Source organism: Lactuca saligna, chromosome 6 (genome assembly GCF_052625555.1).
Source record: "Lactuca saligna cultivar CGN05327 chromosome 6, ASM5262555v1, whole genome shotgun sequence".
Taxonomy (NCBI): domain Eukaryota; kingdom Viridiplantae; phylum Streptophyta; class Magnoliopsida; order Asterales; family Asteraceae; genus Lactuca; species Lactuca saligna.
In genome coordinates, this window is record NC_136422.1 from 182,074,041 (window position 1) to 182,146,129 (window position 72,089).

Sequence of the window (72,089 nt, forward strand, 5' to 3'; positions counted from 1 at the left end):
GGTAATTTTAGTAAATGGTATGATATGTATCGGGGTACTTCGTTGAGTGGGTTCTCATGGAATTCTCAAACAAAACACATTGAAGCAGAGGATGAAGTATGGGAGCAATTAATTAAAGTATGTGTTGGTTTTACGTTTGATTCATTGTTTTATATAACTTTTTTACCATTAACTTTACTAATTAATTTTTTGGTTTGTTTATAAACAGGCTAACCCTGAAGCAGCTGCATTCAGGACCAAAAAGATTTCAAATTACAATCAGTTGGAGATGTTATTTTCAGATGATAGAGCATCGGGATCAAAAGCGGAAACAGCAAAAGAAAAAAATGCCCGATTAAGCAAATCCAAGGAAATTAAAATAGAAAAAATTGCTGATGTGGAAAAACTAATGGCAAATAAGGAGGTAAGTTTGGAGAACGTACACAAAGATGATGATGAGGACATTCAAATAGTGTCAGTAACAGATGTTTCACCTGATGGAAGTTCAAAAGCAAAGAAGCTGAAGAGTAAAAAAAGAAAACTAGAAAGCAAATTTCAAGATGAAGATGAAGTAGTAGTTGAAACTGAACCTAAACCTCAACCTCAACCAGAATCTTTTGAACACAATATTGTGCAAACATTTAAAGAAATCGTTGATGTTATGAGGGAAGGGAACAAATCTCGTGACTATACAGGTGAGGAAATCGAGAAAGAGTTAGAGTTGATGGGTTTGGATGACGATGAATTTGCGGATGCTTTCATATATTTATCACGTAATCAAGCCGATGCTAGGACAATTTTTAGTTCTTCAATGAGGATGAGGAATATATTTTTAAGAAAGATGATGTGTGAAGCTAAAAATTGAATCATATCTTTAGGTTTTATGGGATTTGTTTTTTGTTTTTTTACAGTAGGTTGCATTGGACTTCATTTGTAAGAGGGGGAATTTTGATTTTCTGGGTATTCATTGTTGAATTGAGTTTATTTCATTAGTTGATAGTTTGATTAAATGTTTTTGATTGATTTTGATTTGCAGTTGTAGTTTATTCATATTGTTTACATGTTCTTAACATAATGTGTAAATAGGGGTATAATTGTAATCTTCTTATTTTCTTCTCTTTTCCCTCCTAACTCGGGAACACATAAACTAAAAATTTTACTTTCATTTCCTTCGAACTCGGGAACACGGATTAAATAAAATTTTCCTTCCCCTCCCTTTCCTTCCGTTAATATTTTCCCTCCTTTTCCTTTAATGAATTTACAAAAAACTCGGGAACAAGGCGTAAGTGTTATGATTATCAATGGCATGATGGTAACTAAAAGTGATATAATTAACTTTTTTTAATTTTAAATTATTTAAAAGGGTAAACTGGACTTTTTGTATATAATTAAATAAGGAAGACCCGGCTTTTTGGAATATTTTCATGTATCATATCTCCGATAACAAAACAAACATTCTTATGAGAATTGATTCTTGTAAGAATGCACCTTTTTATAATTTGACATTTTCATAAAAAAATGAACAAAAATTAAAGTGCAAAGGTGTTATTCTTATGAGAATTAACATAAATTATAAATACGCAAATAACATTCTCATAGTCATATAAATAAAAGAAAAAAGAATATATATTACAAGTGAAAAATTGGAATTCTCGTAAGAATGAACATGAATTACAAATGGAAACTAAAATTCTTATGAGAAAAACATAAATTACAAATAAAAAAATTGAATTATTCCTACCTCTACATTATCATCTTTAGACTCAACATTCAAGAATTACTGAAAATTTTACATCAAAACAATAAGAATCATCAAATAAAATGTAACCATTCTGAAAAGAATGAGTATTGCTGAATGCAGACATGTCTTTACCTTCATTGGAGAAGCCACTAATGTCATGTCTTCAACAGTCTCCTTGCTAGTGAATTGAGCACACAACTACTAACACATCACAAGTCAAACATAAATTTGTAAAACTTATATATAGATAAATCCATGTGTTCCAGATAAGAAGTTAGATAATCATATTTAGTCTTAAATTTATAATCTTCGACATCTCTAATTTTACCCTTCATTTGAAGATGGACACATACCTTGCCAACCAAGTGGATCACTGCGATAGGAGTAATACTAAAATAGTTATATAATCACTTATAATTTTCTAAACTTCATATAAATTAATGATATAATTATCACTTGGTGATTTATCTATATAAATCAACTTTCATTTATTTACTTTGTTAATTTAAGAACATGGTCTTAAATCTTAGGATGTTACGTAAAACACTCCAAGGACATTCAACAATGATAAAGTTGCAAGCTTTATCTAGAGTTCTTCCGTGTAGCCCTTCGAAAATACCCGATACCCGAATTACCCGCCCGATTTTTTCGGGTATCGGGTAAATTTTTCCGGGTAATCGGGTTACCCGATTTTTTTCGGGTCGGGTAAAGGGTACATTTTTTGGGTTTCGGGTATACCCGAATTACCCAAATTATTTTAAAAATTCATTTTTTTTTGTAGAGCTTGTACTATATAATAGGTATTTGATCACACTTAAACTAATATCATTATTATAAAACATAAATATATTTATTATGACAATACGACACTAACAATATTAAAAGTAATTTTTATATATCATCACGTTCTTTAAAACTTAACTGTTTTCTATATTATAGTTTTTATTACAACTAACAAACTCATTATTTTGACGAAACTTTAGAACTTGACAAAACTTAGGACTACATTTATCTTAAACATTTTAAACTTTTAAATTAAGATCTTTAGGTATTTGTTTTTTTAACATCTTATTAGATTAGATTAAGTCGTTAAAAAAATAATTGATATCTCATGTATTATTGAGTAGAAAATCTCAATGTTCAAAGCTTGAGTAACTTTGTTTATGTCTCGTTTGTTTATATAAACAAGACTAATAAAGCACGACGTATTTATTTCATTAAATTTATTTTTAGGTGAAATTCAAAAAAAAAATCATATATTTCGGGTAATACCCGAATTACCCAAACCCGACCCGATACCCGAATTACCCACACCCGAATTACCCGAATTTAGTTTGGGTAGGGTAACGGGTAATTTTTCTAACATGAAAAACCCGAATTACCCGAAACCCGAAAAAATTACCCGTTCAACACCCCTACTTCCGTGAACTCTAACCAAAACCACAAAAAGGACTCAAAGACCATAATATGAAAGATTGAATCATAAAGTTGGGAGCTTAATGACTTAAAAAGGTCCACAAGATGCACAAGAGGCTAGATCTCTTCTAAAAACACTCACACGAGTTCCAAAAAATGATGAACTTCCTTAAACACTCCCAAAATGGCACCTACAGGAAGCAAAAGGATGGAGGATGAGGAAATGGAGGCTAGGGTTTCATTCTTTAGAGGATATGAGTTGATCTCCAGAAACCCTAATAGTTAGAGATGCTTAAATAGTGACCAAACCTGAAATCTACGGTTTTGTGCAAACAACGGCGTTACGTTCATCGTAGCACATACCTACACTCAATATAGCTCAGACCTGCGCTTAGTGTAGGAGCAGAATCTCAAAATTCCTCATCTAACTGTAACAAAGGGCATCTCGAGAAATGGGTGTTACATAAGGGGCATAACACCCTTTATGTGGGGTTAAGGGGTAAAACCCCTTATAGTGGTCATTTGGAAAGTTTTAAAATATGACCGTTTGTTTTAAGTCAGTTTTGGGTAACTTAAGATATATATGAGTCGGTTTTAGGAAACCTAAGATCTATATGAGTCATGATCTAGGTATTGTGGTGGAAGGAGACTTAAATCTTGAGCTTGTAGATTTAAAGACAAACACACCAAGGTGATGACAACATAGAAGTTGATGTTGTACTCAGCTTCAACTGACCTTCTAGCTGACTGATGAGAAGGTGACAAACTAAAGAGAATAAGAGATTGTATGGTGTTAGGTTTACGAGAAATATATACCATAGAAGGAAGTTAATTCGTTGATCTGGGTTAAAGTGAAAGACTGTTGAGTTGTAGAGATTGATTGCTTATGACGGGTGTCAAATGTATCTCATGTCGGAAATTGTAAAGATGAAGAATTTAAATATCAAACCAAGGGTGATACTATGTTTTAGTGTCTCGCATTGTCTAGACATATTTTTATTTGTTTATACCTTGTAAATTTTTTGTTTTGAAATCAATAATAAATCTCTAGTTCTTTGTAAACTACATAAATCTTTTGGCGTCTTTATTTTTCTTTGTATTTTTTAATTTCTACTAGTTCAATTAGTGAAATACCTTCGTTTCGCATAATTTTTTATGTTATTCTTTTGCACAATTACATCATCTTTGCTGGAAAAAAAAATCTTTTTTTTTTTATTTTAGAACTTAAAAATATTTTTCATGTTATCTTATTATTTTGTGATAAATGTTGTAAGCATGGTAATTAATAAAATCTTGCCATTTTGATATTTTTTGTAATTAGCTCTTTTACAAGTGTAATTCCTAAACTGTTGCATGAACTTCACCATAAACGTTTCACTCACATCATTAGAAAAAAAAAAAATCGTATATAACATTTGACATGATTATTTGTAAATGTACCTTATTCAATGTGCAAGGGTTACAATAAGATCAAATCATCGATTCAACGAAAATTGGGGGAAAACATAGCTATATTTTCACTAGAGTATATCAACTTATCAAACACATTAGATTTGAAAAGTCAAAAGTATGAATCTTTTATATGAACAAAGGGTCTCAAGCCTTAACTGTTGGTTCATATCATAACAAGAAAAAACTAAAATGATAATTTTTTTATCAGTTAGGACCAAACGCCACTGTAACAAGTAACAACAAAAGAGTCATAGCAAAGATTCTTAGAGGATGTTCAAACTTAATTTTCTTGTATTGTTTGCAACATGCATGTCAAAGGGAAATGCCAAATGGGATATTTAATCAAAAGTTTTCACCATGTGTAATGTTTCACTTAATTTGGTTGCTTTTTCACTAAACTATATTAAGATTAAATTCAACACATTTGACTTTAATAGTCAAAACTACCATCGGTCTCAAAAAAAAAAACACTTATAAAGCTTCTTGGTTCATATAACAACAACAAACAAAAACTTAAAACATAAACACATAAATCAACAATGTCCCAAGAACAAGAACAACTATCGAGTAACTTTCCCAGATTTTTCAAGTTTTCTTGTTCCTCCAACCTTTAAACTTGCAGGTTTGCGGTTTCCATGATCACCTAAATCCTCATCCTCATCAACATAAATGATACCCGTATCATCACCATCATCCGTATTCGTTACATCTTCATCTTCATCATCATCATCATATTCTTCATCATCATCATCATTGTCATCCATGTCAGCACGAAGAGTGTGAAATTCAGGTGGGGGGATGCATTCCTCAGTGACAGCTTCATCTTGTTTCATGACAAGGTGGCGGATGATTCTCTCATCTTTATCAAGCAAACTCTTGAATTCATTGATCCATTTTGCTTCAATCTCAAAGTTCATCAAGATGTAATGCGCGTTTTTTGCTTTTTGGATTTTGTATGCGAGTCTTCGGAGTCCCCAGTCACTGAATCTATGAACTCGGCCCTTTTTCTCTGTTAGAAACTCTGCACAGAAAAAAAAAATGATACACATTTTGTTTGTTAAAAGTCAAAGCTACAGCAGAGTAATATATTTTGACTAATATTTGTTTGACAGATTTCATATATGGTAAGCTAAATAAAAAATTTTGAGTAGCAATGGATCACCTTGAATTTTAAGATTTACTTTCTCAACTTCTTCTTCAAAGTTCTCATGGATTAAATAGACCACTTCATAGTGTCGGTCTGCAAAGATAACATAAATGTCTAAAATACCCTTTTCTTGGTGAAGCCAAATTCAGTAGAATCAACTGCTTGTAATGATCAATTTGGTGACTTTAGCTTATAATTTTGCATGGAAACAACAAATGTTCAATTTTCAAGGAACAACGGGGTACAATAATGTTGAATAACAGTAATTAAGATTAAATGAAGGAAAGAGAAGAGAGCATACTTCGTTCATCATCCAAATCACTTTCTAGCATAAGATTTAGAGCTTCATAGAGTTCCTCTACAAGTAATGAAAAACATTACAATTAGTAATAAATTCACTCCATGTGCTTGCATTTGTTATACTTATACATCACAGGATTGTACATTTGTCTTGTAAGACTGACAAACTTTCCGGTGCTAACTTTTATGATGAGGATGAGAAGGGCATTCATGTCTTTTGTACAAACAAGAAATAAAAGTAAGTCCATGTCCAATGGACAAAAAATTCAAATTTTATCTCATCCACATCAACACAATATCAGTCTGTCAGTGGGAATAATTAGAAAGTAAAACCAATAATTAAAAAAAAAAAAAAAAAAAGGAACAAATTTTATCATATTGACTTACGTTCATCAGCATCTGCAAATTCTGGAAGAAGTTTACCATCTTCTTGAACTACTTTCTAAAAAACAAATAATCTACATGTTAATAGAAGAATTTTGAACCCAAATGAAAGAACTTTCATAATAATCAATTTTGCAACTTATTAAACTCCTCCAAATTTGATTATTTGTTGTTAATAATCTAAAACTTCTAGTCATAATCCTATTTACAGAGAATTCACAGCTTAATAGTTTATATTTTGCAATATGAAATTGTTGACCTTTCCCAATTTGTAAAGAATGAATAGTCACATTAATCTAGAAAGCATCGTAAATACAAACCCTAAGATGGTTAATGTAAATATTGATTTTTAACTGTTCTACTTTTGAATGTTCAAAATAATCATGTATATAGGTGAAACCATCATTCATATCCACTTTGAAAAGAATATATATATTTACAAAATTAAAAACACGCCAGTTCTACAGTCTACCAGCATACTCTCCAGAACAATTATTCCATCAGAAATTTAGCAACTCAACAAAAAAAAAGCATCTAGAAACACACATAGCCACAAAAAAAAACCTGGAATTTAAGAGAAATGAAGAACAAAGGGGTTTACCTGTTTAAGCAAAACTGATTCAGGGAAAATACCAGTGGTTTCATCTGGTTTCGCTACAAAGCTATGTCTATCTTGTTTCTTTTTATCGGAATTGTGATTTTTCTTGGCGGCCATAACTACTGATTTTCTGACGCTAAAAGGCAAATTTTGTGAAGAAAAGGGGAAAGATAAAGTGAATCCATTTCTTAAATGTTGGTTTAAGTTGTGTTTTTGCTCCAGAAAGCCACCAATTGAAGAATACGAAGATGAAGAAGATGATGATGATAGAACCAGTGACTCCATTGAGAAACCTTCCTTTTTTGGTCGAAACGATAACGAGGCGAACGTTAAATGGTTCGTTTTTTTAATCATTCAAGTATTATGGGCCGACTGGGTTTTTATTTATGGGCCAACTGGATTTTTAGTTGGTATGCTCCAAGAGTTCTAAATGAAAACATGTAATAATAAAATCTATATTTGAAATGTAATAATAATAATAATAATAATAATAACCAACAAAATATGCTACAAGTATTCCCAAATCATATATCAACTTAAAATTGACAAAAAAAAATCAAAATATGCTCTAAATTTGCACAGCTTAAAAATTCCCTTGGAACATTTATATAAAATATGCTACAAGTTTACAAACTATTGAGCCATTCATATAAGATTTCAAATATATAAAGCACTTATTAAGTTATTTTAAAACATCACAAGCTCAGAAGCAATGTTATGACACACCTCGAACTAAAGCATTCCAAAACACATGTTTCTCAAAAACACTGAAATCCAAATCAAACAACTCAAAAATGAAAACTCATGAAACATTACAACTCAGATGATGATTTTGCTTTTGACATTCTAAATCGATCACTAAAATACACACACATAGAGCTGGGAGAAAAAATCAATGATTCAGAAGTTATTGTATATTTGTCAAAACTAGTTGTTAGTTGAAATCCGAAAGCTTTAGTCTTTTTATGTAAAAAAAAAAAAACCACGTTTGGCAGAAATAGTTGTAAATTTTCAAAAGTATAAATTGACAAAACATAGAAGCTTTCTAAAGTTGTTTGAAGTAGCTTTTGGATTAGAAGTTTTTTTTCTTAAAATAAAATCTTTAAGCTTATACTCCAAAACGAAAATTTCTTTTAATTCGAGTTTTTTCTAAAAATTGATAGATAAAGTTTCTAAAAACTCTCAAAAGCTAGTTGCCGAGCATACCTATATTATATCTAATGTTTTAAGTCTCTATTTCACGATATATCGTACTTTTAGATATGACATATTGGGGTTTATTTTTACAAAGTTGTTTTTCTTACCTTAATATGATAAGAATCATGGTGAGGGAGAGGTAATGAGTAGGTTGTCACTTGGGTAGAGTGATTAAAAAAAAAAAAAAGGTGGAAGAAGTGGAGCCTACTCTACATATGAAACCGTCATCCCAACATGGAGAAAATGAGAGTAATGAAACGTCCAACAATTTATTTGTACATGAAGGGAAGCAGTAGCAAGCAAGCAGGTAAATATTGTATAGAAACACAAACAGTGAAATTGTATGAAAGCGATAAAGTAATGGAAGTATATTTGGAACCATAGCAAACATATAAAAAAAAACTAGTCGGTCATAATATCATAATAGTAAAAAGAAAGCTAGTATGAAGATTACTCCACAAACTCCTATATGTAATGTTTTAAAAACCAATTTGAATCGGGGAGTAGAATGGTTTAGGTATCATATGTTTTATGTCAATGTTTGACCGACGATTACTCCAAATACTAGGTTAGGTTGAACTTGAACCGAATTAAACGTCAATCTCTTGTGTTTATGTGTTGATGGTTTTACTGTTGAACCGGGTTGGCCTGTGGGTCAAACCGTTTTAAAACATATGAGGACATGTCCTCGGATTTCACTGATTTCATTCATTCTATATTAAAAGACCAAAATACCCTCACTATAAATAGATAATTAATTAATTATTATATATGGAATTATTCACCTTTCCAATTCCTTCCACAGACATTTGAATTCCAATTTCTGCCAAATACATTATAGAAGTGCAGCACTTATCGCTTTTATATTATAAGTTGAATGTGTTTGAAATCCAGGATGTTAATTAACTAAAGCAGCGTAACAGAAACTCAACTCATTGGACATTGACTTTTGGAATCTATTTTGCCAAGTATTACAATTGTAAACTGTTGAAAAAAAAAAAAACAAAAACTATTACCTATGACTCAGACTCGGAAGATCTTTTCCCATTTCATTAATAAAGGAGAGGAGTTACACGATCCATATACATGATTTATTATTATTACCATTTCTTACCTTTTTTCTTTCTTTTACTGCTATTATTACTGTTGTTACCAGGAGGAGCATTGGTTTTAGGGGTAGGGGTTGTATCTGAGCCATTGGCTGCAAAACTGTCAAACATCCCGGATTGAACTGCGTTTTGTAACCACTCCATGAACTCCTCTTCCGTCATGCTTTCCTCCATATTTGGCATTCCATTACGACTTGAGCTTGCTCCTCCTTTGGTGTTGTTGCTGTGCTTTGACATTACACTTGTGTTCACATGGAAGCTTGGTTTGTGGGTGTTTGCTGGACATCTCATTCCCTGCAATCCCACACATATTCTATTACTTTCATTTCCTTCTAACTATTTTTTCCTACTTTCACCACACTACCCAATTCTAGCTTTCTACTTTCAATTTTTTTTTTTTTTTTTAATTCAAAGCATAACAATTAACGTAAAAAATATTTATATGTAAATAAAATTTTGATTGGTACTATTGAATTCCATTCCATTTCTTGCCCAAACCAAACATGTTGAAGATTATGATTCCTTTGCAATTCGATAGATTCAATTCCTTCTGAAAACATTCTATAAAACTTAATTGAAGAAGAAAAATATATACCTGACAGATATACCATTCAGTGGCATCATATATCTTGCTGTCTGCACAAACATAAGCTCGAGGGGAATCTACCTGCATATTATTTTCCAGAAATATTATTAAAATAAGTAATTTTTCCTATATAAAAAAAAATAAAATAAAACACCTATGATGCCCACATACCTTCTGGAACATTCCAAAAAGGAGCGGCTGCGATGATTGTTCAACCCACCCATCCCCATCTTTGGCTGGATGAAAGTCTTTACAGTCCTTCAAAGTTACAAAAAGAAAAAGAAAATAAAATTAAGATTCAAGTAATTTAGCTTAGCTTCTTCAAGGCTTCCAGTTGTAACGTTTTTAAGGATATTTGATTATTGGGCTAAAGGGATCTACTTCCCCTTTTTTCTTTATTATAGCATCATACTTTCATTTTTTTCTTATTACACCATTGTACTTTGATACTTCCAATTTTTTTCACCACTGCTAATTTGAAACATAATGACATGGCACAAGATGACAGGTTTTTATGACATATCATTGTCCACAGGATGTATGTCCACCATGCCATGTGTCATGTCAGCAAAACAAATAATGTTACACATTGCTATAACTGGATGTTTTTTCAAAGTACAATGCTATAAGAAGAAAAACAAAAGCACGATGCTATGGTAAGGGAAAAAAATAGAAATTACATTGCTATTTCATGCATTTAGCCCTTAATGGTTTGTCCAAAGGGTTTAATTGTGGATGATTATAAAAACTAGATAATGTTAAAAATAAAAAATAAATAAGTGATACCTGGCAGGATCTGGCTCTAGATTTGGTCTTTTTGGTGTAAAACCACATATGAAAACTGTTGCACTTTTGGCATGCAATTCGCCTTGACTCTCCCAAAGGATCATCCACATGAACCTCTGTGCGCCCAAATGCAGATCCAAATAATCCATTTCGTTTGTTCTGAATCATAAAATTTTGTCACTCACAAAAACAAAAAATTTCCCTTTTTTTTTTTTTTATGAAAAACATTCCAATCCATGTTTACCTATTTCCCCATCAGCAATCATTACAAAATTCACGTGAAATTGATTGAGGTCCACAATAAGTTCTCTAAATTTTGTCTTATTAAAGGGTGTTTTAGGGTTGTGCTCTTAACTTCTGTAGATGTATGACTAAACCAAAGGCTACTCTTAAACTATGTGTACAATAAAACTTCCTCCTATTGGACTCCTGGAAGAAGAGCAAGTGACATTAACTTCTATTTGTTTTTTTTTTTTTTTTTCTATGGGGAGTGAACTACATAATAAAAACCTTCACTCTTTCAAACATTAGGGGCCTACATTCTACAATAGAGAAAAATATGACAATAACAAGCTGTATAATATGATGGTTGAATCTTGAGTGAAACAACCCATGCAAAAGTAAAACAGAAATAAATAATAATCAAACCTTGGGAGAAGCATTTTGAAATCTACGGAAATAATTCAGAAGATCTTCTCTTCTCAATTCATCATCATATGCTTTTCGTTTAGAAGTATCTAGCAAAACCTTGATATAAACAAAAAAAAAAAATTGCACCATAGTTAGGCATTCACATGCACCAAGATAAAAAGACAGAAGTAGGAGACAACAAAAGGGTACCTCATATCCATTTTGAAGTTTCTTAAAAGCTTCTGCAGCTTTTTCATTACCCATATTTTTATCAGGATGTACCAACATCGCCTGGAATCAAAATCAAATAAACAAAAGAAAAGTATAAACACATTATCTTGTATTCTTAATCATTCTTTTCTCTATAAAATACCCATCTTTGAAATGAAATTAAAAATTAAAAACCTTTTTTCTGTATTCTCGCTTGAGAAACAACGCATCTATTTCTTGAAATCTAGACAATCCAAAAGCTGAATAGTGATCAACAGAGTTTAACAATCGAACAACTTCATCTTCAGATGTTAAGTCATCAGACCCACTGGTTGAAGGAACCCCTGGGCTCCGGTCAGCTGGGGGGTGGGGGTGGGGGTGGGTCCCACTATCTGTAAATGAAGCACGTGTTTCTTCACCATTGAAAACACCGGGTCCATTTTGTTCAGGGACACTGTTGGATCTTCTTTGTTCATTCATGTTATTTCTCAAGAAGAATATAAGAGCATCACTTGAGAAAAATGATAAATTCAAAGCCACAATAATACCAAGCCACCCAACCAGTGTCCATGCACTATATACAGAATACACAGTCATTATTAGCAGTGCAAGACGCTCATGGCTAAACATGAATGCCATTCCTGCATATTAAAAAATAATTTCATCAATAACAAAACAAAAAATCAGCTATTCCACACAAAAAGAAGGTTATACTTAAACATGTCCAATGGGCATGTTTGGTTCACGGAATCTGAAGGAACTGGAATCTCGAATACCATTCCATGGCAAGTTTGGTTGCCAAACCAACGGAATTGAATCCTGGGAAATTCCTTCAAAACCCATGTCTGAGGGATCTCTACATTCCTAGAGGTGGGTGGATGGAATTCAATTACATTCTCTTTTTTTTTTTTGCTAAAAGACTTGTACTATTGAATTCCATTCAAATTCCCTTGGATTCCAACTCCTTTGACAGATTCCATTTCCTTCAGGGACATTATGCGAACCAGACACCAATTGAATAGTTAAAAGGACTCACCTCCAAAAAGGAGGACAGCTAAGGTTGTCCAAAAGCTTCCATACAACCACAAGAAAACAACCCCGGAAACAGCAAGCAACAGAAGACCAATTGTGAACCCTACAAAAAGTGCTACTAAAGCAACTATGGCCTGTAAAAAAAAACATGAAAGTCAATTATCAAATGAGCCAGAGTACATTGTTCTGAACAAACCAAATTAATAAATCATAGTTTGGTTGGATGGAATGGAATGAGTCATTACGATCACTTTTGAATGGCCTCTAGGAATGGAATGAACTTTTCTTATTTAAACTTTAACGACAACTCTCTAAAAAAATTTCAGAACCATTCCATTCCTTTGCCAATTCCATCATACCAAACAAAACCATAAAGAAGCTGAAAAAAGATAAAGTAAACTTACCCCAACAGTAATAAACTTAAGCATTCCAATCATTGCAACCACTGAAAAGATGCTGCACCAAATAACCGTGAAAAATGATGTTGTCCCCATGCGTATAACAGAGTCTATACCTCTAAGGACACAATCCAACCAAACCATTGAAAGAAGAAGCAATATGTTGAAGAAATGTGTAAGCCACTTCAACACAATTGGGTAAGCATACTTGATTTTCATTCTAACATACTCACGAGAGATTAATATTTTGGTTACTAAAATATCAAACAATGGCTTGTGTCTTTCAAACCATTCTGTTGATGCCTGTGACACAGACAACACAAATGTCTTCAAGTATTTGACACCCAATGTTTCCGGAAGCTCTACACTTTCACGTAAACCATCTTCATCTAATCCATTTAAAGACTGAGCAGAATTACTTTTTCGATTCTTTGATCCATTTATACCGTTAGCTGATGCCCATTTTTCTTCTTCTTCCACACAAGAGCTTCCAGTTGTTGCCATGTCAGCACTGCAATCTTCAGTAACATCACGAGGCTCTAACTGTTCTACAGAAGATGCTCCAGCTGTACCTTGAGTCTCTACTTTAATATGTCTACCAGATTTGTTTGTTTTTTTCTTGTGAAGGGAATCTGTCACAGATATGTTTGGTGGGGTATCGTTTGAAAGTTCTTCCCTTTTTGCATCTTTCAAGTTGCTTGCATTTCCCTTTCCCTTTTTATTTGGCATTGCAGTTCCTGATTGGAGACCTCCTTTTTTGTGGTTTGATGTGCTTCCATCCAACCCATTCTTCTGTTGGTTTCCTTTTCGAGCCATTGATTATGTAATGATAAGCATAAGCCAGTTTCTAAACAAGATAAAGCAAATCAAGTTCTATTGCTTTCTGTCATCAGTCTTTGAAAATTGATTTCAGATTACAAAATAGACCTGCAAATATAAACTGTAGCAAATCAGGAATAGGATTCACCAACCTATACAATGATCTACTTTCTTCCAAAATCCAAAGTATAGACAGTGAAATACATCTCCAAATAGACATTTAGCATAAACATCCAAAACTATCCACTTAATCCGCACTCCCTCTGTTCAAGCATAATAAGTAACAGGCATTGATAGTTTAAGCTCAAATCTAGCAAGCTGTTTACAAACTTAATGCAGCATCGATTTATATGTAGTTGAAATTATATTATCAATCTAACTTGAAGTCCTTTTGAGATTTCAAATCAATGTTAAAGTTCAATAGTGGCCCTGTATCCTCGAAGTCTAAATATACTAGGACTATCTCTTTCTTACAAGAAATGAAATTTAAATTCAAACTACCACAGACGTCGATCACCAATAACAATGGAAATGAAATCTACAATTGAACACAGGTAAACAAAAAAAATAATAAATAAATAACTTAAATTAAGCGTAAATCACGATTGTATACAGATACGAGATGGAAAAACATAAATTAATACAACCGGTGTCACTTTAAAAACCCTAAAATTAGGCGTGAATCCCGTTTTTAAACAAGAACAAGGCATGCGTGTAGTGAAGACAAGATTGGAATTGATAATATGATATAGATAGGAATATGGATATAGATAGAGGTAGAGATAGAGATAGAGAGTTCTTACAAAGCAGTGAGAGAAGACCGATGGTGATGAGGAAAATTGGATCGAAACAAACGCTACTTGGTTGGAATAAAATTGTAGAGTTAAAATTACAGAAATTTGGGGTTTGGGAGAGGTGGGGGTGGGGTGGGGAGGGGGTAGGGTTGGGGTGAGCGGACTTTGTCTCTCTTTGGACACATCACAGGGATCCGACGTGGTCCAGTCCAACAAGTGCGAATGCCAATACCAAGTAGCAACTACCAACCACATCATTTTTTAGATCTCCAAAATGTTGGATTAGATTCATAAAAATTTAAGTCAATGATAACTAACTAAAAAAATACAAATAACTTAATAATATTTCATTGGTTTTCTACAAACTTAAAACATTTATAATACGAATTTATTAGATAATATTTTTGGGTAAATAAGTTTGTTAAATTTTTTTACGCTATATTTTTTTAGAAAAATTACTTAATAGGGTAATATGATTTTTATACGTTTACTTTTTATTGTTTTTCTTATAAAATAAGCCCTTAAACTTATTGTTTTATACATATTTAGTCATTATGACTTACTCCATGTTAAGTTTTCATTTTGTACATATTTATTCATTTTTTTTTTTTTTGCAAAATAAATTTTTGTTGTTTTTTTTTGTATACATTTAGTCATTATGATAAATTCTTCGGGTGTTGCTCACATAACATTCTATGTGAGACAATCATTAATAAGGTGTTCTTATATGTGACTTATATTGAAGTAGAATCATGTATTTCTTGTCTTCGTTTTGGTAATAGCATTAGAGCGGGCAAAAATTGGCCAAAAACGTTAAATCGAACCAAACCCAACCCAAAACTAGTAGGTTTAGTTGAGATTTTCAACCCATTTAAGTTAAACTAGTAGGTTTAGCATCGACAATAGTAGTCATTCTCCATAATCACTTCAAAATTAAATAAATTTAATTTTATTTGAATAATTTATATGTATTTGTGAATTAGGATTGTACTTTTTCATACTTTCAAACTTTATTTACGTTTGGAAGTAATTTAAGTGGTGTAATATTTAGTTAATTTATTTGATTTTAAATGGATTAACCAAAGTTTAACAAATTTGTATAATAGGTTGGGTTGTGAGTTAAATAAACAGGTCAACCCAGTGACAACTCATTTATCTTAAAATATCAATTTGTAACAACCTAAATTTTTCAACAAAATTTTTCATTTTTAATTCAGCAAAAATCTTAAGTACCATAAAAACAAAAAAATAAAATAAAATAATAATAATAATAATAATAATAATAATAATAATAATAATAATAATAATCTTAGTTGTATCAATACAGTCATCCCAAAATCAGAGTATCAAAATGTGAAAATCATTAAAAAATTTGCAAGTCGGAGTGTACAGTCATGCATTCGCATTCCCGTAATTATCTCTGAGGTACCTGAAACACATTTAATTCATAATTGTAAGCATAAATCTTCTTGAATCCCTCCTAAAATATCAATACAACACAACATAATAAATAACTATGAGTCATCAACAATCCAGTGGATTTTCAGCAGTCCCAGTGGGCTAACAGCACATGTTGTGGATTAACAGCACGTTTCAGGGGTTACAACAACCCTCGGGATTCACAGGAAATCCCAAAGTTATCAACAATTCAACTCAGATAAACACAAGAATCAGCAATAAAGACCCAACTTATCACAAACATACTACCACATAGGTAAAAGTGGTGAGAGCGTTAATGTGTTTGCAACACTGGAACACTGGTTATTGCGTTTGAAAAACTAAAAATTTGTATTAAGCAGCTATGAACAAAGCAAACATTAAAACCTTAGAGTACATGTTCACATGTTTCCGAAAATATAAAGAATGTCCAAAACATACGCAAAAGATACGATAGTTTTAAGAAAACATACAGTAAAACACTAGTTTTCTTTAATCGTGGAAAACCGGATCGATCCGTTGAGGCACTTGCACACCTCCGATGGAAATTCTGAGAGCCTTTTTAGACTCATGTTATGGCCTAATATTTAATTTCATACTCCAAATATTTTTAGCTAAAATATTTGCAAAAGTCGAAAAATCGAGCGTTACAGATCATTTAAACGCGAAACTTTAAACACGAGTTCACGGAGTTCCGTAACTCGAAAAATTAATCCATTCAGGGTTTTGAAATCCTTGAATTAAGCTCTATCTAACGGCACTTTCGGGAAAAAAAAAATCTCGACATCGAGATCCCGATACACCAAAATATAGTGATTTTGAGCAATAAAGGGAATGTAAACCTAATGTGGGGCCTACATGGAACTGCAAGCTTAAAAAAAATCTGATTTTGTCTCATGTGTAAGCCTCCCCACATGACCATATTTCCCCTTACCCTTTCCATATTGAGTGTACACATCACCATAAGGTACCAAGTATGGTAAGGATGTATAACCATTTCCAATCTTGTGTGGGTGTTCTTGACTATAAAAGGGAGCTCATAACATCTCAATTGAAACGCCAAAGATCTCAGTTTTTCTCTCAATCTCTCCCTTCGTATCTCTCTCTACCTCTCTTGGAATGAAGCACTAATTTGTGTAAAACAAACTAGTTTTAATCCTGACAAACTCAAATAAAAACAAACACACGCAGGCAGTATACCTATCGATAGCAGTTTAGTTCAAGCAAGCAAGGTATCGAACACAAGGAACGGTAATAATTAAACCCTAAAATCACGATCCAACTCGCCGAGTCACCCGCCGGCTCGCCGAGTTCCCTTGGTACTCGTAGTCGTTATAAAGTGAGACAACTCGTCGAGTTCTACCTTATTCAGAATCAGGACCAATCGACTCAACTCGTCGAGTTCCCCTATCGACTCGATGAGTTTCTCAGTCTGTTTGGGACATCTTAATGGATTAAGCCCATACTCTTCAGATCTAGGCCTCATACTTCTCATATACATTGAAAATGTCCTTTTAAGGATAAAGTTTCCAACTTTACCCGTTAATATCTTCACTTAACGGGTTTAATTCAAACCCCAGTTCTTTAGGAACTAGATCTTTATTCTAAAGCCATCAATACTCTAAACTACCAGTACTCTAAACTAAGGCTTATAAACTGAGATCTGTACCCTTAACACTACATAAATACGTAAAGCTTCCACCTTTTCTCTCCATGCATGGGCTTTTGGAGCTTAAAAAACAAAAATGACATCCTATAGCTTGCACATGGGCGAAGCTAATAAGGGGACTGTCAGATGCTTGCCCCCCCCCCCCCCCCCCCCCTTAATCTCTCAAGTAAAACTTTAATTCTAACATACTACATAGATAAATATAAAGCCCATGAATAATTAGAAGCCCATGTCATCTATTGCTAATTTTGTACTTTAGTAGTGCTCAACCCCTTTTATTCTTTCTTAAAATCAATTACTTTATAAGAAAATAAAAGGTTTAACAATTATGACTAAAATTAAGTCTTACATATATTAACTAAAATCTCATTGCTTCCACACACATTTACTTTAATTGTCGGATTGCTTTTGGTTTATTTATTTTAATTAAAGTTCACAAATTGCTATTAATTGTAGATCGCTATAGCTAGTAGTTTTTTTAATTTATCTTCCACACATAATGTTATATATGATTTCTATTTTGTGAAACAAAGACAAAACAATTCAGATAACTAATGGTTGAAAATTGATGATTATAATCATTTGAAAACATTTTTTAACGAAAATTGATTAAAAATTTTGAAGATTGATTATTGTAAAGATCGATGTACACCATATTTAAACGATTTTTTTTCTTTATCAATTTTACGGACCCAATTACGTTATTTGGATATAAAAATATTTTAATCTTTTATTACGATGTAAGCCTTCCTTATCCTGAAATCCTAACTCTGCTCTTGAGCTTGCATGGGGCTTTCATGGCAGAGTTAGGATTTCAGGATAAGGAAGGCTTGTAATCTTTGGAATCATGGAGGGCTTTCATGGCATAAAGGTGCAAACCTTGTAATCTTACGTACAACCTTGTAATCTTTCAAACACTTTCCATAGTTTACATTTGGAACCTTTCACATTAACCACAATTTTAAAATTTTGGGAGGCATACCGAAATAAAAGAAGTTGTTGAAATGTGTAAATATACTATAAACATACAATCATATACACTAAAACTACTAAATTACATTGGAAATTAAAAAAACTAAACACTAACACTCCTACATTATAAATTAGACGCACAATAAATATACAATAAACATTTCACTAAAAAAAATCTAAGGTACAAGATGCTGAGCACCATGCGAATGTACAACCACATAATGCACGCCTACTGCATCGGAAACTTGTACATTCTTATCATATATTGTGAATGTACAAGGTTCTCATGAAGCACCATGCGAATGTACAACCACATAATACACGCCTACTACATTAGAAACTTGTATATTCTCATTTGATCACAAAACATATATTGTACATATACATTACAATCGCAAATCTGCAGAACAATGAAATGTTCTAAAAATTCTAAGGCTAACAATCAAATAGTTGAAAATAGCCATACATTTAACAATTTATCTACCAAATATCATATTCTTCTGTTTTCAGCAAAAAAAAAAGTATATAGAAACAGAATATAAATTATATAAAACCTTGTAAATGATGATTATAACACTAAAGAAGTAGAGATCTTACCATGTTTTCGGGAGAATAAACTGAATCGTACATGGTTCTTCAATAAGAGGTTTTGAGAAAGTTTTCCCAACTTAAAAGATAAAAAAATGAGGGCTTTCCAAAAAAAAAAACAATGGTATTTATATGGGCTAATTTCATAAAAAACCTTAATTTTTCACGAAATATTCGGTTTTACCCTTTTTCATATTTTAGGTTCGTTAAAACCGCAAATTTACATATATTTTTGCATTCTTACTCTCTTAACAGGTTACTAGGTTAGTAGAGGGTTAATTACACACGTGGCATGCCACATGGCTCTGATTGGGCTGATATACCGACACATAGACGCTAAGGTGATATTTCTTTTATTTTAAAAATGTAGAAATAAAGTGGTAAGGGGAGCCGCAGCAACAAGGTTCGAACTCAAAACATATAAGCAACTTACAAGCAAAACGCAACCACCCTTCTGCTATGCTAGAAACGTTTTTTTTGTCGCTAATGCTGGAATATGATTTATAATGTAACCTAAAATGCTGAATGATTTTAATTATTATTATTATTATTATTACTTAGATTATTATTATTATTATTCATTTATTTATTTTTATTATATATATTTTAAATATATAAATATAGTTTTAAAGCTAAAAAATATGTTTTTAAAGTTATAAATAAGGTATTTTATGTTTAAAAACTGTGTTTATGCATTTAATAACGTATTTATATATAAAAAATATATTTATTTATACTTAATAGATATAAATATGTATTTATTTTGTATAAAAGTTACATATAAATATGAAAATATATATACATATATTACTATGGTTTCTTTTGTATACATATAAATATATATATAAATATGCTTTTAAATTGTATAAATACATATAAATATGTTTTTTATACATATAACATTTGTATTTGAAAAAACTCATATTCACATAATAAAATACACATATAAAACGTACTTAGACATAATGTTTTTTTATACATTTTTATATATAAAATCAACTAACTATAAAATAAGTGTTATATATAACGTCAACTAACTATAAAATACATTTTTAGTGTATTATATATGTATTTAATCATTTGGTTATGTATTTTTTTTGAAATAAAAATGTATATGTATAAAAAAGTACTTATATTTATTAAAAAAACATATAAAAACATATTTGTATACAATTTATACATATTAAAAACGTATTTATACAATTTAGAAACATTTATATATTTATATATATTAAAAACGTATTTATTCATATTCATATGTATCTATGCGTTTTGAAAATGTATAAATATATATAAAAATATATTTTATAAATTTAAATATGTATTTATAATTATATGCATACTTTCATTAATAATAATAATAATAATAATAATAATAATAATAACTAGAAAGGTGACCCCCGCAAATGTATCGCTTTTGTGTGGAAGTATAATACATTGTTCTAATTGGTAGCTACAGTAAAGTATGTTGCTATTGTCTACGTTTCGCCCATTTATAAATACACAAATATGTTGTAGTATGCTATAATATAATGACCCCTTTGTGTTGCAAAGTAAATAGTAAGTGCGGCAGCAACACCCTGTTAAAAAAAGAGTAAAGTATTACCTCTCGAATATTAAATAAAGCAATGGCTAAGGCTAGGTCATGGCCAATACGAAGACCCTATAAAACAAACATAAGCAGTATAAAAACATGTGCAATGTTTCAATACAATTTTCTAAAAATCAGTTGACTATTAGTAATCGTATACCTACAAATCAACAATACACACAATTTCAGTAATGGATCAAGTAGTTCTTACCAATCACATCAGCTTCACAAAGAAGGGCAACATTCGGAATATCAAGACCTTGGATCATAGCATATGTGCTCTCAATACATGCCTGTTATTAACTGAAAAAATTTAAGTGCATAAAATATTATTTTTTTGCATTCAATTTAAATTCATTTGTACACCAACCCCATGTAAACCCTACATGAAAAAAGCCACATATTATGTAAATACAATGCATTATTCAAGTCTATATTTTATAATAGATTATGAAAATTAAGAAAATTGAAGGAATGATATGTTGCTTTTCTGTTGCTAAAGTTGTTTCAGATACGTGAGGATTGCATCCTCCAGAGTTCTACTAAAAATCTTTGTAGGTAAGTGCCCAACCACCTCGATTCTCGCTTTGTATATTATAAAAGTATTTAAAAGCTAGATCCATAAAACAAACCAACATTTAAAATCCAGAGGGTAATAAGGTAATTATACCTGCCAATAAAAAACTTTAAAAACATCCATGATTATTTTCAGTTCTACCCAATTAATGGAAAGATTAAGATGAAAAGAACACAACTGAACCCAATATCATCAACATATCGAAAAAAGACTTTAAATTAATAATTAAGATTTAAGCAATAATATAATATCAAAAACAAAAAAAATCAAAAAAGATATATAAAAGGAAATGGGACAATTAACCGGTGAATACTTACATGTATTGCTTTGAACTTGCATTTGTTTCTATTACTTAAAAAAACAAATGACAAAAAAAATAAGTGCATATTGCTTAATAAATGGGATGCATGCATTTAATTTCTTTTTTTAGTCATTTTACCTTAGAGGCTTAGACATAGTCTAAGGGTATTTTTGAAAACTTATCTTTTTTATGTAGTACTTGAATTTGTTTATGTTTTCTTTTCTAGTAGCCGTATTAGAGAATAGTTCCAACATAAAGTCGAAGATCATCACCATCTTTGTTGCCCAAATTTCAGTAAGTAAAACTGTATCTGGTAGCACCTGAAAAAAATACAAAATATTGTCATGGATGTTTTTTTTTTTTTTTTTTTTGTAGAGTTTTTTATAATTTTATTTGTCTTCTTGGGATTTTAATTTTCTTTTTTACATGAAACATGATCTGAAAGTATACTCCTAAAAGCCGATGACTTGGGTAGGGTGTCTTCGATTTTTAGATCGTATGAACAGTTACTTAAATAAATAGAGGCAAAGGACATTGATATTAATTGCAAAAAAATTAGAGTAATTTTTATGATAAATATGAATTATTCAGTTTTAACTTAAAAATAATCTCATTTGCAAATATTTTTAATCTTAAATATTTGCTTATATATATTTATATTTCATTTCGTTATTTTTTACAACAAAATAGTTTTTTTAAATGAAAATATATAATTACAAACGAATTATACAATCACTTTTTATTTTAACACAATTTCTAAAATGAAACCAACTTTGATGTGATTTTCAACTTTACAGCATATAATTCAAACAATATAAAAAAGCATGAAAATAAAGATTTGTGCGAGTGATTAAATTACCTCATTGATTATGCTTTCTTTTTGTTGTTCAAGCTTATGATAATTATGCTTAAGAGTGTCATAATTAGACTTAAGAAGATTGTAGTCTCTCTCCAACTGTTTTGTCTTCCAGTGATTTTACTTGATGATTATTTAATCTTCTCTTTTTATTACTAAATTGTCCTCCACCGTAATCTTTACCATCGCCGCCGCCACTGCCACTGCCACTGCCACTGCCGTCTACCATTGACTGAAATTCTCTGTTGTAAATGCAGTCTTCTTCCGATTTCATCTCTCATGAGTCATGAAAAAGAGAAAGAACATAAATTTTCAACAAAAAAAACTCTAGCTTTGACTATTTTAAAGGTCAATCTATCCACCTTTCAAAAGTGAAATTCAACAAAGAATATTTGGTTTAAGCTAAAGATCAATGATAATTTCAACTTAAGAACATAACAAAGTCAATAATGTAAATTTGTTTTGAACGATTTTCGAATATCAAAGGGATCAGGTGGAATTTCCAAACTCAAATTTGACCTCTTATGATATAAGAGATGGAATTATGGTTTATTAAAATGCAAATTAAGAAAGAAAAAGAAAAGATACAGTAAAATTCAAGATCTTTTTGAATATAAAATATGAGAAATGCTAAAGAACTGCATAAAGATGATGCAGAAGACCATTCCTTTTACAAAAGCAAAAGAAAATTGACGTATCAAGAGCATGGTGTAACTTTTAATGCATGAATCATGATATACAAGTAAGTAATTCACAAATGCTCTAGATTATTCTATTATATTCAGCAAATAACAATCTGCTATTGAATACCTTCAAGTGTGTGTGAGAGGAAATGAGTCAATGAATCAAAACAATTAAAGTTCCTCTTCATAATGCCTTGAATCTTCCCTGTTTAAAAAAAACAAATCAAAAGGTTCAAAACCTTTTAGAATAAATCAGTAAAGTGAACAATAATCAAGAATGTCAACTTCCTAAACCTGACTACAACGGTTTCAAAAAAGAAAAAAACTTTTGTATTCATCACAAAGGTCTAAACTTTATTCCTATTTTGCCCTTCCTCTCCCCCCCTCCATGAAAAGGAAAGGTTTCTCAAAGTTGTAATTACTCTTGGTTGAGATTTCATAATACTACAAGTTCTTTTTGTAAAAAGTAAGTTGTTTTGCTTTCACTTGACGGTTCTTCACATCAACTTTGTTTGATAAAAAAATGCAAGAAAAAATACCACAAAACTAATCGGCAAAGATCACGATGCCATGTGGGAACATTCTTGTAAGTGAACCTTGCAGTTACATAAAACATGATAATGGCACATTCAACATGAATGCTAGAAATCATTCAAATAGGTTAGTAAATAAGCTAATTATAATAGTTAATAAAGGGCATTTTAGACATTTGATAAACAAAAAAAATGACAGATTAGATACCTACTAATAACCATGTTTTTGATTGGATTGTTTATTACACAACATACAGAGGCAAATACACAAACACACAAATTGGATTATTTATTTAAACAGACAAACATATTTATATAATATGCAGTTGTTCATCATAAACTTATCGATATGAAAGATAAAATCAGTAAAAAATATTCTTGTTTATGCAACGATAAAAAGAAGGATTGAGACTTACATCATGATACGTCTTTCTAAGGTTAGGACCAATAGAAATTTAGATAAATATTGTGAGAAACTACATGTGCAACTCCCTTTGACTTTGTAGTTTGCTTTAAGCCCTCTTTCCATTAGAGCCTCAGGAAGGTCTGCAGAAGTTTCATCAGCCATAGCAGTGCCAGTATATAAACACAAAAAAAATTATAAACAAAAGGGGACAAAATTACCCCTGTCTCATACCTTGGTGGGTTTGTAAACAATACGACGATAAATCTTTCTATGGAATTTGGGTTTGACTAACTTTCCGATGACATAAGCTTTGGCTGTCACCCGTCATTTTGACGCCCCATCATATTGTAGATCACACTGATGACCTGTAAATTCACATTAAAAAAATAAAAACCACTACTAGAAAAACAGCCTTTTACGATGTGCAAACGGCGACACTCAATGATTTATGTTACGCAAAAGAGAGTGACATAAAAAAAGTGTAATCTCTTCAAAAAATTTAAGAATTTAGGTCGCGCATTATTGCGTGCCCTTAAATTAGTGTCCAAAAAACAAAAACAAAAAAACACGGAGGGCACCTATAATAAGATGCGTGTCGTCTAAGGATGTCGCTTTATAAATTTAATTTGAACGCGCGTTCTATCCTTTAATAATCAGGGGGAACGCGTTCCATCCTTTACTAATCAGGGGGAAAATGAAAAAATGAAATCTTAAAACATTAAAAACCCCCGCCTTCCTTTTTTTCTTCTTTCCCTCTTGCCCTAATTATCGATTCCTCATTTTTCTCTCAGATTTGAGTCTCCTCTTTCATCAAAAATAAGAGGTAGCAAGGTAAATTTTCTGAGATTCGAAACTATATGACTCGAATTAGAGGTTGAAGATCAGAAATCGATGGTTACAAATCAGATTTGGGATCGAAAGTCAGAGGTTCAAGGTACAATCGGAAACATCAAGAGAAGGAAAGCAAAAGCGGAGGAGGCATCAGGTTCGAAGATTGTTCTCTTCTTCTTCATGTATATGCCCTGGATTTCTTTCTCTTACATTCAATCCCTAAAGATTCTTTTATTCCCTAAATCAGGTACAAAGATTATTCCCTTCTCCTCCATCTGTTTTTGGAACACATGGCTCTACGAACCCTTGCGACTGCTAAAACCCTAGGTGCGATATCCAAGTTTTAGCAACATGTGTGTGGATTGCAGACGTTCACGCTTCCCGATCTTTCCTACGATTATGGAGCACTGGAGTCGGCGATTAGCGGAGAGATCATGCAGCTCCATCACCAGAAACACCACTGGACTTACATAACCAACTACAATAAAGCTATCGAGCAGCTCGATGATGCTATCACCAAGGGAGATGCTTCAACTGTTGTCAAATTTCAGAGCACTATTAAGTTCAATGGCGAAGGTTAAACACTATAATTTCCTATCTTGTCGATTTCAGTGTTTTTGGTTGAATACTTGCTAGAAGCGTTATGTACGAATTTACATCTATATATATATATATATATATATATATATATATATATATATATATATATATATATATATATATATATATTTAATAGATAGATAAATCTAAATAATAATAATAATAATCAATTTGAAGCTCTATTACCATCTGGGTTCTGTTTAAAATCTTCATTTTCTCTCTTCGAATCTGCAATTTCAAACTTGAAGGTATTCTAATGGCTTCCTCTAGTGGTACGACAACATCATCAGGTGGTTCATACCCAATTCAGAACTCGGGGTCTGATGAAGATCTTCAGCAATTGATGGATCAGAGGAGGAAGAAGAGAATGATTTCGAATCGTGAATCTGCAAGGAGATCTAGAAAGAGGAAGCAAAAGCATCTGGATGATCTCAGGAGTCAGCTGAATCAACTCAGGAAAGAGAACAACCAGATCATATCAAGCGTCAGTATCACCACCCAGCATTACATAAGCGTGGAGGCGGAGAACTCTGTTCTGAGAGCTCAGGTGGCGGAGCTCAGCCACCGGCTACAGTCTCTGAACGAGATGATCGCTTTTATGTACCAACCTGTCGACACCGGTTGTGGGTTTGCGGACGAGCAATACGGCGGTGGAGGTGGCACTGAGTTTGTCGACGAGTTCATGAATAACTCACTGAGTTACCTTTATGCAAACCAGCCTATTATGGCTTCAGCAGACATGATTCAGTACTGAGTCAGATGTAAATCTCCTAAAAGTCTTGAAAAAAAATTCAGATTTGGTGATAGCTTGGGTGTGTTAGGGTGGGGTGGGGTGGGGTGGGTGGAATAAAGATTTGTGAACAAAGGAAGATGAAGATTTATGTGATGATTTATGGGTACAAAGAGCTATGATTGTAATGGGTCTTTCTTGCAAGGTTAAACACTATAATTCGATTGGAAACTTCCTCTTCAAGTCCTAAATAGGTTAAAGTGAAACAATTGAACAACACATTTAGGACAAATTTGATGCTAGGAGGATAATAATATTCATACAACCACAAATATCTAATCTACCCTTATGTCTCTGAGCAGGTCATGTAAATCACTCAATTTTCTGGAAGAATCTCACTCCCACCAGTGTTAGTTTCTTGACTTCTTCTTCTTCTGATTTAGATGATAATTCTGACTTCCGAGCACTATAATTTGACCAAAACTGAAACCCTAAAACCTTATTGCAGGAAGGAGGTGGCGAGCCACCAAATGGTTCTTTGGGCTCGGCTATCAACCAGAGCTTTAGTTCTGTGGAAAAATTGATTGCTAAAAAGAACGCAAAAGGCGCTGCTGTGCAAGGTTCTGGATGGGTGGTATGTTCCTTAATCTTTATTTTGTCATTTTGGTTTTTACTTTCAACTTTTTTTTTTTTGTTATTTTAAACTTATGATATATTTTGGCAGTAGCTTGCTGTTGACATAGAGTTGAAGAGGCTTGTGGTTGAAACCACATCAAACCAGGTAAGTTATCACTAGTTTTATTCAAACAAATTAGTATCCCTATTAAACTTCAGAAATCAAATTATTGAAATATGAATCTCTGTTGTAGGACCCACTGGTTACAAAAGGTCCAAGCTTGGTTCCTCTGCTTGGCATAGATGTTTCGGAGCATGCATTTAAACAAATTTCATTTTTGTATGGTATACAAATTGTACACATTTCAACTTATATATGTGTTTTTGTACAATTTGCAATATAAAAATGGCAGGCCCGATTACTTAAAGAACATCTGGAAGGTGATCAACTGGAAATATGCAAGTGAGGTATATGAGAAAGAGTGCCCTTAAAAGAGTTGCAGGTTTGTTAAGATTTAAAGGATGCAATAAAGAAACCCTATTTTACCCTTGGGATATGAACATACTGTGTATGAAACCAGTTTTCCTGTTACACATTGGATTTTTCTGATTAGAATCCATTGAATCATTGAGTTTCAGTCAATAACTAACATTCCTTTGTGCAGATGAAGCTTATGATTGCTGTTTAAGAGCTGTTCAAATACTACCTATACATTCTCTCTCTCTCTCTCTCTCTCTCTCTCTCTCTAATAACTTTGTGAAGAATTGTACTTAAAACACGATTTTTTGTGCAGCTTCCAGAATTTATGATGGGTCTTGCAAATCTTGCTTTACTTTCTGGTGAGCGTTCATCTTTAAAGGTACTTGTTATATGCAAAGAAAAGGGTCATAGTCTTGCATCAGATCCCACATCCATATTTACACTTACATACCCTCATTTGTCACAGGTTTTGGGACCCATAAGCCAGGCCTTGCATCATGCACCCCAGTATTTGGATGGCTTACCAACTGTATGCATATTACATGTACTCCGCCTTGCAAATTTGGATTCTGCTTGTAAGTTTATTATTTATTTATTTATTTATGTATTTTCCAATGTATTTTTCATAAAAATCTTATGAAATATGTTTTTCATAAAAAGAGGGAGTAGTGATAAATTAAGATTTATTTATATCATTTAATAAATCTTTTACACATTTGAAGTTATTAAATAATAAATATTGTGTATTTTGTTGTCTGCAGTATGATGACACAGAGAAACGAAGAGAAATGGCTAAAAACTCTTTAGAAAGATACACTCATTATTATGAAAGATGGGCTACAAACCAATCCATAAGCTTACATTATTATTGTTATAACTTATAATATCGTTTCTATTTATATAAAAAATACTCTTGACTTTTATATGATGTTTTATAATTTATAAGTTTTAACAGGATAATTATTGTTTTCTGTTCTGGAGTTAGCAATGTCATCAAACACAGCTGAAACTGTGAAAAGAGCCAGAGAACTGAGGGAATTGGGAGTTTACCCTATGGTCCTCATGTCCCAAATGGCTACACTTATTATGGACATTATTGCTGGAACATATCAAGTAATTGAAGCTAGTGCTGACTTATTGTTTGATGGTAGAAGCTGTAAGTTCTTCTTAACTTTTTTTCTTTATTATTATACTATGTTATAACGTGTGGACACCACAAAAAAATTTAAAACAAATGTTAATTAAATTATAGGGTTAATCTAAAAGATACCTTATTTTGTGTTTGTTTTGAATAAAACTTCAAAATTACTTTTTGCCCAGATAAAAAAAATTCTGTTTTTTTCATTTTTCCCGATCCGGCCATTTTAATCATTTTTTTGTCAAAGAATTTGTACACTAAATAGCACATAGGGGGAGGGAGGAGGGTGTTAAAATGATTATACAATGAAACATAAATTTTGTAAACTAAAATTTAATAATAATAATTTATCGTGTTAAAAAAAGGTTGTAAAAGTATTTATGATTCAAAGTAATATAATTTTTGATAATTATTTAAAGATAAAAAAGTAATTAAATTAATTGAAATCTGATCCTTATGATTGAAAGTAATATAATTTTTGCTAAAAATTACATAAATGCTCCCTCTGTTAACCAATTTACAAAACAACTCATGTCTTAATAAATTAATTGAAATCTGATCCTTATGTTATTCAATTGACATAACAGCCCCTGTGTAACTAAATTTTCAAAGAAGTACATTTGTGTTAAAAAATTACATAATGGCCCATGTGTTAATAAAATTTAATGAAATTTGGTCCCTTTGTATAAATCAAAGTCTAAAGAAGTAATCACAGTGATTTTTTTTTTTGCATTTTTTTTTTATAATAATTGTTGTAATGTTGATTACATTCAATACAGTTTTAACAGAAACTTTAAGTTTTTCATTTAAACATTATGTTCAAAAAGTTTTAAAAAAAACTGTTACAACCGAAAAGTATGATTTAGATTTATGAAATCAGCATTACATCAAATTATGCTAAAAAATTCAAGGATACCTGACATTATTTCTTTAAAGGGAAAAGGACAAATATGCCTTTTTCTTTATAATTTATGAAAAAACAACAACAAATGAAACAAAAAACAAATACCACACTTCTGTTGTATGCTATCTCCTTCTCACGAAATAGATACCATAGAAAACAGATACTATGTATACATAATGAAAGTAAGATGATATATGAAACTCAAATCTTTAAAAAAAAGTAGTAGAAGGAGAAGAAGATTCGTAACAGAAGGAGAATGAAAAGAAATAAACTATAAACTGAAACTATGGATAGGTAAATGAAACTAGTTGCTAATTCTTGCGTTTAAACTTTTAATATTGTGTTTTTTTCTTTGTTTAAAATTTGTTAAGTGTTTTTTTAATAGATTGTAGCCTCGGAATCCATACGAGACACTGGAGCAGTTGCAAGTTCTCGGGCTGCTGAAATTGGGCTTGATAGTCTAGCACAAACAATCCAGGTGTCACCTAGTTATTAAAGTTATATTTGTAAACATGTATATAAATACAAGGGCATTTTGGTCATTATACCCCCATAAAAGTTTTTAAAAAAGATAGGTAACTATTTGTTGCGCTTAATTTATGGATTGATAACATTAAAAAAATCACATCTCATAGTATTTTCAAATATACATTTCTCCTTTTGTCTTACAATTTTTATATTGAATGTTCAAGATAATTTAGATAACATAACTCGTTTTCTAATACTAGCAAGAGAACCTATAATCCAAGGAATTGACAAGCCCCATAAGGTAACAAAAAAGATAATTTATTTTATTGTATTTTAAATCAAATTATCAAATCATATATAAACTACCCAAACAATATTCAAATTTTATTTTTATCGCCTCAATTTTGCAGACGAGCATTGTGTTTACATTAGAAGAAGGCCCGAGGGTCTTGTTCAATGGCTTAGTTGTGTTTGCTCTAAGGGATATCAACTTATCAAAAGTAAGTTATTTTTTTCACCCTTTTATTTAATATTTTCGTGATTGAATGAAAGTCTTAATGAAAGTAATTGACAACCCTTTTTCTGTAAATGATGTTGTGATTGTGGGAGAGGTGTTTTGTTTTTCTCTGTTGCTAGGTAACCTTCTCAACAACATCATTCTACTTAAGCAGGTGATTAACCAAGATTAAGGGAGATTTTTAATCATGTTTGGCATTCCTTTCCAGTAAGAAACAAAGTTGTATGATTATTTGTTAGTTTTATAGGAATGTACAACCCATGCTAGCAATGTATCATTTTTGTTTAACATTTGAATGATTCTTTGTATGACATTATAATTTGTGCAATTTATTTTATTTTTTGAGTATGAAATTTTATTTTATATTATATAATGGATTGTATTTTTTGTATACAGTATTTTATTTATATTATGAGAAATTAAATGCAAATTTAATTTAAAAATTAATAAATATATAATTTTTTTTAAACATTTAAATTTACGATACGCAAAAATGTGTGTCATCTTCATTAATGACATGGCCTTTCTTGACAGGGGCTTTCTTGATACACATTGCGTGTCATTAACACGCGTGTCGTAAGGTTAGGACACGCGAATGCGTGTCGTCTTTCTTTATACATGGCCTTCCTTGATACGCATTGCGTGTCGTAAACGCGCGTCGTAATTGCGCGTCGTAAATGAGCGTCGTAAATGAGCGTCGTCTCTCTTTATGACAGGGCCTTCCTTGACGCGCATTTGCGCGTCGTCTGAGCCTTTTACGACGCGCAATGAGCGTCGTAAAAAGCTGTTTTTCTAGTAGTGAACCAAACAATCACGAACTTGGATAAGCATTGCCAAACAAATTGGATATATTAGGTGTCAAAGGTCAATCAATGGAGGTTGATAACATAAATGAGCAAAATTTATAAAAACAAATCTTAAAGAAAACCAAAAAAAATGTAACTCACCTGAAACCATATCTTCATAATGGAATTCATATGACATAAATATATGTTCTTAATGTTTAAAGAGAAAAAAAAATGAATTCCATCTACAATACCTAGTTAAGAGTACATCGATTATCATTCACCTGCAATTACCAAAGAATAAGGTGAAATATTTTAATAACGATATGATGGAGTAAAAATACAAATCTTACCTACATCAAAAAACTCATTGACATATTCAGATACAATTCTTCCCATTTATCTACAAAAAGCAGATAAACAATCACACACATACATACGTCTGTGGTGAAAGCTAACAATTTCATGACAAAATTATTACTTCTCTCGACATATTGTCCCAAATTGAGCAGTTGTGTAAGCTAATTTAATTAAAATTGACAATCCAACAGGTGGAACATTACAACAAACAATTGGTGTGCACTGCAACATACCTAAAAACAGGAAAGCATTTGTGTTACACATAAATCAAAAGAAAGTATAGAAAAAGAACAAATCGTTCCGACTGGAGAAACACATGAATGTATCGGAAACAAAGAGCAAAAAGATCAATATTTGTCACCTGAAACAACAAATCAGATTCAAACCTTCATCGTATCACCAACCATCACACCTAATAACAGAAAGTGGGAGCAAATAGAAATCGATTCAAAGAATAAGGCGAATAATTTGTAGTAAGTGTACGCCCTATGTGGCCGACCATGCAGTGCGTTGTGACCGACTGACCATGGAGACGACGATTCCTCCAACCAAGATGCACTACGGCGATGGGTAGGGCACGAAACAGATACGAATCTATGATGCAGTGGTCAATTGGTAAACATTTGAGAGTTTTGGAGGATTAAGTCGGTGGTTAGGGGAACCAACGAAGAAGGTGAGCGATGAATAAGATGGAGTAGACATCGACAATGGAAAATGGTGGCATATTTGGGGATATGGGGTGAAGCAAACCACAGGAGGTGGAGTGTCACACCCCAAAAACCGAGAACGGCGGAAACGTTTTGGGGCGGAGGATGTCATGTAATGTATCATAACAATGCAAAGTAGTAAACAAGCAACAACATCATCCATTGCATTAATAGTATATTTTTGGTTACAAGTGTTCTTTCATAATATAAGACAACATAATGGACAATCAAAATAAAATAGGAGTCTTGATTTCTCCATCTTCACAAAACCTGGTCGTCGTACCTGTCTATTTGTGACCAATGAATACAAGTTATTTTGAAAGCGAGTATCATCCAAAAAAGCTGGTGAATTCATAAGTATTAATGTGTCTTTGATTTGTAAAACTGTAAAGTAATGACTTGTAAACCTTTGGAAAAAGATTGTATAAGTATGAACTATTTGAAAGCAGTTGAAAGCGTTTGAATACCCTAGCAAATCCCTACGATTTCTATTAGTATAAAGAGTAGCCTTCTACGAAGACCCGAATGTTTTGAAAGTAGTCTTCTACCAAGACTCAAATGTTTAGAAATTAGTATTCTACCAAGACTCAAATGTATGGAAAGTAGTCTTCTACCAAGACTTGTATGTTTTGAAAGTAGTCTTCTACCAAGACTCAAATGTATGGAAAGTAGTCTTATACCAAGACTAAAATGTTTTGCTATAACAAAGATGGTTTTCTCCTCTATAACTATTATTAACAATATATAAAGTCTACCTCGTCGTTTATGTGAATGGATCACAAACTAAAAGTAATAGGAAAAATATAGTCATGTAAGTGTTATCCTTTTGTGGACATCGACAATGGAAAATGGTGGCATATTTGGGGATATGGGGTGAAGCAAACCACAGGAGGTGGAGTGTCACACCCCAAAAACCGAGAACGGCGGAAACGTTTTGGGGCGGAGGATGTCATGTAATGTATCATAACAATGCAAAGTAGTAAACAAGCAACAACATCATCCATTGCATTAATAGTATATTTTTGGTTACAAGTGTTCTTTCATAATATAAGACAACATAATTGACAATCAAAATAAAATAGGAGTCTTGATTTCTCCATCTTCACAAAACCTGGTCGTCGTACCTGTCTATTTGTGACCTATGAATACAAGTTATTTTGAAAGCGAGTATCATCCAAAAAAGCTGGTGAATTCATAAGTATTAATGTGTCTTTGATTTGTAAAACTGTAAAGTAATGACTTGTAAACCTTTGGAAAAAGATTGTATAAGTATGAACTATTTGAAAGCAGTTGAAAGCGTTTGAATACCCTAGCAAATCCCTACGATTTCTATTAGTATAAAGAGTAGCCTTCTACGAAGACCCGAATGTTTTGAAAGTAGTCTTCTACCAAGACTCAAATGTTTAGAAATTAGTATTCTACCAAGACTCAAATGTATGGAAAGTAGTCTTCTACCAAGACTTGTATGTTTTGAAAGTAGTCTTCTACCAAGACTCAAATGTATGGAAAGTAGTCTTATACCAAGACTAAAATGTTTTGCTATAACAAAGATGGTTTTCTCCTCTATAACTATTATTAACAATATATAAAGTCTACCTCGTCGTTTATGTGAATGGATCACAAACTAAAAGTAATAGGAAAAATATAGTCATGTAAGTGTTATCCTTTTGTGGACATCGACAATGGAAAATGGTGGCATATTTGGGGATATGGGGTGAAGCAAACCACAGGAGGTGGAGTGTCACACCCCAAAAACCGAGAACGGCGGAAACGTTTTGGGGCGGAGGATGTCATGTAATGTATCATAACAATGCAAAGTAGTAAACAAGCAACAACATCATCCATTGCATTAATAGTATATTTTTGGTTACAAGTGTTCTTTCATAATATAAGACAACATAATTGACAATCAAAATAAAATAGGAGTCTTGATTTCTCCATCTTCACAAAACCTGGTCGTCGTACCTGTCTATTTGTGACCTATGAATACAAGTTATTTTGAAAGCGAGTATCATCCAAAAAAGCTGGTGAATTCATAAGTATTAATGTGTCTTTGATTTGTAAAACTGTAAAGTAATGACTTGTAAACCTTTGGAAAAAGATTGTATAAGTATGAACTATTTGAAAGCAGTTGAAAGCGTTTGAATACCCTAGCAAATCCCTACGATTTCTATTAGTATAAAGAGTAGCCTTCTACGAAGACCCGAATGTTTTGAAAGTAGTCTTCTACCAAGACTCAAATGTTTAGAAATTAGTATTCTACCAAGACTCAAATGTATGGAAAGTAGTCTTCTACCAAGACTTGTATGTTTTGAAAGTAGTCTTCTACCAAGACTCAAATGTATGGAAAGTAGTCTTATACCAAGACTAAAATGTTTTGCTATAACAAAGATGGTTTTCTCCTCTATAACTATTATTAACAATATATAAAGTCTACCTCGTCGTTTATGTGAATGGATCACAAACTAAAAGTAATAGGAAAAATATAGTCATGTAAGTGTTATCCTTTTGTATTAGGATCAACTCGACATCACGACTGCCGAAATGTATAACCTTGAACATCCGTAGATTGTTCATTTTCCTCTGTAGCTGGCAGTAGGTTTAAGGAATGGTTAGTCCCGTAAAGGTACTCCTAATATAAGTATTAATCGTAGGCATCTGTAGATGTTCATTTACCTCTGTAGCGAACAACAGGTTAAAGGAATGGTTAGTCCCGTAAAGGTACCCCTAATATAAGTATTAACCGTAGGCATCCGTAGATGTTCATTACCTCTGTTGCTATCAGGTGGGTTCCGGAATGGTTAGTCCCGTATAGTTATCCTATTGAACTAGGATAGGCAGAACAAATTTACACGTATAATATGTACTAGTAACTCATCATATAGAATCTAGGTACAAGTATCCATGTAAGAGTATATGAACGTATACCTTTGCTACCTAAAGGTACTGAACTGACTGATTTGAACTATTATGTCTATATATGTACACATGATATATAACTTATATTTAAACGACCTTCGGACGGATACCCGATACCCTACCAGACCACAACCCAATGGGGAAAAGGAAATAAAGCAGGTTAGCCTTCCTAAGTCCTTTAAACATTATTTATATAACTATACATATACATACATGCTTTTAACAAGGTATCTAAGTAAAAGTATCATGTAAGTGTATCTCTACAAGCAACATGTATTCGTATGGACACATGAATGAACTGACTCTGGTGTAATTCCTTGTAATAGGAATAGTAAGTAGTATCTCCTAACTATACCTATAATAGTTACTAGAAATGTACATGTATCAACGAAGGTATACCTATACATATACAGACATGCATTTGATAATATAAAAGCATGAAAGAAGTTTTGTAAAACCTTTGAAAGTATTTTGATAAGACAATTTAAGTACAAAGGAACCTTTGTTTGAAAACACATTTTTAACTGAGTTTAAAATGAAACTTACAGAATGTAAGACAGTTTGATAAAGAGTTTTAAACATGTAAAAACGTTTAAGAAAGTCATTTGAAGAAATTTGTTTTGGTAAAACAACTAACGTATAGTAAATCCATTTACATGTTAGTTATTAATCACATGTGATTAATATAATAACTAGCATGTTTCAACTTGTATCCCCCCATAAAGCATTTAAAAATGTTTAGAAACATTTAAAAGGTTAATTCAAGGGGTATGAACTCACCTGCAGTGAGCGGATCGGAAGGAAGTGTCGGACTAGTGCTTGGTGTCAAGTGAAGACTTAGACATACAAAATAATCCTAATTACATATGAAGACATATGTATATAACCAATTAGTGAATTTACCACTAATTAAACATGTATAAACATCCTATTGCGAGGAAAACACTTTGGTCAAGTGCTAGGAGGCTATCGGGTTGAAACAAAGGAGTGCAAAGCCTCATACGGGAGTTTATGGTCCAATGACCATCTTTACTGGAGTTTACGGCCCAGGGGAGTTTACTCCTGGGCGTAAACTCTCCATTGGTCACCAAAAGGGGCTTAAAACTCTAAGGGCTTAATTGGTTAAGTGCTCTAAAGCTTTAAACAAGTGTTTGGGTGGGTTTAAAGTCCTAAAATGGCCTTGCTTGGAGTTCACGGCCCTGGGACCACTCCCCCATGAGTTTACGGCCGTAAACTCATGGTAAGGAGTACCATTTCGTGAATCTTGGTCCTTAGGTTCATGGGGTAATGTTCTATGCTAAAATCCAAGGCTTACTAAAGTGTTAGGGTGACATTTGCACCCTTAAAAGGGGTTTACGGCCCAAGAACATCTCTTGGCCGTAAACTCCTTGAATCCCATGATTCCTTATGTTTTCTAAGATCTAAACATGATATACCTAGTGTACAATGAGTTGGATCAAATGTACTTACAATCTACGAGCTCAAATGGTCGATATTGGCCAAGAACACGAGTGTGTGTTCTTGGTGGATCTTGAAAATCTACAAAATGGAATGATTTCACGGATGAAATCATGTAAGATCACTAGATCATCTAAGATATCAATTAGTTAGGGCAAGAAACTTACGAGTTTTGAAGATCGGGGATGAAGATCGGGATGGTACTTGAGAGGATTTAGGCCATGGAAATGAAAGAAATGGACAAATGGCCTTCATCTTCACCATATAAGGTGAGTTTACAGCCCACATGGAGTTTACGACCGTAAAATCCCACGTGGTGGCCGTGAACTCATGGTTAATGTGCTTAAGGCTCGGTCTTTGTGCTATAAATTCAGCAGATAAACCCTGATACTTCTTCATTAGTGTACAAGGCTTAGAACTCTCAAACGGACACTAAATTGTGCTGAATGATAGTAGGAATGAGTTTGACTTTCTATTCACTTGGTATGTTGTACAGAATGGATATTTCGGGTTGTCACATCATCCCCCCGTTAGAGGGAATTTCATCCCGAAATTAGAATTTAGGTAAATGAGTAGGCATGAATAATCGAGCAAGGAGATGGGGAAACTTCCTAATAGATTGGTTCTCGTGCTCATAAGTGAATTCGGGTCCTCGGTTGGTATCCCAACGAACCTTCACCAATGGGCGACGGCGTTTGCCCTGTTCGTTTGACCACTTGGTTGAGGGTCACTACGGTTCTTCCACGAAGGTGAGGATCTCGTTGATCTCGATCTCGTCGAGTGGACTTACGAGAGTCCTAACGGAAAGGTACGGTTTCAAGTTCGAGACGTGAAGGGTAAACTGTACGTCACTGAGTTTGTGGTGTAGGTTGGGTTTGTGAGTTATAGGACCGATTCTAGCAAGAATCTCGAAGGTCCTAACTATTCTGGATTTTGTTTACCACGCTTTCCGAAGCGTATCAAGCCTTCCCAGAGTGAGATTTCCAAAAGGATTTGGCCTCTCACTTGAATTTCCAAGGTTTTCTTCCTCTTGCTTGTCTTCCTAGTCAATGGCCACTCCCTTCTGAGTCAAAGTCATAAGAGGTTTCGTAATCCGCGAGGAGTTCCGAATGAACTCTCGACACTAGGCTCAGAACTCTCAAACGGACTCTAAATTGTGCTGAATGATAGCAGGAATGAGTTTGACTTTCTATTGACTTGGTATGTTGTACAGAATGGAAGCAGGAACTTTTAACGATTGTAAAAATATCTTTAGGAAATATTTTAGTTAAATTGAGATTACAATTTAGGTTTGATATTTATCACTATAATTTATCACTTGTAACTATTTACAAAATATTCTTTGGTTTTTTAAGTGGAACTGAAATTTATATATAAGTTGACGCTTTAATGTTATATTTAAATTAACAATTTAAGTATTTTGTCCAAACTGTTCAAAAGTTGTAATTTTAAACTGATAATGGTTTACATACAACAACATTTTAAATCTAATAAGTATAATATGTTAAAAGTTAAATACATAACTTATAAGTAGAAGTAAATATATTATTTTAAAATTGAAATTTAATTTATTTATGATTACACTTTAAGTTTGATATTTATTTAACATTATTAACCAACTTATAACCATTATTAGAAAGATGCTACAATTTATCACTTTTAACTATTAGAAAATATTTTTTGGGTTGTTTAAGTTAAATTAAAATTTATATTTAAGTTGACCATGTAATGTTATATTTAAATTAATAATTCAAATATTTTATACAAATTGTTCCAAAATTGTATCTTTAAAATGATAATAGTTTATATTCAACAACATATTAAAACTAATAAATTAAGTATAATATGTTAAAGTTAAAAAACATAACTTTATAAGTGAAAGTAAAAATATTATTTAATATTTAAATTTAATTAATATATGATTACACTTTAGATTTGATGTTTATTTAATCTTATTAACCAACTTATACTTATTATTATTAGAAAATTTGAAAAGTCATGAGAGCTTCAAATGAATGTGGTGAAAAGAAAATACATAAGAGTTTCAAATGAATGTTGTGAAAAGAAAAATACTTCATTTATAATATAGTATAATATGATAATGAAAATGCCACCTCAGCATCTATGTGGTGCCATATCGGCACCATGTGGCACGCCACGTGTGTTGTTAGTTGTCTACTAACCTAGTAACCTGTTAAAAGGGTACAAATGCAAAAATATATGCAAATTTGCGTTTTTATCGAACGTAAAATATGAAAAAAGGTAAAACCGAATATTTTATGAAAACTTAAGAATTTTTATAACATTACCCTATTTATATTTGGCTTTTCCATCGCAATGGATCTAATCAAATAGCATATAGCATATGGAAGTCCATCTTCAATTTTATAACTCTTTTATCCAGGCCATGTATTATGACTTTTATGTTATTACGTTTTGACTTCCGGTTTCATATGACGACCTGCGATTTTTGTGGCTACTTTGTATAATTTTTTAATTTTTAAAAAGAATTAACAATTTTGGTTATATTTGCAAATTTCTCAAATGAAAATGAATATATGTTTTATAATTAGTTTACCGAAAATCCTCTATGGTTTTGAACTAGTTTTAAAATATTCACGGAACACGTCGCCACCTCACCCCTGGAGGCATACACGGTCATCCAAGTCGCCATTTACGGCCATGGACATCGTCACATAACTGCTGTAGACTGATTTCTTTCTCCCTTCCACTTCCTACTCCTAAATTTTCTCTCTAGGGTTTCTAGGTTTCTCTCTCCTAGGGTTTTACCCCACGGTAATCAATGTCTACTCACGGCAGCTGCAACCATGACTTCAAAAAAGGTGACGAGATCGAGGTCCTTAGAAAAACCGACGACGGTGACGTTCCAGTCTGGTTTCCAGCAACCATAATGAACTCTCCGTCTCCGGAGGGGACTCTACATGTGAAGTTCACTACCTTATATATGGAACGGTACAGTAAGGATGGGAGACGGAAGAGAAAGAAAATCAGGGATTACGTCAACGTAATTAACGGAGTTAGGAGGCCGGTGACACAGGCGGAGCCACACCGTTGCTTCGCTGTTGGGGAAGAGGTGGAGACATTTCACGAGAATGGGTGGCGGAGGGGGGAAGTGAAGGAAGTATTGGAGAATTCCATGTATAAGGTGGTGATCGGTGGTGCGGTTGAAGTAGTGGTGGAGAAATCGAGGGTTAGGATTTATCGTGATAGATCTTCCTTTCCTTCTACTCTTGATCCACCACAGGTAATAACACTATTATTTATTGTTCTCTGTAGTTCACCATTTTCATTATGTAGATTCCATTTATGTTTTACATGTGTATGTCCAATCCAAGGAATGAAATCCTATTCCTTCTCGATACTAGAATTAGGATTTTGGTATTCAACAAGAGAAAGGAGACGAGAGGAGTTTAATGTGCCGAAGTTTCCTATTTCACATTTGAGTCCATGGCCAACAATGGCAACCTGAGCTATCGATAACTTGATTAACTTCCTGTTATGAAGTACGAATTAGGTTATTTATTTATGCTTACATGTTACAATCAATCAAATAGATACACATATATATATATATATATATATATATATATATATATATATATATTGATGTTACCCTATGATGATTAACCACAGGAAAAGTCATCTCATCTGGTTTTGCAATCCAACAAAAGAACAAAGTTGAGGATAGTATGTAAATCAAAAACTTTAAGACCTGATCCCTTCCCAAATGGTACACCAGTCGAGGTCAGAAGCTATGAAGAAGGGTACCAAGGTTCCTGGTATGCTGCCATGGTGGTCGGGTCAATAGATGAAACTAAGATTCTGGTGCAATATGAAACCTTAAAAACAGATGATGAAATGCAACCACTTGTGGAAATGGCGGATGCTTCAAATGTAAGGCCTCTTCCTCCAACAATCCATCGAATGGATCGTTTTAAGATGCTTGAAGAAGTGGATGCATGGTATAATGATGGATGGTGGGTAGGTCATGTTTCAAAAGTTCTTGGTGGATTGAAGTATGCAGTCTACTTTTGGATAACCAATGAGGAATATGAGTTCCTACATTCCGAGTTAAGACCTCATCAAGAACTGATCAATGAAAAATGGGTTGCTTCTTTCTTGGTAAGTCTAGCATTCAATATTGTTTTTTAACATTGATTGAGATCAAATTAGGTAACTTTTTAATGCATGTATAATGTATTAAATACGAGTAAATAAGGTTACTTTGAATGTATGCAGAGACCGAAACTTTTGGAAAAACCCCGACCTGAAAAAGTAAAATTACAAACAGGTGGTGGAAGAACATTAATGGTAGGTCTTTTACGGGGGCTGAAAGTAGAAATAGCACACGGTGAAAATGGATTTTTAACCACTTGGTACCCTGCAGTGATTCTAGGCCCTGTAAATAAAGGTAAATACTTGGTGGAATATCGGACACTGAAAACAACAGATAATAATGGGCTTTTAAAAGAAGAGGTTGATGTGATGTCCATGAGACCTTGTCCACCTATCATTCAATCACCCAATCAATTTCAAGTAAATGATCGGGTCGATGCTTGGGATTTCAACGGGTGGCAAATGGGTCAAGTTTTTAAAACCATGAAGGAGTTTAAGTATGCCGTTTATTTTTGGGCAACAAAGAGTGTGGTTGAATACAGGCATGACTATCTGAGGCTGCATCAAGATTTCATTGATGGTGCATGGTTACGTGCTACTACGGTATAATTCCCTTTGTTATGCATTTTCATATAAAAAAAAAAAAAATAACAAAATAATCTGTTGCAAATGGTACAGACTTATGGGGCAAAATGCAAAAGATAGTAATGTACTTTTGTTTATTTGTGTAATGGAACATCCAACTTTGATGTGATGAAAGTAGGTTGCCATTTCTTACATTTAAGCTGAATTCATGTTTCAGGAGGCTTCAAGCAATGTAAAGGAAGATGGATGCTTTTCATGTAATATTTGAAAATTATGTTAGAAGTTAAGTTGTATATTTTTGTAAATTTGGTTCTTGAAAAAGGCTAAATATCTTATCTTTAATCCAAGAGTTGGAATTTAATGAGTTTGATAGCAACTTTCCTTGTTTTTACCATTGTAGGCAATTTATTTTATTTTGTGGTTGGATCAAAATACGTATGAAATGCTGATATTCGTGAGTGAAAAAATAAAAGAAAAAAAAATGATGTTATAAGTGAAGAGAGACGTGAAAGAAAACATAAATGCGAGATTAGGGTATTGGCTTGAAGTAATGATTAAAGATTTAGGTGTTGTTTGTTTTTTTAAAAAAACTTCTTCTAACAACTTATTGTTGCGCCGCGCAGAAGACGCGCAACACTTGGCTCTTCGTAGTTGTATGTTTTTTAGAAGACTTCTAACTTAAAAACTGTAGCGTGTGTACTGCGTGATGCAACATTTGAGCCTCTGCTTCAAACGTCTTCACACTTTACTTTAACTTATTACAGCAGTCTGCAGAAGTTAAAAAACAAACAAACTTTTTATTACAAACTGCAGCCGTTTGGTCCTCCTCTTCTGCTACAGAGGGTTGCATAAGTGATTCGCAGATTTTAGACATTTTCGCTTCGAAAAAACAAACGACACCTTAGACTAAAGGTAGAGGCTTGAACTAATGGTCTTTCGGGTTGACAAACGGCATGGTAGCTAGTAAATACTATCCATCCAATCTTTTTTTAAGAAAAAGTTCTTCTAATTCTTCTCTTATTTTATTTACCTATTTTATCATTTCTATTTTATCTCCTATATATTCAACAATTAACATGTGTAATTCATTATTTTTCTTTCCACAAGTGCGGCCTCGTTGACCCCAAACCTAGAATCAACGGCTTTGAACCGTTTCGTCACTGGCTGCAACTGTGTTGTGGCTGGTCTCAACTCTCTCAACTAAAGCTTTATCTCAAGCTCATGCCGCCTGCGGCCTCCTGCAACTCCAACAAAGAATCACACCGTTGGGTGGAAACAAACCGCCTGATATCCGTCTTGAGCATTGCTCAAATAACGGGTCATCTAAGCCTGCTCTGAAGCAAACTCAGGGCAAAAATGACCCTCTCAGTAAACATCCAGGTGATCTCCGTCACCGACTCCGATCCCTGCCTCAGGTCCAAAAACTCCTGGGCCAACCTCTCACGTTCAACGCGCGACACATATCAAGTACGAAACATCTCCATGAACTGATCCCAATACACCGCGGCCCTCTGCTCAGTAAAATATGATCTCGTGACTAGTCTCCGCCAATCCTTCGCTCCAGACCTCAATAGGTTCAAAGCGCACCTGACCTTCTGGTCAGCTGGGCAAGAGCAGGTGAAAAAGCATCCCTCAACATCAGATAGCCACTTTACGGCTATGATCGAGTCTTAAACTCCATCGAAAGTCGAGGACTTCGTATTATCGAAGTCACGATAGCTGTCATGGTTGCGGAGGCTGCAACAACAATAGTCTCAACAATGGTTACGTATTTGTCATCAAAGAAATCCATCATCGCGGTCTTAATAGACCCAACTAGCTCTGGTATCTGATCCCGAACGATCGCCACAACCTCCCCATGGAGAATCCCCCTATTCCTAGTATCCAACTCATCAGCTCCAATCTGTCTGCCAGCTCCTGATCCCGACGCAGATACGATCTCAAATCTCCTCGTAGTTACCATACTGAAATACACCAGGGAGATATCAGATAACACATATAACCAAAACGGGAACCAACTCCCAATAAAGCCCTAGGGGCTGTGACTTCCTTGCTACGAGTACATTCATGTACTTTCATTAGTATGTGCTCATACTACCTTCCACACCTACCCGTAGTTGTCTCAAAGGATAATCATAACAACCTTAACAATAAACTTCCCTCTAACATACTTAGGCACTCTACGACTCTACCTTCACTTCCTAGAGGAAACAGAAGATGAGGCATCAGACATCAGGCAATTCTATCATACGATTTCTGAGGATCCCTATCATGTCACTAGCATGTTGTTCTAATCATAACATAACATAATCTCAAATAACTTGTGTGGTAACTTACTCGCTTCGGCTGATCGTACACCTTACATCATCCTCTATTATTTTGGAAACCATTTGAAAATTGTTTTTTAAAATCTTTTCCTTAGTTTGAGATTGGATTCACACGAGTGTTCCTCCAATTCACTCAAACCAAGTCTCTGATACCAACTTGTAACACTCATAATATTTCAACAAGATTTAAACTTTTCAAACCAACCAAAATCATAATTGTTTACATTGTAGTTTATAAAAACATGTTCATCATCAGAGTTATTCCCAAAATCACAAAACATAACATGAGGAGGTGCACGATCACGCCTTTGCCTTTCCACAATCCTCAGAGGTACTTGAAACATAATCCAAAACTGTAAGCCCAAAGGTTAGTGAGTTTTTGTAACACTTCGACTCTCAAGTATAAATTTTAAAGTTTAATATTCATTTTTGAACCTACTCGACGAGTTGGTTGCTCCCAACTCGTCGTGTACAGATGAGATGTGGCCACATGATTTATGGAACGTACTTAACGAGTTGGAGGACCCCAACTCGACGAGTAGAGGCTGTGCATGAAAACCTTAATATTTAGGGTTTGCACCCTATTTAAAGGCTCATTAGCCACCCTCTGCCTCTCTTATCGTCCCCCTCAACCTCATAAAACCCTAATCGCATATTACTCCTCATTTTTGTGTGTGTAAAAGATTGGAAGGTAGTTTTAGTGAAAGAAACTTGAAGGCTCAAGAGGTTACATCAGAAGCTTGTAGATCCAGTACCTACTCCGTCTTGGCTTCCATTTGAAGGTAACAAGTTGTTACCTTGATCATTCTAGTGTTAGATATCCTCTAAGTTCTCATAGTCATAAAGTTATCGAATTTATCAAGCTTTGGCCCTTCTCTTTGGCTTAAACCTCTTCCTTAGCTTGGTTTTGGCATTTTGGGCCTTACATGCATGTTAACAGGAATAAGGAATTGATAACGTTGATTTTATATTGATTTGGACAGATTACAACCAAATATAAAGAAAAGAATAATTACACTTTGATACCCTAAAGAATAATAATAATAACAATCCGATTCTAAACTACCAACTTACGTTAATACATGTAAAGTTTGCAACTTTACGTGGAAACTATACCTTAAGAAGCTAGATCTACAATTTGGAGCCTTGGCTTTGCTTAAAAGCGTATGAATAAGAAGAGGACTGAAGGGACTCGACGAGTTGCATGGTCAACTCGATGAGTCGGATGAAGATTGCTCGTTTTTGGTTTTTGCATGGACTCAACGAGTCAGTGAGTTGACTCGATGAGTTGGTTGGGGTTTTCTCGAAATTTTGGACACTGCATGGACTCGATGAGTTGTCTGGAAACTCGGTGAGTTGACTAGGGAATTCACGACTCTCTGAGTTCTGAAGCAACTCGGCGAGTCTGTAGACTGCATTCGACGAGCTGGGTCAACATGGATTGTTGATCTTGACCGTTGAATTTGACTTTAACCAAAGGTTGGCCAGTTTGATTTCTGAGGGTATTGTGGTAAATTGGGTATTTATGGAAGTGGATCATTGGTGGTTGTAGGTGTTGGTGTTTGGAGCCGTTTTTTGGGAGTTTAACATTTTAGTTCTGATCGACATTGTGAGGTGAGTCTTGCTCACTATACTCAAGGGTCGAAGGCACCATGACCGACCATTGGATTGTTATCCTGCTTTATTGTTTGTGTGATCTGTTAGATCTGTATCCTGGCAGATAAGATGGTTTTATGTGGTTATGATCAGTTAGATCGGTATCCTGGTAGATAGGATGTTGCTATGCTTAGTGATATGTAGATCGGTTTGTCTGTCTGTAAAATGTTATGACTATCGGATATATGTGCACATGATTGATTGGTGGTTGAGGCTTATCTGCTTTATGCAAGAGCCAACAGACCAGGGCATTCCAACCTGATGGTTGTGGGCCGAGAGTAATCCATCTCGAGGATGATTGGACTCATGGTATGTGGGCATCCCATCCCGATGGTTGTGGGCCGAGGGTATACCATCCGAGGATGATTGGACCCATAGTATGTTGGAAGTCCAACCTGATGGTTGAGGGCCTGGGGTATTCCAACCCGATTGTTGATTGGATGCTGTTTGTTAGTATACGTGTGTTATTTCTTGTGCGGGTATTTTGGCTTACATTTTTGGATTTTGTTTCAGGTACTTCGGGTGACCACGAGAAGGCGAAGGCGTGACCGTACACTTCCTCGTTTTATGATTGTGGTCTCTGGGAAAACTCTGATATTGGTTTATTTTGAAAACAGTTTGTAAACATTACTGGTCTCAAATGATTTTGCAAACAATTTATGAACTTCATTTGTTAGTACGAGTCTGGTATGCCCTGCCCGACCCTCAACTCGTATCTAGAATGCTCCTAAGCCCACAATACGAGTCTGGCATGCCTTGCCTAGCCCTCAGCTCGTATCTGGAATGCTCCTGAGTCCTCAGTATGAGTCTGGCATGCCCCGCCCAGCCCTCAGATCATATCTGGAATACTCTAGGGTTTGTTGGCTACCGTACGGAGCAGTACAACCTCAACCGATCCCACATAACATGTCGAGATATAACATAACTAATGCACATACAGATAATTAGATAGTAACACAGGTAGTCCTACAGATCTACCAAACTGGCATAGCAACTAGCATGCATAACTAACTCATACTCAACATAATACCAACTGCTAGGATATCATATCCAATGGACCGACATTGGTGCCTTCGACCCCTTAGTATAGTGAGGATAACTCACATCACAACTGTTGAACTGAAGTGGTAAGCTTAAATTCTCGAATCACCGCCATGAACTCCACCACCTATATTTACCATAAAACCATTCCATAAATTTCCAAATGTACCAAAATACCCCCAGAAGTCAACTAGTTCATCCTTGGTCAAAGTCAAAGTCAATAGTCAAGGTCAACAATCCATGTTGACCCAACTCGTCGAGTGCACCTCACAGATTCGTCGAGTCCTTCCAGGATTCAAGAAGTTGTGAAAACCCCCCAGTTGACTAGTCGAGTATCCAGACAACTCATCGAGTCCATGTGTGTTCACTAGTCGAGAAAACCCTAACCGAATAGTTGAGTCCTCTTGCAGACTCGCTGAGTTGATGTAGAACCTTCAACGGCTAATCTTCATCGGACCCACCGAGTTGGCCATGCAACTCGTCGAGTCCCTTTAGTCCTTTCTCCATTAAGATGATTTTAAGCCACCCATATTGCAGATCTAAGCTCCTAAGGCATACTTCCTTCGTAAAGCTGCAAACTTTATGTACATGCAAGGTGTTAAGTCCAAAATCAAGCTAAAAAGAAGTTCTAGGCGGGGAAAAGGCATTTTCTTGGTAAAGGTTGAAGCTTTATGATTATAAGGACCAAGATGTGCCTAGATCTGAAGTTACAACTCTAGATCATGCTCAATACCCAAAGTGAATCACCAATCATGCTAAAATAGCCCTAATCTCAAGCATGAAGAGATCTAGCTAGAAAGGAGCTTAAGGTAACGACTTGTTACCTTCAAGTGATGCTAAAATGGAGTAGAGTTCAGATCTTCCCCTATTCCTTGCTCCAAGCTTCTTGATCTTCAAGCTCTTTCACCAAGATCCACCTTCCAAGCTTAAAACACACAAATACGAAGAGAAAATGTGATTTAGAGTTTCTGAGCTCAAAGGGGGCTGTAAGGGAGGCTAATGAGCCTTTAAATAGGGTGCAAAAACCTGTAAATTAGGGTTACATCCTCTAGCTCCAACTTGTCGAGTCGTGTCCTCCAACTCGTCAAGTCGTTTCCTGCAACTCGTCGAGTTGGTCACTTAAAACACGCGGCCAAATCCGTTCCCACTCGACGAGTCAGGGCATCCAACTCATCGAGTCGACCTTTAAAAATGGAAATATGAGACTGGAAATTTATACCTGAGAGTCGGGGTGTTACATGCATGCGTACGCTCGGTGTACCTACTCATACGCTCAGCGTACACCGCTTCCACCCTGTCCTCGCTAAGGCTTACGCCCGACGTACATGGCTAGTACGCCCCGTGTAAGCCAGAAATCCTCAATACTTGAATTGATAAAAAAAATAGATTAGTATCTCGGGATTTGGGATGTTACATTTGTTATAAAAGTACACTCTCAGTAAACATACTTTTGATATAAAAGTACACTCTCAATAAACATACTTTTGGTATAAAAGTACCATTTTCCATAAACATACTTTTGGTATAAAAGTACACTCTCAGTAAACATAATTTTGATATAAAAATACACTTTCCCTAAACATACTTTTGGTATAAAAGTACACTTTTCGTAAACATACTTGTGGTATAAAAGTACCCGTTCTGTGAACAAACTTTAGATATGAAAGTACCCTTTCTATAAACATACTTTTGGTACAGAAGAACATATTCTGTAAACACACTTTCAGATAAAAGTACTTTCGATATAAACACTACAAACCTGTGAACTCACCAAGATTATGTTGAAGTTTTTTAAAATTGCATGTATTCCTAGGGAAACAAGATATGGAAGCTTGCACTCCCGGAAGCGAAGTCGCAATCATCTGTAGATCAATGATGCAGTTTTACTAAGTAACCTACTGTTTAAGGGATCAAATTATTGTAACTCTGTATATCATTGTAAACGTTTTCAATAGTAATGAATTCATTATTTATGTTATACTTTTGTAATGTTCAATGTATGTTCAATAATTATGATTCATGATTATGTCGCACAACCCGACGTTTCCACCGCTTGCCAGGGGTGTGACAAGTGAAATTCACCGCCATCTATGTGGTTTCCTCTCCTACAGTATCAAAAATTGACACTTAGACAGTTGGATGTCAAAAATGCTTTTCTTCACGAGGATCTTATGGAGACGGTATACCTTTGCCAAACACTAAGCTTCATTGACCCACAAAAACTGGCTTATGTTTATCTCTTTCACAAGTCCTTGTATGTCCTTAAACAAGCTCCTAGTGCTTGGTCTCGACGTTTGTCCCGAGTACTATTCTCACTCAGCTTTAACGCTTCTCACACGAACGCTTCACGATACATATATTTAGTAAAATGGACACTTTTATGTATGTTTATGTGGAGGACATCATTCTCACATGAAACAAGCCTACAATCATTGATCCACAACAGTCTCAGTAAGACATTTTCCCTTTGGGATATAGGGATTTTTCATATTTTATAGGCGGCCATGTTTCTCTCATAAAAGAAATATATTATGGGAATTCTTATGAAGGCTGGTCTTGCTCAGTTCAAACTCGGCACAATGCCCATAAGTACATTTGCTAGTCTTACTCTTAGTGACGGTAAATTATTTAAAAATCCAGTTTGATACAGACAGGTGGTTGATGCATTGCAATATGCCACCTTTTCTAGGTCAAGTATTACATATGTAGTCAAAAAAGTTTGCCAGTTCATGCATTCCCTAACTAAAAATTATTGGTATAACGTCAAACTCATCCAACAGTATCTACAAGGCACAACTAATTTTGGTATTTTTATTCAATGTTTTGTCGATCACTGCATGCATATACTGATGCTTAGTCTCCGAATCTCACTGCTTTTCTGGAAGCAAACTGGGCTGGGTTTCCTGATGACCAGGTGGGGGGGTATGTTATCTATCTTGGTTCAAACTTGTTTCATGGTCTACCTAAAAGCAAAAGACTATCTCCCGACCATCCATTGAAGCGGAATACAAGGCATTAGTGGACACCGTGGCTAAAATCACATGGCTCGAAGCTCTTCTGCGAGAACTGTGTTTTTCTTTTATTATTGCTCCTGTGGTGTAAACAAACTGGGTGTAACGCCCCAAATTTCAAATATAAATATAACTTAACATAGTCCCAAAAATTCCAAAAATCAAGATTCAAATACTAATGTAATTATTAATAATAATAGCGGAAGCAAATAGAAATTTAATTAAACACTTGGTGTGCTACGTCTTCCTCAAAACTTGTCGCCTTCCTCAAGTCTGAACTTTATCCTTTCCATTCCCACTGACACTTGCTACGTTATTTCCTGGGTTGCGTGCATTTAAAGATTCTAATGGGTAAGCCTAGGGCCTAGTGAGTTCGTGGTTTTCATGCATATTGACGTCAATAAAATAAAAATAATGCAACAATTTATCAAATATATCTATTTTCATTTTTTTCCCAACCTCGGTAACATACTAGGGAACTACTGTCATTTTCAGGGAACATGTCCCTCCGTCGGGCACAACAAATATGCTTACAGCTATATAAACAGAGCGTAAGCTCTCCACCGCGTACTAACACCCTGTACGATGACTAATAATAAGACCGTGTAAATACACCTGTTCCCTATATATATGTCACCCACCACTTTCACCCTTTTATATGAAATAAATCATAAAATTCACACAAATAATCATAGTAATAACAATAGTAACATGTAATTGCAAATAATTTGAAATCAACTTTTCATGCAAGCAACCATAAAATTCGCACGAAACTCACCTTGTTGGCGTTAGGTCTTAACCTAGCTTGTCACGCTACTTGTACCCTACATTTCACCAACAATTTTTTCTAAGACTATGATCCTAGAAAGCATCCTATGAGTTCATTTTGATTCCATTGTCCACATGTATCGTTCGGCCAAACAATAAAATCATTCATTTACAATAATTAAAATGCCCATAATATTTTTTGTACAAGTATAATATTTTGTTATATTAACTTTTTTTTCAAATTAATAAAATTTCTCTCTTAAAAGTAACATCTAGTATCAAAACAATTAAACCGTTAAAAACATGAAATATTGATTTCAACAAAAAGTTGGATCTTCTTTGATTTTTTTCGTAATAGTTATAAAAGCAATTGGAATTGGTTAAAGTATTGATAGTTCAAGGACCGTTTATGTAACTTTAGTTTCAAAGAAATTGAGAAGCCGTTGTACAATGGATATGGAATTAAAATAGATAAATTTTATAAATAAACAATATATTATCAAATAGATAAATTTTATAAATAAACAATATATGATCAAACATTAGCTACGGAAAAGTAAATTCTACTTTCTTGAAAAGGATGCAGCTCCGAGGCTCAACGCCTCTTGCACTAAATCACGTGACCTATATGCTATTTAACAGCTTTTACATTTTTTTTAAATTCAATTTTCGTTAAGCCCATTTGAAAAAAAGGAACCCAAATAGTCATCTTCCTTACCCGAAGCTTTCTGTCATTTTCCATAAAACTGTAAACTAATCTTTATCCAAAACTTAATCAAATAAATATTTAAATTAACCATCGATCATCTCCACTTTCTTATAACATATATTCATTACCAATTATCGAAATCAATCACTGACAAGATGAATTTCAACTTATGTTTTTTTTTTTCGTCAAACTCACGGAAATTGGGCCGAACGGACACATGAGGAGGAACCAAAACATGAAAGACTCGTATATAAACCTGTCCAAACAACCAATTCGAGCTTAAATCCAAGAACATACCTCAATTCAAAGCAAAAGACTGAAAATCTTCACGAACTTCCACACCCTATTTCTCCCTTGATTATCAATCGATTGTTGCAATTCCAGTGGGGTTTTCATAGGGTTTTTCGAGCTTTATATAGTGTCTAACATTGTAACTGCTAAAGACTTATGAGTTGCTTCAATTTACTCTGTCACACCCCAAAACCGAGAACGGCGGAAACGTTCTGGGGCGGAGGACGTCATGTAATGTATCACAACAATGCAAAGTAGTAAACAAGCAACAACATCATCCATTGCATTAATAGTATAATTTTAATTACATTTGAGTTCTTTCATAGTATAATTCTACAGAAATGAATATTCAAAAATAAAAGACGAGTCTTGATCGCTCCGTCTTCACAGAACCTGGTAGTCGTACCTGTCTATCCGTGTCCTGGGAATACAAGTTATTTTGAAAGCGAGTATCAGCAATAATGCTGGTGAATTCATAAGTATTTATGTGACTTTGATTTGTAAAGCTATAAAGAAAGACCTGTAAATATTTGAAGGAAAGTTTGTACCAACGAACATGTTTGTAAGTAATTGTAAACGTTTGAAAACCCTAGAAAATCCCATATTTTCTAATAGTATAAAATGTAGCCTTCTACCAAGACCCGACTGTTTTGAATGTTTGCTTCAGAAATCCAATATTTGTTTATAAGTGGGTAGTAGTTTAAAAGTCCCAAAAATGAACTACCATGATGTTCTTCATGTCTAAAATAGTAGATATGTGTACATATATAATTGCTAAGGTATATGATAACCCCGTATATCAACGTGTTTTTAATACTCCGTGTGAGTTTTCTGACATTTATCACCCCAGACCTGCCGGTCTAACTGTAGCTAACAGTTTAGGTGCGGGATTGTCAATCCCGTATAGATCTATACACAAGTATCGCGCTCCCCCTTCAAGGGATTATGGTATATAATACAGGACTTAATAATGCATACTCGAAAGTACGTGAAATGTCTCACAAAACCTAGTATAAAACAGATTTAAGTATGAAAATGTCCATTTGTTTCTTGTATATTAAAATATCTCTTTGATATGGTACTTTGTAGTATGTGAAATTTCATGAATATCTAGTACACTATCATATGTAATCGTATCTCTTGTATTTGTTTGTCTTGAAATTTGTATGCCTTGTAATTTTATGTAATCGTATCTCTTCATATAGTATGTGATGTATTAGTATAGACTCATAAATAAACTGATTCTTTTGTGATTCCTTGTACTTGGAATGGTAAGTAGTATATCCTAACTATACCTATTATAGTTACTAGTAGTGTGGGTGTATAACCGAAATATGCCTTTGCTACCCAAAGGTACTGAACCAACTGATGGGAAACTTTTATGTCTATATATGTATACATGATATATATATATATATATATATATAACTACACATGTATAGGCATGCATTTGACAATAGAAAAACATAAAAGAAGTTTTGTATAACGTTTGAGAAGTTTAATAAATAAGGAATGATGACTTGATGTCAGTTTATAAAACGATTTGAAAGTAGTTTGTTTGATAAGAACGATTTTAAGTATAAGAAGACCTTTGTTTGAAATACGATTCTAACAGCGTTTGAAAGGAAACATAAAGTATGTAAGACAGTTTGATAAAGAGTTTTTAACATGTAAAAATGTTTTTCGTAAACTATTATAGTTTTTCCAAAAGTTTGTTTCGTTTGTATAGTAAACCCTAGTGAAATGCTCACTTGTTATGTAATGTGTAACTTTTGTGGTGACATAAATGAACACATATACTCAAAGTATAAATAAAGTGTTTGATTCGTATATGTAAAACAACATATTTAATTTCAACGGACAAGATAATATCGTGATATATTTTGCATACGAAAGGTTCCATGTAGTGGTTATGAATCACATATGATTTACTTGATAAAAATGAGTATTTAGTGAAACTTTGGGTTACACACGATAATAATCATGTGTTTACTTGTATTCCCCCCCTTAAAAGTGTATATAAAAAGTATTGATAACACATTTAAAAATGTAGTTTATAGGGGTATGAACCCACCGAAGAAAGTCGGTGATTTGAGGAAGACAAGATTTTCTCGGGTGGCACCTCGACCAGAAAGTGACGAGATTTTCGGGAATCTCGAGGCTTCGGACCTTCGTCGGGGCTTAGATATGAAACCGGGAAGTCGGGATGTTGTCGGCACGAAAAACAAGGTGAAAATGTGAGAGGAATGAAGATTTTTAGCAAAGGCAGCCGGCACCCTCGCATTCTATTTATAGGGTGCTGGAAGAGGGATTACGCTGGGCGTAAATTCGGAGTACGTTGGGCGTACGCGACGTTAGCGATTTCCGCATCCTCGGAAGAAGAGTCGAAGCGACGTGGACAATCCGGAGCCTAGCATCCGAGTACGTTGGGCGTACGAGGGTACGTTGGGCGTAAATCGTTTCGGTGTGTGTGCCACGAACTTGTAAAATCCGTAACTTTCGCATACGAGCTCCGTTTTTGACGTTCTTTATAACCACGCGAAGGTGAGAAAATATTCTAAAACTTTCATTTAGACTCCGTCAGCTAATTTTGACTTTATTTTTAATTATATTTTAATTAATAGGCCGGGACTTGATAACTTCGTTAAAAATTCATAACTTCTTTATCCGACGTCCGTTTTCGTTTGTCTTTTTACCATCGAACTAGTATTGTCGAGACCTTCAACTCTCGTTTAAGTTGTGTCGGCTAAAAATCGCTCGATCTCTATTTCGAGTTTTTAGCTGTCTACCGCTGTCACGAAACTTAGAAAATTTGTAACTTATTCATACGATGTCTGTTTTGGGTGTTCTTTTTATGCATGATCACGGTTTAACATATTCTACGACTTTCGTTTAGATATCTAAGATTAAAAATTATTGTATTGAAACTTTGCTTTTTACGTCTATCAGCTGTGCCGGTTTTTGCTGCGAATCTTAGATTGGTCATAACTTCTTCGTTATAACTCAGTTTTTAGTGTTCTTTATATGTACGAAAACCTTGATATGATTCCTACCACTTCATTTAACCCATAAAGATTTTAGGAAAGTTATATTTTGGCCTAAATTTGATAGGCGTTACACTTTATTGTCTCAAAATATGGGGTTGTCACATCATCCCCCTGTTAGAGGGAATTTCGTCCCGAAATTCGAGTTTAAGCAGTATTAATAATCAAGCTACGGACAGAAGTTTTATTTGCTACTCGTGTTCTTAAGTAAACATTCGTCTTCGCCTGGCATTCCAGCGAACCTTTCACTATTGGGATACGACTTTGCTTCTTTCGTTTGACTTCACTGGTATGATATCTTTTTCTTGTCGAATGTGTGTTTGAGTGTTTCTGTGGTCTGTGAGAGTATTACACCTTGTACCCTACAAGTAATGTCTCCAGATCTTTAGAGCAATTACCGTTGCTCATGATTCAAGATCACGTGTTGAATAGTTTATTTCCTGTGTCTTAGGTTGTCTTGAGGTATGGGCAGTGACTTTTCCTCTTGCTTACAACCAAGCCCTTGGTTGGATGTATCACATTACACCACGAAATATTCTATCCCCATTTGGGAGGGATAATATTGGTGCGATGCATCAGACTTACTTTAGCGTTTGGAACGCTCTTTCTTGTTTATAGACAATTACGGTGCTCTTCCAAGTGAGAAACTTGTCTTAAAGAATCCCCTTCTGAGGAGTTTGTTAAGCTCACTAGGAAGTTCTCGCATCTCGGTTGGAGCTAGACAATAAGGTGATTTGGCTACTAGGGTAGCCCCTGGAATTAAGTTGATTCTGAATTCAACTTGACGCTGTGTTGGTACTCTCAGTAGTCCTTCTGGAAAGGTGTCGGGAAAACCGCGTACTTCTTGGATGTTTCTGAATGTCCTTCACTTCTCGACACGTCTCGGCGGTGTGTGTAAGGAATGCATGATATTCCTTTTGTAAGCATTTCTGAGCTTGCATACAAGAAATGATGAGAGGGTTCGTACTTGGTTCGTGGTTATAAATAACTAGGGCTACGTTGTTTAGGGAGGTTAGGACGAACTGCTGTATCAAAGCACCTGATGTTGGCTCGATGTAGACTAAATCAACTCCTACTGATTATGATGTCAAAACCTTGGGGTGGATTAGTTGTCGTGAAGATCTAAAAGAAAGTATGACTACTCATGAATTAGGGAAAAGCATAGGTATTTCTAAGTTTATTCTTACGGAAGCATGATCACTCGTAGTCTTGAGCAGTCTCCGTCCTGAAGTTCATATTAGAATTCATACATGGTTCAACGATCACAATCTCGGGTATACGAGTCGTATATAAATAAGGTTGAGAAGGTAGTCGAATAGATGATTCTTCTTTAAGCTCAAATCCCATCGAGGAAAAAGAAGTTTAAAGTGGAATTGTCAATTCCAAACTTGTAGAACCCTTATTATATATCACCCCTATGTATACATTCATCAGCGAAGATCAACCGTATGGACCTTTGGATTTGAACTTGACGTACTGTAGAAGTGGTACTTCGGGGGTTTCTTTGGAAAGGAAAATAACTATGAGGTATTCTATACATAGGTACTTTGGTGTTCTGGAATGACGTCTTCGCTGAAAAGGTGATTTCGAAGAAAGGGATGTACGTATGAAGCTGTTTTTGTGAGGATCAAATTGAATCAAGTCGTAAGATAATGTTGGAATCATAAAGAAACTTAAAGACATTAGATTTGAATATAAAACGTTTACAGACAAAACACAACCGTGCAACCATCAATAGAGTTATAGTACTTTAGACTACTACAAGACTATTGTTGCGAATAAGGTATACTACAAAAGGCAAGTATATGAAGCATGTGCATCCCTATACCGACGAGATCCCGCAAAAGATAAGACTTTGGTTACACTAGTTTTGGATGGTTTATAAGTCTGTTACAACGAAACGCCTAAATTACATTAACGTGGGTTCGGAGTAGATTCTCCTGCAGCTGTGATCCTGAGAATCCTACCGTCTGCGCCAGAGTTCTTTGTTATAGGGCAATCCTTCTTGAGGTGCCCTATTTCCCCGCATTGGTGGCATGACTGGCTAGTACTAGCCTTGGTGGCGGGAGTGAGGTGTTTAGCGAGTGTTATGTGGACACGAGTGCCTTCCTCATTACACTACCTTGGAAATTGCTTCCTAAAGCGTTCTGCAGGGGTTGCCATTTGTTGCTGTGGCATGGCAAGTCTTTTGGATCTCTTGCGCTCCTTTAGGGCTTGACGATATTGTCTCTTCCTTTCGGTCTTACGGCTTCACAAGTCTGTGACTGTTTCCATTTGTTTCTTTCCGGGTTTGGTACTACCATCGGAACTCTCGACTCCTTTTTTGGTCTTGCTTGTGTTGCCTGAGTTGATGTGCGTAAGGAAAGTTGTCACCACAGCTGCTACTGCAGCTTGTAATGAAGCGGCGTCGATATGGAGGATAAGGGTTTCGTTGTTCGGCTGATCGTTTCCGGATGACGACATGATTCTGTAACATGAAAGATAAAGATTTTTGTGAGCGATTCTGGTTAACTCTAGATGTACTTCGATTGCTTTAAGTAAAGAGTAAGAGTATGTTCTCGAAAGTTTGACCTACATCCCTATGATGCAGTCCTATTATAGTGTAGAAGTATGTTTGTAGAATGGTCTTAAGACGTTTGTCGTTCAAGCTGAGGTATCGTTGGTTGGTGATTAACCTGATCTTACCACTAAAAGAGACTTGGGAATGTCTCCGGAATTAAATTACTATAGTCCAATGACTTGACTAAAGCATGTTTTGGATAGACTCCAACGAAGGTGTGATGAGGGTTTTTGAACAAAGATCGACACGGAAGTTAGCCGATTGTCAATATCATCGATGTTTAAGATGTAATAAGTTTAGGAAAATTTTATCTTGAAGAAGGTCTTACATCATATCATGAGTAGAATGGTTTTCTCCGCATAAAGGCCTAACTAACAGTACTTACAATACAAGATAGTTTCATAGAAAATGCTGCATCGGGCATAGACAGAAAAATAATTCCTTTAACAAGGGAAATTTAAAGTAAGGCATCTACTTTTGGCGACGGTCATCCCTCTGGTGGACTCTCAGCCCAATCAGTTGACGTTCCATATCAAGTAGGTGTCCTTCGTATACCCTTCGGAGTTCTATGACTTCGGCTTGTGTTTCAGCTAATGCTTGCAGCAGGGTCTCATGGTTTCTCTCAGATCTCTCACGAGTGTTTTCAAGATGATTGGTGTAGATGATGTGGATTCTTGTATTGGAATTTAACCTCTTCGGTATATTGGAGAGTCGTCCTGCCCTGAATTTCGTTTCAAGCAACTCTACGGATCAGGATTGGTAGAACTTTGTCTGCTGAGCTTCCTTCGCTTAAGTTGTAGCAGCTTCGGTCTCCTTTAGATGGCATAGGTTGATCTTGCTCTTCGCTCCATGTTTCCAAGCATTCTACGCAAGGAAGTATCGAGCCATGAAGAGCTAGACGAGGGTTAGGATTTGAATTGGGAGTTACCGGGGGTTGGTTCTCATTCTCGAGTTCAGAGTTATCATCATCCGAAAGGTCTTCCGTATGGTGATCATTCAAAAGGGATTGTATGATCATTCTCTGGTTCTTCTCTGAACCATCCAGCATTGCCTTTGTTCGGGAAGTACGAGTCGTCGTGGGGTTGGGGTCTAGCTGTGTTATCTAAGCGATAATTGGGGTATCAGAATCTAACACATAAGTAGTTTATAGAATACACAAAATACTCCTATATTATTTTTGGTTTATGTTCTATTGTTCTCATTGTGGTATTGTGGGTAAGTTTTTTTTTTTTTTGACTTGTTGTAACTTACAACCACACTTAGGCACATGCTAGTCAACCCTTGGAAAATATAGTTGATCAGGCTATATCATCCCAGTTTTGACTATATGTCTCTAAGTCTACTTGTGCTGCTCAACAATCGTAATACTTTTGTTCTGTCTTAGTGACATTGATTTTTGTATGAATGCAGGCACGTATACTTACTTAAATATTTTATTATTTAAAAGTATAGACTCTTTCTCAGAGTATTTTAATCCCAATTGTATTTATAATTTGTATATCTTTTATGGGTTGATATACTCAATTCACTATAAACAATGCTCTGATACCAATCTGTCAACGGCGGAAACGTTCTGGGGCGGAGGACGTCATGTAATGTATCACAACAATACAAAGTAGTAAACAAGCAACAACATCATCCATTGCATTAATAGTATAATTTTAATTACATTTGAGTTCTTTCATAGTATAATTCTACAAAAATGAATATTCAAAAATAAAAGACGAGTCTTGATCGCTCCGTCTTCACAGAACCTGGTAGTCGTACCTGTCTATCCGTGTCCTGGGAATACAAGTTATTTTGAAAGCGAGTATCATCAATAATGCTGGTGAATTCATAAGTGTTTATGTGACTTTGATTTGTAAAGCTATAAAGAAAGACCTGTAAATGTTTGAAGGAAAGTTCGTACCAACGAACATGTTTGTAAGTAATTGTAAACATTTGAAAACCCTAGAAAATCCCATATTTTCTACTAGTATAAAATGTAGCCTTCTACCAAGACCCGACTGTTTTGAATGTTTGCTTCAGAAATCCAATATTTGTTTATAAGTGGGTAGTAGTTTAAAAGTCCCAAAAATGAACTACCATGATGTTCTTCATGTCTAAAATAGTAGATTTGTGTACATATATAATCGCTAAGGTATATGGATAACCCCGTAAATCAACGTGTTTTTAATACTCCGTGTGAGTTTTATAACCATGCTAATGACCCAGACTGCCTGTAACAACGTTCTTCAGGCGTTGGAATGTTATGACATTTGTCACCCCAGACCCGCCGGTCTAACTGTAGCTAACCGTTTAGGTGCGGGATTGTCAATCCCGTATAGATCTATACACAAGTATCACGCTCCCCCTACAAGGGATTATGGTATATAATACATGACTTAATAATGCATACTCGGAAGTACGTGAAATGTCTCACAAAACCTAGTATAAAACAGATTTACGTATGAAAATGTCCATTTGTTTCTTGTATATTAAAATATCTCTTTGATATGGTACTTTGTAGTATGTGAAATTTCATGAATATCTAGTACACTATCTTATGTAATCGTATCTCTTGTATTTGTATGTCTTGAAATTTGTATTTCTTGTAATTTTATGTAATCGTATCTCTTCATATAGTATGTGATGTATTAGTATAGACTCATAAATAAATTGACTCTTGTGTGATTCCTTGTACTTGGAATGGTAAGTAGTATATCCTAACTATACCTATTATAGTTACTAGTAGTGTGGGTGTATAACCGAAATATGCCTTTGCTACCCAAAGGTACTGAACCAACTGATGGAAAACTTTTATGTCTATATATGTATACATGATATATATATATATATATATATATATATATATATATATATATATATAACTACACATGTATAGGCGTGCATTTGACAATAGAAAAATATAAAAGAAGTTTTGTATAACGTTTGAGAAGTTTAATAAATAAGGAATGATGACTTGATGTCAGTTTATAAAACGATTTGAAAGTAGTTTGTTTGATAAGAACGATTTTAAGTATAAGAAGACCTTTGTTTGAAATACGATTCTAACAGCGTTTGAAAGGAAACATAAAGTATGTAAGATAGTTTGATAAAGAGCTTTTAACATGTAAAAATGTTTGTCGTAAACTATTATAGTTTTTCCAAAAGTTTGTTTCGTTTGTATAGTAAACCCTAGTGAAATGCTCACTTGTTATGTAATGTGTAACTTTTGTGGTGACATAAATGAACACATATACTCAAAGTATAAATAGTGTTTTGATTCGTATATGTAAAACAACATATTTAATTTCAACAGGCCAGATGATATCGTGATATATTTTGCATACGAAAGGTTCCATGTAGTGGTTATGAATCACATATGATTGACTTGATAAAAATGAGTATTTAGTGAAACTTTGGGTTACATACGATAATAATCGTGTGTTTACTTGTATTCCCCCCTTAAAAGTGTATATAAAAAGTATTGATAACACATTTAAAAATGTAGTTTATAGGGGTATGAACTCACCGAAGAAAGTCAGTGATTTGAGGAAAACAATATTTTCTCGGGCGGCACCTCGACCGGAAAGTGACGAGATTCTCGGGAATCTCGAGGCTTCGGACCTTCGTCGGGGATTAGATATGAAACCGGGAAGTTGGGATGTTGTCGGCACGAAAAACGAGGTGAAAATGTGAGAGGAATGAAGATTTTTAGCAAAGGCAGCCGACACCCTCGCATTCTATTTATAGGGTGCTGGAAGAGGGATTACGCTGGGCGTAAATTCGGAGTACGATGGGCGTACTCGTTACGCTGGGCGTAACTTCGGAGTACGCTGGGCGTACGCGACGTCAGCGCTTACCGCATCCTCGGAAGAAGAGTCGAAGCGACGTGGATAATCCGGAGCCTAGCATCCGAGTACGCTGGGCGTAAATCGTTTCGGTGTGTGTGCCACGAACTTGTAAAATCCGTAACTTTCGCATACAAGCTCCGTTTTTGACGTTCTTTATATCCACGCGAAGGTGAGAAAATACTCTACAACTTTCATTTAGACTCCGTCAGCTAGTTTTGAGTTTATTTGTAATTATATTTTAATTAATAGGCCGGGACATGATAACTTCGTTAAAAATCCATAACTTCTTTATCCGACGTCCGTTTTCGTTTGTCTTTTTACCATTGAACTACTATTGTCGAGACCTTCAACTCTCATTTAAGTTGTGTCGGCTAAAAATCACTCGATCTCTATTTTGAGTTTTTAGTTGTCTACCGCTGTCACGAAACTTAGAAAATTTGTAACTTCTTCATACGATGTCTGTTTTGGGCGTTCTGTTTATGCATGATCACGGTTTAACATATTCTACGACTTTCGTTTAGATATCTAAGATTAAAAATTATTGTATTGAAACTTTGCGTTTTACGTCTATCAGCTGTGCCGGTTTTTGCCGCAAATCTTAGATTGGTCATAACTTCTTCGTTATAACTCAGTTTTTAGTGTTCTTTATATGTACGAAAACCTTGATACGATTCCTACCACTTCATTTAACCCATAAAGATTTTAGGAAAGTTATATTTTGGCCTAAATTTGATCGGCGTTACACTTTATTGTCTCAAAATATCGGGATGTCACATACTCGTCCATTGAAGATGACGGGTTTTTGGATTAAACCTCATTTTTTTGCCTAATTAAGACTAATTACACCTGCTTTTATTTACAGAAAAAAAGAACTTATATATAAATTAATTATAATCTGATTATATATATTTGTTTATTTTTATATATATATTTTCTGTGAGTTATTACAAACTTCCCCCCTTAGAAAAATTCTGTCTTCGGAATTTGAATTAATCAAATAAATGAGGGTATTTAGCCTTCATATCGCGCTCGGTTTCCCATGTTGCATCTGAACCTTTATGATACTTCCACTGGACTTTCACCAGTGGTATCTCCACATTCCTTAACTTTATGACCTTTCGATCTATAATCGCGACGGGTTCTTCTGTATATCGTAGCTTCTCATCAAACTTAATTTCTTGAAGCGGCACTTCCATGGCGGCGTCCGCTAGACACTTCTTTAGATTAGAGACATGGAATGTGCTATGAATGCCCTGCATTTCCCTTGGTAGCTCCAATTGATAGGCTACCTCTCCAACTCGTTCCTTGATTATAAAGGGTCCAACGTAGCGAGGACTTAACTTCACCCGCTTACCAAAACGCACAACGCCCTTCCATGGGGACACTTTTAACATAACTTTATCACCAACCTGAAACACTATTGGCTTTCTTTCCTTATCCGCGTAACTTTTCTGCCGATCCTGAGCAACCTTAATGTTATCCCTAATCACCTAGATTTTGTCAGTAGTTTGCTGAACAAGTTCAGGTCCAACCAACTGTTTCTCCCCCACCTCATTCCAACATAATGGAGTTCTACATTTCCTGCCTTATAGAGCCTCATATGGTGCGACTTTTATACTTGCATGATAGGTATTGTTGTAGGCAAACTCTATTAACGGCAAATGAGTTTCCCACGACCCTCCAAAATCAATAACACAAGACCTTAACATGTCTTCCAAGGTCTGTATTGTCCGTTCACTTTGCCCATCTGTTTGCGGGTAGTATGTCGTGCTTAATTTTACTCGAGTACCCATTTCCCTTTGAAAGCTACCCCAAAATATCGACGTAAAACGACTATCCCAATCTGAAATAATAGATAATGGAATTCCATGCAGTTTCACTATCTCATCAACGTATAATTTTGCTAGCCTTTCTAACAGGTACGTCTCCTTAATCGGAAGGAAGTGCGCCGATTTGGTTAATCTATCCACAACTACCCAAATTGCGTCATAAGCTTTTGGTGTCCTTGGTAACTTAGTCACAAAGTCCATTGTGATGTGATCCCATTTCCACACTGGAATCTCCATTGACTGTAACTGACTATATGGCCTTTGGTGTTCAGCCTTCACCTTCAAGCACGTCAAACACCTTTCAACAAAATAGGCTATATCCTTTTTCATAACAGGCCACCAGTAAGATTTTCGTAAGTCTTGATACATCTTGTTTGTTCCCGGATGGATTGAGTACTTTGACATGTGCGCTTCCTTGAGAAGTAAGTTACGCACTTCACCCACTCATGGTACCCAAACCCTTCCTTGGAAACACTTCAAGCCACGACTATCCTTTCCCAATGATTATATTACTCCCGCCACCCTTTCACTTTTCCACTTCTCTTCCTTCGAGGCCTCCTCTTGATTCTTTCTCAAATCATCTAGTAAGCTGGTGGTTATGCTAATCTTCATCATCCGAGTCTTAGGTGATTCTCTTCTTTCCTTACGACTTAGTGCATCAGCTACAACATTTGCCTTCCCTGGATGGTATAATATCTCACAGTCATAATCTTTTAATAGTTCCATCCACCGTTGCTGTCTCATGTTCAGATCTTTCTGATCGAACAAGTATTTCAAACTCTTGTGATCAGTGAAGTTCTGACACCTTGTCCCACACAAATATTGTCTCTAAATCTTTAAAGCGAACACTACTGCAACCAACTCCATATCATGCGTTGGGTATTTACGCTCGTGAACCTTTAACTGTCGTGAGGCATAAGCAATCACCTAACCGTTTTGCATCAAAACACACCCCAAACCTAACTTGGATGCATCACTATAAACAACAAAGCCATCATTACCTTATGCTAAAGATAATACTGGTGCACTGCTAAGCTTTTCCTTTAAGACGTTAACGACATTATCTTGCTCTGGCTTCTATTCGAACTTCACATTTTTCCTTGTCAGGGTAGTTAGCGGTGCAGCTATGTGCGATAAGTCTTGTATAAACCGTCTATAGTATCCTGCCAACCCAAGAAAATTTCGAACTTCTAATGGGGTCCTTGGTGGTTCCCACTTTTCAATCGCCTTAATCTTTGTTGGGTCCACCTTAATACCATGTTCGTTTACAACATGTCCCAAAAACTGGACTTCCCGAAGCCAAAACTCGCACTTCGAAAATTTGGCAAATAATTTTTCTTTCCTCAATAAACTAAGTGTTAGCCGCAGATGTTGCTCATGGTCTGCCTTACTTTTAGAGTATATCAATATGTCATTGATAAATACAATTATGAACTTGTCTAGGTATGGCTTGCACACCTGGTTCATCAGATCCATGAATGCAGCTGGTGCATTGGTCAAACCAAATGGCATTACTAAAAACTCGTAATGACCATACCTAGTTCGAAAGGCTGTCTTCGACACATCTTCTTCTCTGACTTTCAGCTGGTGATACCCCGACTGCAAATCGATCTTTGAGAAGTAACTTGCCCCCTGGAGTTGATGGAATAGGTCATCAATTCTTGGTAATGGATACCGATTCTTTATAGTCACCTTGTTTAACTCCCTATAGTCAATGCACATTCGCATTGTCCCATCCTTCTTCTTGACGAATAGTACTGGTGCACCCCACGGTGAGGTACTAGGCCGAATAAAACCCTTGTGAGCAAATCTTGCAACTGAGCCATCAACTCCTTCATTTCGGTTGGTGCTAACCGATAGGGTGCACGAGCTATCGGTGCTATTCCTGGGGTAAGATCGATTCGAAACTCCACTTTCCTATCCGATGGCAAGCTAGTTAGGTCATCAGGGAACACATCTTGGAACTCGCGTACAACTGGTATATGTGTTATTTCAGGCTTGTCCTGCTTGGCATCGAGAACATATGCACAATAACTTTGACACCCTTTCTTTAGATAACGAGTCGCCTTAGTCACTAATATCAAAATTGAGTCCTTAACTCGCCGATCACCATAAATCTTTACCATTCCTTTTTCTAGAACCCAAACTTGAACAATCCTATTTTCACAATCTATGATCGCTTGGTTTGCCGACAACCAGTCCATCCCTATAACGATATCAAAATCACCTAGGGCTATAGGTAATAATTTTAACGGTACTATGCAACCTTCTATTTCGATAGAGCAATCATCATATTCCTCTCTTACTACTACCCAATGATCGTCAGCAGTTTCAATTTCTAAGGCATGTTCTAGAGTCTTTGCATTTCTACCTAGTTTTTTGCAAAAAGTAGTAGACACAAAAGATCTATTTGCACTAGAATCAAATAATACCCTAGCATGAATGGAGTTTACTAGGAAAGTACCTATCACCACATCCGGGGTTTCCTGATCCTCCTGAGCCGTCATACGAAAAGCTATAGCTTTTGGTTTACCAGTGTCAGCCTTTTCATCCGTCGACCGATTGTCTGTTATCCTGCCTTGATTGTTGTTACCCTTACTATGGGGACATTCCGACTTAATGTGGTTAGGGGAACCACACCCATAACATACCCTTCCTATCTTACACTTTGTGGCTATGTGACCTGGCTTCCCACACTTGTAGCAAACTTTCTGATTCATGTTACACTCCCCCTTATGATAACGGTTGCATTTTGGACATTGCTTTATTCCAGAGCCTTGATCAACCTTACGTTCTTGCCCTGAAGTCTTGCCTTTCTTCGAATCATTATTCGTACCATCCCATTTTCTTTTCCCCAAAGCCCTGTCTTCACCTTGACAATTCTTCTCACGTTCGCGACCTTCTGCAACATCAACAGCAGACTGGAAAGTACCCGGTTTTTGAATTTGCACAAATTCACGAATAGCTGTTCTCAATCCCCATATATAGCATTCCACCCTTCTTTCTTCTGTAGAAATGTAAAATTCAGCAAACCTAGCTTTCTCTGTGAACTTAGTGGTGTACTCTCACACAGTCATATTCCCCTGTTGCAACCTCAAGAATTCTTCCTCCAACTGTTTAACCGCTGTACGAGGGCAAAACTTTTCTTTAAAAATTCTTAGGAACTCATCCCATGACATATTCTTGGCCGCCTCACGCCCCCTAACCTCATTCACCATGCCCCACCAATGTATTGCCTCCCCTTTTAGCATTGTCGCAACATAAATCACCTTGTCCTCCTCCGCACACTTGCTAGTATCGAACGTTCCCTCAATCTCCATGACCCATGTTGATGACAAAACGGGATCAATTTATCCATTAAAAATGGGTGGCTTGTAGTTCATGAATGTCTTGTAACTACAACCCCTATGATCGTGGTTGCCATGATGCCTTGTGGGTTGTGCAATACTTGGTTCACGACTCATATTTGGTGTACTGTACTCGTAGTCCTCTTCACCTCCACCCAAGTTACCTTTATACTCACCCATTATTGCTTCTCGTGCCTGAGCAACTACATCTGGTAAGGTGTCTCGAATTGCTCGAGCAATCTCATCGGCCAACTCTTCTCTAGTGACCGTGTTTGCCGCACGACCCCTTCCACGACCTCGACCTCGACCGCGGTGGGAACCGGAGCTACCATTGGCCGATTGTACATGTATCAGTGCTGTAACAGCTCCTCGGCCTCTTCCTCTACCCCTACCTCTTCCTTGGCCCCGTCCACGACTTGCGTTTGGGTTTAGTGGGGTTTCTGGAACATCTCCTAGTGCTCTAACATAAGCTCCAACTGGGATGCGTTCTTCCACTGGAGTGACCCTAGTGAACCTCCCAGATCTTCGTGAAGACATATCAACTACATATTTATGCTTATAACACAATAAGTATAACAAACATAATTTTTATTCAAAATTATTAAAACTTCAAAAATAGACATATGTCTTGTTCACATCAAGTCACTCAAGCCAACAACCAAGAGAAATAATAAAAAAAGGACAAATCTTTGCACTCCTACTTGCTAATTTTTAAAAACGATGTCATCATATTTCAATGTTCTCTTTCCCTCCTTCAAGTACTTCCTTATCTTTTTAGCTTTTCGATCTCCGGGACCACTTTGAATGACCAGCACCTCGGCCTGAGGTGGTTCTCTTCCCACCACCTTATCTAGGAATCTGTAAGTCACGGCCTTGGCTTGTTTTGCCCGAGCCACAAATCCTTCCCAAAACTTAGTATTAGTGGGTTTCCTTAGCTCCAACACCTCCTGTTCCAACCTTCGTATCTTGCGTTTACTTTTCTCAGCAACATCAACCCTTATTTGGTTCACCTGTACGAGCCTTGACCTATGTTCATCTATCTCTTCAATCTTTCTTTTCAAACTGTGAATCTCGAGTTGTGCCTGTGGCATTTCATATTTATAAAGTCGCTCCCAATAGATACCAAGACTGGTTGGCGTGTACTCCACATAGGGCATATGAACGTTTCGTATCTTTGTTCCATGTGGTACTCCACGTGATTTCCCTCGGGTTCCTCCTCGGGGTCTTCTTCAAGTTCCTTATTAGGGTCTTTTTCGGGCTCCTCCTCAGGATCTTCTTCGGGCTGCACCTCAGATTCCACATCCTCGTCTTCTTCATCCCGTTCATAGAGGTTGAGTGGGGTCGTTGGTTCCAGACTGTCTTCCGAATTAGAGAGCTCTAACTCGGCCTTCAACTTCTCGTGAGGAAGTAACCCACTAGTACCCTTAACGGACACCCCACCATCGATAACTGCCTTTCCACGATCTATAGTACCTACAAACGAGACGCATTCCAGATTAGGCAATGTACCTCTCCTCCCATTTAAGCTTAGGCGTTAAATTAACGACTAATCTGCTTAAACCTGTCTCTGATACCAACTTGCAACGCCCCAAATTTCAAATATAAATATAACTTAATATAGTCCCAAAACTTCCAAAAATCAAGATTCAAATACTAATGTAATTATTAATAATAATAGCGGAAGCAAATAGAAATTTAATTAAACACTTGGTGCGCTACGTCTTCCTCAAAACTTGTCGCCTTCTTCAAGTTTGAACTTTATCCTTTCCATTCCCGCTGCCACTTGCTACGTTATTTCCTGGGTTGCGTGCATTTAAAGATTCTAATGGGTAAGCCTAGGGCCTAGTGAATTCGTGGCTTTCATGCATATTGACGTCAATAAAATAAAAATAATGCAACAATTTATCAAATATATTTCTTTCCATTTTTTTCCAATCTCGGTAACACACTAGGGAACTACTGTCATTTTCAGGGAACATGTCCCTCCGTCGGGCACAACAAATATGCTTACGGCTATATAAACAGAGCGTAAGCACTCCACTGCGTACTAACACCCTGTACGGCGACTAATAATAAGACCATGTAAATACACATGTTCCCTATATATATATATGTGTCACACCCTGAAAACCAAAGGCGGAAACATTTCCGGGGTTGACTCTACGTTGTGTACCAAATCCAATGCACATAGTAAGTAAAGTAAAACAACCATTACATTACATATAGAAAAGTTTACATTTGTTTCAAAAGTAAAGTTATACAAGTGATACATAGTATATATGAACAAAATGAAACGGGTCTTATGAGCACTCCGTCTTCGAACAAAAGGATCTTCGGGTACCTGTCTAACGCTGACCTGAGAATACAAGTTGTTTGAAAATCAGCATAACGCTGGTGAGTTCATAAGCGGTTTTGTTTTGTGAAAAATGTTCAAGTTTCCTGTCCGTTACTGAAAATGTTACACACACCAAGAAAATCTCATATTTTCTTAAAAAGGTTGGTTATTGAATTCCCAAAATGTAATGTAAGGTTGTATACTGAAAGCATGTTTACTCTTGTGAATGTAAAGTTATCTGGTTTGTTAAACTGTTCTGGTTATGTACAATGTTCCCTAGGAAAATCCCATATTTTCCTATGTGAAGATGTATACTGAAAACCTGGTTATCTTGTGAAATGTATTAGTTTTAACACGTATATAAAAGTAATATTTACAAAGTAAATTAATTACTTTAATAATTATTAATCTCTGTTATCCTAATTGTGAGTCCTATAACCATACAATAGACTAAATATGGCAATAAGTAGTCCACGTCACCTTATGACTTTCGTCACCCTTGAACCATTTCGGTTCGGCTGTAGCTAGCAGCCAGGTGTGGGGTAGTCAGCCCCGTATATATCTATACACTCAAGTCACGCTCCCTATCTAAGAGATTCTGGTTACGGTTGCGGTCCTCCACTCGCGTATCTCTATGGAGTGTTCACCGAGGACGTGTCTCCAATTATATAGGACTAACAAATTTACTAGTAATAATACAATAATCCTCCACTCGCGTATCTCTGTGGAGTGTTACCGAGGACAAAACAGTGACAAAATATTATGTTCAAAGGTTCTAATGTCATGCTTTTAACTGATAAAAATGTGGAAAACCATTTGTGAAATAATAAACATAACAACTTATAACTAATTTCACAAATAATGTATATGATTATCCTGCAAGTTTCAAACGGTTATATGTTATGATTATCATTGTCAAAAGCATATGAATTATGAAACACAAACATGTAAAACAAGTTTTTATGTACAATTATCTATTGTACTTTGCTTGTATTCCCCCCTGAAAATAGTGAAAAACAGTGAAAAAGGGGTAGGGGTATGAACTCACCAAACGAGAAGGCGCAACTGTTTCGGTCACTAAACGCTGGTTCGGGGCTTGTAAACATGCAAGGTTCCTATTTAATATGAAATGGTATCCAAAGGTATCTAATTAGACTTTAAAACACTAATTAGATATGATAATACACTCCAATGAGCGAAAACACTTCAAAACAAGTGTTTGGAGTGACCCGGGTGACATCTACGGACGTGTACTGAGGCGTGGGACTTGGGAAGTGAGTTTACTCTTCAAGAGTAAACTCCTTAGGGATTTTTCGGCCACATACCCCATACATACATGAGTTCACGACCGTGAACTCATGATTGGGTGTTTTGGGGGGTGCTAAATGGCTTAAATGCACATGGTAAATGTTGGAATGGATTTTTCTAAAGCCTTGGGATGGATTAAACTCACTTAAGGACCATTTATTGGAGTTTACGGCAGTAAACATGGAGTTTACGGCCGTAAACTCCCCCATGCCCAATTCTTGATTCATTTTGCGAGGCTAGGATAATCACATGTGATTCCAACTATTTTTCTAAGCCTTGGTATGAATTTAGGGCACCTTTTAACATCTTTTTATGAGTTTACAGACCTGGAACTATTTATTGGGAAGCTTTGGCTGTAAAATCCTAAATGGAGGGTGTTTGATATGTTTAAAGTCCCCAAACTATTTTTAGATGATTCTAGGATTTATTCCAAGGCTATTGGTGGAGTTATATGGATTTTTAACACATGGAAATGAGTTTACTCTCCATGTATGAGGTGTTTATGGCCCAAGCAAGTTCTTGGGCAGTAAACTAAATTTTAATCCTCAAATTTCATGTTTAGGGTGTTCCAAGTCCATAATGATAAGCCATATAGACGTATCTAAGTCCCAAAGTTGATTTGGAGGGGTTAAATTGCTCAAAAACCCATTTATTAAGTGTTTACGGCCCAAGCATGCTCCTTGGCCGTAAACACATGTTCCAGGTCCAAAATGAAAGTTTCAACACGAATTTGATGGCCTAAGAGGTTAAACAACAAGTTAGGGATGTTACCTCAAATATTTGGAGCCTTAATTCAATGTTTTGGACCTTGATTCTTTGGTTGAGGAGAGAGGTTAGAGAGAGAGAGAGAGAGTAGTGAGATGAAGTAAAAGCCTCAAATGGAAGCTTAGGTCACTTTAAATAGTGTTCGGGATTTGGACACGGTGGAATTCTACCCGATACCGGCGTTAGACGGAGCTTTTGGTCGCACCCGATCAAGTTGCCGTAATCCGATAAGGTTGATTCTAGAAATGTTCCGATTACTAATATGGGGTGTTAGAATAAGTTCCAAAAGTATTAGGACACCCATTAAATCATAATATCAATTACAAATTAATGACTTGATTAAATGACGAAATCGAAAACGAAATTGGAAACGGCGATTGGATTATTGAAATGAGTTACGAAAAGGGTTACAAGCAATGATACGAATTTTCGGGTTGTTACATTATCCCCCCGTTAGAGGGAATTTCGTCCCGAAATTCAAAATTAAGATACAAATAAAAATACAAATCATGGATCTGGAAAGAGGTGCGGATACTTCTGTTTCATCGAGTCTTCACGCTCCCAAGTGAATTCCGGTCCCCGCTTGGCATTCCAGCGAACCTTCACTATCGGGATGCGGCTTTGCTTCGTACATTTGACTTCTTGATCCATGATTTCGATCGGTTCCTCCACAAAGTTGAGGTTTTCATTGATCTCGATCTCGTCTAAGGGAATCACTAGGGTTTCATCGGATAAGCACTTCTTGAGATTTGAGACATGGAAGATGGGATGGATGTTACTGAGTTCGTGAGGAAATCGAAGTTTATAGGCTACCAAACCGATCCTGGCGAGGATCTCGAAGGGTCCAATGTACCTCAGATTAAGTTTACCACGCTTTCCAAAGCGTATCATGCCTTTACAGGGCGAGACCTTCAACAGGACACGGTCTCCAACCTGGAACTCTAGAGGTTTCCGTCGGTTATCAGCATAACTTTTCTGTCTATCACGTGAAGCTTTCAGTCGTTCTTGGATTTGGATGATCTTTTCGGTGGTTTCACGGATGATTTCAGGACCAGTGAGAGCACTATCGGGAAATTGACTCTTAACTAGCTGCGTGTCCCCTACCTCGGCCCAACACAGAGGGGATCTGCACTTGCGACCGTAGATGGCTTCGAACGGGGCAGCCTTGATACTGGTATGGTAGCTGTTGTTGTACGAGAACTCGATCAATGGCAAATGTGTGTCCCACGATTTACCGAAATCGATGACACATGCCCTAAGCATGTCTTCTAGGGTTTGGATAGTTCTCTCACTCTGTCCGTCGGTCTGAGGATGATAAGTCGTGCTCATATCTAGTTTGGTTCCAAGAGACTTCTGAAGAGACTAACAAAATCTCGAGGTAAACCTGCTATCTCGATTTGAGATAATGGACGCAGGTACACCGTGCAGTCGAACTACTTCTTGGATGTAGATCTGTGCGAGTCTTTCCATCTTAAATGATTCTTTAATCGGGATGAAGTGAGCGGATTTGGTCAAACGATCGACAATTACCCAAATGCTATCGTACCCACTCGGACACTTGGGTAACTTGGTGATGAAATCCATGGTAATCATCTCCCATTTCCATTCGGGTATCTCGGGTTGCTGGAGCAGACCCGAGGGTTTCTGGTACTCAACTTTCACCTTGGCGCAAGTCAGACACTTGCCCACAAACGTAGCGATCTCGGCTTTCATGTTCGGCCACCAGTATTGTTTCTTGAAATCTAGGTACATCTTGTCCGAACCTGGGTGAACAGAGTATCTGGTCTTGTGTGCTTCCTCCATGACAATCTCCCAGAACCCTCCGGCCTTTGGAAT

General features: G+C 35.3%; 4 protein-coding genes, 1 long non-coding RNA gene and 1 pseudogene across 7 annotated transcripts; 3 read left to right on the forward strand and 3 right to left on the reverse strand.

Moving 5' to 3' along the window:
- Positions 1 to 5,043: 5,043 nt before the first annotated feature.
- LOC145002168 (Translation elongation factor EF1B/ribosomal protein S6 family protein) lies at positions 5,044 to 7,344 on the reverse strand. The gene is made up of 5 exons (XM_078961467.1): positions 7,021 to 7,344; positions 6,423 to 6,477; positions 6,037 to 6,093; positions 5,751 to 5,828; positions 5,044 to 5,609 (listed from the first exon to the last, which is right to left on the reverse strand). The coding sequence occupies exons 1-5, from the start codon at positions 7,300 to 7,302 to the stop codon at positions 5,149 to 5,151; spliced, it is 933 nt and encodes a 310-aa protein (XP_078817593.1). The 5' UTR covers positions 7,303 to 7,344; the 3' UTR covers positions 5,044 to 5,148.
- Positions 7,345 to 9,131: 1,787 nt separating this feature from the next.
- Positions 9,132 to 14,718, reverse strand: LOC145000621 (Chaperone DnaJ-domain superfamily protein). Of its 2 annotated transcripts, none has more exons than XM_078959879.1 (10): positions 14,588 to 14,718; positions 12,972 to 13,892; positions 12,572 to 12,701; positions 11,731 to 12,176; positions 11,536 to 11,616; positions 11,344 to 11,442; positions 10,696 to 10,854; positions 10,081 to 10,167; positions 9,919 to 9,990; positions 9,132 to 9,617 (listed from the first exon to the last, which is right to left on the reverse strand). In XM_078959879.1, the coding sequence occupies exons 2-10, from the start codon at positions 13,779 to 13,781 to the stop codon at positions 9,315 to 9,317; spliced, it is 2,187 nt and encodes a 728-aa protein (XP_078816005.1). In that variant the 5' UTR covers positions 13,782 to 13,892; positions 14,588 to 14,718; the 3' UTR covers positions 9,132 to 9,314. The 2 variants fall into 2 exon arrangements, with proteins under 2 accessions (XP_078816005.1, XP_078816006.1); XM_078959880.1 differs by having other exon boundaries at positions 12,972 to 13,905; positions 14,588 to 14,695.
- Positions 14,719 to 23,234: 8,516 nt separating this feature from the next.
- Positions 23,235 to 32,334, reverse strand: LOC145001583 (uncharacterized). The gene is made up of 6 exons (XR_013661648.1): positions 31,982 to 32,334; positions 31,614 to 31,853; positions 31,423 to 31,544; positions 24,423 to 24,556; positions 24,202 to 24,331; positions 23,235 to 23,457 (listed from the first exon to the last, which is right to left on the reverse strand). It is a non-coding gene; the product is annotated as an uncharacterized LOC145001583 (long non-coding RNA).
- Positions 25,271 to 30,773, forward strand: LOC145000832 (superoxide dismutase [Mn], mitochondrial-like; annotated as a pseudogene). Its single transcript, XR_013661376.1, has 11 exons — positions 25,271 to 25,598; positions 26,715 to 26,761; positions 26,861 to 26,986; positions 27,077 to 27,133; positions 27,222 to 27,286; positions 27,354 to 27,470; positions 27,633 to 27,827; positions 27,915 to 28,023; positions 28,210 to 28,604; positions 29,876 to 30,259; positions 30,369 to 30,773. The product of XR_013661376.1 is annotated as a superoxide dismutase [Mn], mitochondrial-like (transcript).
- LOC145000831 (bZIP transcription factor 44-like) lies at positions 25,785 to 26,444 on the forward strand. The gene has a single exon (XM_078960116.1). The coding sequence runs from the start codon at positions 25,879 to 25,881 to the stop codon at positions 26,374 to 26,376; it is 498 nt and encodes a 165-aa protein (XP_078816242.1). The 5' UTR covers positions 25,785 to 25,878; the 3' UTR covers positions 26,377 to 26,444.
- Positions 32,335 to 39,356: 7,022 nt separating the features above from the next.
- LOC145001827 (agenet domain-containing protein) lies at positions 39,357 to 41,749 on the forward strand. Its single transcript, XM_078961170.1, has 4 exons — positions 39,357 to 39,969; positions 40,359 to 40,847; positions 40,965 to 41,444; positions 41,644 to 41,749. Exons 1-4 carry the CDS (start codon positions 39,508 to 39,510, stop codon positions 41,692 to 41,694), a joined length of 1,482 nt encoding a protein of 493 aa, XP_078817296.1. The 5' UTR covers positions 39,357 to 39,507; the 3' UTR covers positions 41,695 to 41,749.
- Positions 41,750 to 72,089: the final 30,340 nt, after the last annotated feature.

Coding starts and splice junctions, on each gene's coding strand:
- LOC145002168 (XM_078961467.1), bottom strand. CDS start 7,302: ATGGAGTCACTGGTTCTATCATCATCATCTTCTTCATCTTCGTATTCT. Junction 6,094..6,422: donor ATTTGCAGATGCTGATGAAC/GTAAGTCAATAT, acceptor CATTACTTGTAG/AGGAACTCTATGAAGCTCTA. Junction 5,610..5,750: donor AGTAAATCTTAAAATTCAAG/GTGATCCATTGC, acceptor TTTTCTGTGCAG/AGTTTCTAACAGAGAAAAAG.
- LOC145000621 (XM_078959879.1), bottom strand. CDS start 13,781: ATGGCTCGAAAAGGAAACCAACAGAAGAATGGGTTGGATGGAAGCACA. Junction 11,617..11,730: donor AGCGAGAATACAGAAAAAAG/GTTTTTAATTTT, acceptor TTTTGATTCCAG/GCGATGTTGGTACATCCTGA. Junction 9,618..9,918: donor CTGAATGGTATATCTGTCAG/GTATATATTTTT, acceptor GTGGGATTGCAG/GGAATGAGATGTCCAGCAAA.
- LOC145000831 (XM_078960116.1), top strand. CDS start 25,879: ATGGCTTCCTCTAGTGGTACGACAACATCATCAGGTGGTTCATACCCA.
- LOC145001827 (XM_078961170.1), top strand. CDS start 39,508: ATGTCTACTCACGGCAGCTGCAACCATGACTTCAAAAAAGGTGACGAG. Junction 40,848..40,964: donor AATGGGTTGCTTCTTTCTTG/GTAAGTCTAGCA, acceptor GAATGTATGCAG/AGACCGAAACTTTTGGAAAA. Junction 41,445..41,643: donor CATGGTTACGTGCTACTACG/GTATAATTCCCT, acceptor TTCATGTTTCAG/GAGGCTTCAAGCAATGTAAA.